The sequence below is a fragment of the Impatiens glandulifera genome, chromosome 1 (genome assembly GCF_907164915.1).
Source record: "Impatiens glandulifera chromosome 1, dImpGla2.1, whole genome shotgun sequence".
Classification (NCBI taxonomy): domain Eukaryota; kingdom Viridiplantae; phylum Streptophyta; class Magnoliopsida; order Ericales; family Balsaminaceae; genus Impatiens; species Impatiens glandulifera.
In genome coordinates this window covers 47692409-47764497 of record NC_061862.1, presented here as the reverse complement: position 1 = coordinate 47764497, position 72089 = coordinate 47692409, and the positions used below count along the sequence as shown (strand labels likewise).

The following is a 72089-nucleotide window of genomic DNA, read 5'->3' as shown; positions in this document are numbered from 1 at the left end:
ATGCTGTAAGATAAAAAATATGCCTACAAGCTACAAGTTAATTTTTGTTTTAAGTTTATTAACTAATTAATTTATGTTAAAGTTAGTTTGTGCAAATTTAGTTAATCTATTTACAAATATTGTATTTAGTTAGTTTTAGATTATGATTCATGATTTGAATAATTGTTATCCTTGGAATTTTTTTTAATGTAATTCTGACAACTCATTAGTATGAATATAAAAACTAAACTGTGATCTCAGCCATATTTTCAAATAATAATTTTTTCATTTTGTGAATAGACCAGTATAAATTTTTTTATATAGGCTCTTTGATTTCTATGAACAATCATCCATTATTTAGAGTAAATTAAAGTCCTAAAATTTGCCAAAAAATACACTTAAGTGATTAAAACCACCTTCAATTTCACACATAAGGTAAGAAGGTGATCATCACATGAAATATAGAGTTTCTTTAAACAAAACATTTAAATTTAAATATTCTTAGAAAAAACATCTAAATTAAATATAATTATCATGATGATCAAGATCAATTGCCAGAATTTTACTATGTCATTGTCAGAGTCAAGACTATAATTTCATTAAAATAGAATATTGAATGACTGGGCCAGGATTGGGGCAGCCCAATTAATACAAATACAAGTCTGTTAGGTTAGGGCATTATTTAGATGGCCCTTTTGAATTAGGCATCTCAAACTGGACCAGTCATAAGCCTTTGCCGGACCCACTACCCTCATGGTTATCAAGCACCCTTCTAAGAATAGTTAAAAAAGATTTCAACTCAAGAACTTATAATTATAAAATGGAGATGAACGATCATAGAGAATTTTGGAGAAGAAACGAGAGAAAATGACGTGACATCATTTTATTGGCTGGAAAAATAAAAAAGTGTGAGAAAAGAAAATATAGAGAAATTATTTTATTTTTCAGTAAATCAAATTGTACCATGTGATTCTCTCTCCCAAATTCTCTCCAAATTATTTCTCTAAAATTTATCTTTAATCGACTAGTCTAAGTTAGAATCACTCAGCTAAGTTGAAGTGATGATTATGGATACGAAATAACGCTAGTTTTTTTATTAAAAAAAATAATTGTATCTTCATAATCTTTATTATATTTCTATGTTTATTATGATAAAAGGAGAACTGATAGTTGTTTATTCTTAGAAAACTTTAATTCTTAAGATAATTGATTACTAGAGAAAAAAGAGAAGGTAAAAGACATTTTTTTTTTTTTTTATAATTGGAGTGCACCAATAATGATTTCCCACTTATAAGAAATACTCACATTCTATTTAAGAAATTAATAATACTTCTGAAATTGATGTGAAGGTCTTCTAAATGAGATTAATCCAGTAACATTTAATCTTTTAAATACCAATTTTCATCACTTAAACTACCTCCATAATATTTTAAATATTAAAAAAGTAAAAAATAACTAACAGAAAAAATAGACTACTCATCATCTGAGTGGTATGAATAATTGGGGTCTTGATATTGATATTTGTGTGGGGTTGGGGTTGAATTATTTTATTTTCAAATGAAAAATAGAAATTTGTCACATTTTTGTTGTTGTAAATTATGATTTTACATAAATTTATCAAAATTAAATTGATAATTTTTTTTTTAATTAAGAGTGTTTTTAATTTCAAATGATTTTTAGACTTCATTTAGTTTAGATTATTTTTGTTATCACCATTTAGACAATATTTTCAGTTTTATTTGATATAACTTTATTTAATGTTATCATTTTTAGGAGGATAATTTTATTTTAATAAAATTTACAATTAACACTAAGAAAAATTTAGTTGACTATATATTTCACAGTTGTGAGACTTGTAACATAAATAGTAAAGCCTTATAAAATAAAATAAAATTCACACTACAAGTTTGTAAATTGCATAACACACCCCCAAATTTATATGAAATAAGTATAATTAAAGACAATTAGACGACTCAACAATACAAGCAAATAGCTAGATCATAAATATTCTAAATTCACTCTATGGCACGCATGAAAACATCTTAGAATAATATTTATTAACGTTGATATGGTCCATATTTTGCAGTACAAAACACTTCAATTTCTTCTGAAGTTCTTCCCGGAATTCTTCCCGCAATTAAGTGCCACCTTAAATAAAAATACAGAGAGAATTAGTTAGTACTTGCTTTCTCGTCAAAGATGTTACGTTGCTTTCTCGTCAAAGATGTTGCGATAGTGATGAAGATGGGATGAATTCATTACCTATTCCCGACCAAGCGAAACATCTTGTCGACAAGTATTTCTTCGTCTTCGGAGAATTTAGGTTTTGCATATGTACTTGCTCCATCTAAGACACATTAAATAACTGGTAAATATAATATGTGGATAAATAATGATCTTTTTAATCAACAATGTTAATATTATATTAATTACTCTTAGACAAGCCTTCGACTAGTTTGATGTAGTGTTTTTTTTTTATTTATTTAAAAACTAAATTATTCTTTCGTTCATTTAATTACTCATTTTATATATTTAAATATTAAAATTATCTTTTATTTAATTATATAAAATTAATTTATCCTTAAGAAATAAATGCTATTTTTGATTTTTAAGCATACAAAACTGATTTATAACATGGTTTTCTAAGGAAAAGACTCGAAAAATCTCACTAACCACTACATCAAACCAACCCTGTTGGTGTGATGATGGGTGAATATATGAAATTGGTGGTATAATTAGTTACTTACCTTCATCCTTTTTGTCATTTCTGCCTTCATCATGATATTGAAGTTCTTCCATATTTTGTGATGAAGAAGAAAGGGAAGCAATGAAGATAAATCTCAATGATATTGAAGCCTTCAATATGAGCATTATATATATAGGCCAAAGTTCACTAAATAATCAAAATTTGGAAGGAATGTCAAATATTTCCTTGAACTTGCACTGAGTATTCAAATATACCATCTAACTAAAAATCGTGCAAGAAACTTGACCGACGAATTAAGCTATACTATTTTTTTCAAGGAAAAACCAAAAATTTGTTATTATTATTATTACATCTCAATCAATAGAATTATGTCTCCATATATTTCAATTTCAGCATTCACCATTATTTATTGACCGTTACATTATAAGACAAATAATCTATCCTATCGTGGACAACTCTTTCTGATCAACTCATGTCACCTCACCTCCTTCAATTTTTTTTAAATAAATATTTACAAGATTTTTAAACATATATTTTTATTAAAAAAAATGAGACCACAAATTAAGCAGGTAGCCCGCAAACACACTTAACCAATTAACCAGACACAAAATTTGTCGCCTGACGAACTCGAATCCAATAACTTAGGATTAATATCCATCTCTTATTACCGCTAGAGTTGAACATATGTTTTAGAGTCATTAACAAATTAGTTAACCAATTATATACTACTCGTTTTAAATAATTTTTAATACAAGTACACTTATTTGGAATATGATATATTCTTTAATTTTTTTTAAAATAAAAACAAATCATAATTTTGTAGAAAATATATTTTGTAATTTGATATAAAAATTTGTCAAAATACATTTTTTTTTCAACTCTTCACCTAATTTTTGTTTTTCTAATTTAAGCATATCTTTCCTATTAAACAAAAACAAAATCGCTTTGTCTTGGCAAAATACTAGTTTTCTTAAAAATCCAAAAAAAAAAAAAAACTTTTTTTATAATTTTTTAAAATAAATCGCTCATGTTAACCCAACTTTCAGAACATAACTACTCTAACTACAAGTTTAAGGGTAATCTGGAAGGATAATTAATTTAAAAGTGTATTTAAACATCTTGAATAAGTGCAATGATAAAATTTACATTAATCTCAGTTTGCATTTTAAAATCTTACAAGACTGGTAGTTTAGAAAAGTGTCGGTTCAATTGCCCTTTTATTTTGTAAACATTTTATTATTTTAGCATTTCTTTCTTCACTAGTAAAAATAATAAAATATAAAAAAATAAATATAAATACCAAAACAATAAAAATAACTACTAACCAAATTAAATATAAAAAAAACACTGTTTCTGTTTCTCGTACGTACCCCATAAATAGTTGTCCATTATTTATGGGACAATATTAATTGATTTTTTTTTTAATTTGAAGTATAACATTAGTGTATATTATATTTAAAGGCAAATTACTTAGTTACCTCTAATTATTTTGATCGCTCACTTCTAATTTTTAAATTAATTTTAAAATAAATCGTTCCTTCAACTTTTAGAAAGATCACCAATGATCCTTTTTTTAATTTTTTTTTACATAACTGCTTAACCTTAAGATATTTTTATCTTATTTTTTATATTTATATATATAATTATTAAATCGTTTATATATATAATATTATATATATATATATATTATTATTAATTTTTATATTTATATAATTATTAAATCTATAAAATTATAGAAATAATATATATTATTTATTTTTATCTATACATATTTATATTTTATATCTATAAAACAAAGTTTAAAAATAATATTTATATATTATCTTTATTGATTAATTTATATCTATATATATTTATTTATTTGTATAATATATATTTTAAAAAATAATTTAAAGGTTAAAAATAGTGGTGACCTTCCAACTACTTAATTACTTTTAACTCTCAAATTAATATAAATTAATGATTAAATATACTATATATAAATTATATATATATATATATTATATAAATTATTTTAAACTTTATTTTATATAGATATAGTTATAGATATAGATATAAATAAATATAAATAATATATATATATATATATATATATTATCTATATATTATATAAAAGATTTAATAATTATATAAATATAAAAATTAATAATAATATATATAATATTAAATTATATATAAGCGATTTAATAATTATATATATAAATATAAAAAATAATAATTAAATATAATATATAAAAAATAATATTTTAAGTTTAAACCGTTATATTTAACCAAAAAGTTAACGGAAGTCATTTGGCTTCGTAACCTTTCTAAAAGTTAAATGGACGATTTATTTTAAAAATTAATTTAAGGACTAAAAATAAATAATTAAAGGGCTGTCCCAAAGTAATTTGCCTTATATTTAATGAATTAATTATTAATGTGAAATCTAATTAATCTAACTTTCATTAATGTTAAATTATTATTTTTTATGTAAAACTTGATAAAAAAAAAATAAGTTTTTGATAAAATTTTAAATTAAGTTATTTAAAATTATTTTAATTAACTTGTTTTTTATCTTGATTTTTTACAAAATGATATATATATTCTAAATCACTTTCCTTTTATTTTTTTTAAGAAAAATACTTTCCTTTTATTTGTCTAGGTCAAATTGGGGCTCATTTATTTATTTATTTATTTATATTTAAGCATCACATGTTACATATGAATAATTGGGTTAAGCTTGTCCTCTCCTTTTTTAGGTATGATGGATAATTATGATCCGATCTGGATTGAATGAATAGGTTGGTTTTGTCCTTTATATATATAATTAGACACTATTTCAACAATCTAATTATACTATAGAATTATTATTATTATTATTATTAACTTAACACTTGTACAATTTGATTATACTATATAATTATTATTATTATTATTATTATTATTATAAACTACACTTACACAATGTACAAATTGTGCGAGAATATAAAAATAAATTCAACAGTAATATTATTTCACCCTTAAAAACTAACAAATTAATTGGTATAATAAGATGACAAACAAATAAAACCAACCATCATTTAAAAAAATGTCTTTTGGAATTAAACTAATTACAATATTTGGACAAATGAAATTCAAATGTGAATTAAATGTGAAATTAATTCAAATAAAATTCAAATGTGAATTAAAGTGAAATTAATTCAAATCAAATTCAAATCAAATTCAAATGTGAATTAAGGTGAAATTTAATTAAAATGAAATTCACATAAAATTCATTGTGAATTAATTAAATTTGTTAATTATTACAATTAACATTAATACCTTGAATAAGACAATTAACAAATGATGTTAATTGCTATTGTAACTACAAAATACTTATTGTTGGATATAACTTGCAAAGATGATGAAAAGTCAAACAAGGATAATTGTTAGATGAATGAATGATGGATTAGTGGTAATTGGATTAAATAATTAATTATGAGTTTAATTTTCAACTATAAATATCCATTCACCTTGTATTCCTCTCCACACATTATCTTATCACTTCTCACTCTATAATTTTAAAAGTATTTCCTTGTTCTTGTGAGTATTCTTGTGAGTGTTCTTTTGAGTGTTCTTCGAGTTTCTTAACACGACCATTTCTGTGCGAAACCCGGTGATTGTGATTCAGGTACATTTGTCTAGTTCACTGTTGTAGTGGTTTTTCTGTGCTAAATCATTGTAGGTTCCGTTGTACCTTGGGAAGCAGCCACTGACGAAACTCTCCAGCACAAACGGGAGACAATAAAATTGTTTTAAGATTGTTGGTAATCTTATCTCGTAACATCCAACAAAGAAGTATTTTTAAGCTTCGAAAAAGTGAAGAATGATGAAAAGTTGTTCATGGGGAATTCTGCCACTTCTGACATACAAGGTGAATGAAAAGTAGTGTTAATGTTGTTTTTAGGGAAATATTTAACTTTGACTAATGTGTTGTATGTTCCAGAGATTCGGAAAAATTTGATATCCGGATTTCTTCTAAGTAAGCATGATTTTAGAATTGTAATTGAGTCGGATAAAATTATTTTATCCAAAGGTGGAATGTTTGTAGGTAGAGGATATGTTACTAATGAGCTTTTTAAGCTCAATGTAATGACAGTTAAGCCAAATACGAATGAAAAAGAATAACTCTTCTATTTATTTGTTGGTGTCTTCCATTTTATGGCATGGTAGACTAGATCATATTAATTATGATTCGATGCATCGATTAATAAAACTGAAGAGTAAACCTGGATTCAAAATAAATAAGAAACACAAGTGTGAAATTTGTGTTGAAGCGAAATTGTCGAGATCATCCTTTCGAAACATTGAAAGAAGTAATAGACCGCTTGATTTAATTCATACATATGTGTGTGATTTTGTCGAGCTATGTGCTACATCAAGGTGTTAAGAAGTGATAGAGAAGGTGAATGTGAATCACATTTTGTCGAGCTATGTGCTCAACATGGTATAATCCATGAGACAACAACACCTTATTCTCCTCAACAAAACGGTTCGGCTAAGAGGAAAAATAGAACATTAAATGAAATGATGAATTCACTTCTATTAAGTTTTGGTCTACCACAGAACATGTGGAGAAAATCTATTTGACGGATAATTACCTTTTAAATAAGGTTCCACGAAATAAGCTAGATAAGAGTTCATATGAGTTGTGGAATGAAAGAAAATTATCATATAATACTTACGAATGTGGAGGTGTCTAGTTAAGGTAGCTGTACCATTACTTAAAAAGGTAAAAGTTGGACCAAAATCTGTTGATTGTATATTTATTGGATATGCACATAACAATAGTGCTTATCGTTTTCTTGTGTTTAAATCGGACATTCTAAATATTCATAAGAATACGATAATGGAATCGAGAAATGCATCGTTCTTTGAACATGTACTTTCATATAAGTCTAATGAAGAACTACATTGTCCAAAAAGATTTCTTGAACTAGATGAACAAGAAAAGGATAATGAAGTTGAGGTTGAACTTAGACGAAGTAAACGAGCTAGAACGAAAAAATCATTTGGTCTAGATTTTATTACTTTCATGATGGAAAGTGAACCTCAAACCTAAAATGAGGCAATTACCTCGTCTAAAAGGCTTCAATTGAAAGAGGCAATTAGTAGTGAGATAAAAACTATCTTGCAAAACCATACATGGGAACTAGTGGATCTACCTCCAGGAAATAAACCACTAGGTTGCCGATAGATTTTCAAAAGGAAAATGAAATCTGATGGATCAATTGATAAATATAAGGCAAGACTGGTGGTAAAAGGATATCGTCAACTAGAAAGTCTTGATATTTTGATATATATATTCTTTAGTTACGAGAATAACTTCTATTTGATTGATTTTTGCGACTGCTTCTTTGCGCAATCTAGAGCTCATCAAATGGATGTAAAAACAACTTTCTTAAATGGAGACTTGGAAGAAGAAATTTACATAGATCAACCTCAAGGGTTTTCTACTCAAGGACAAAAAAACAAAGTTTATAAATTGGTTAAGTTTTTGTATGACTTAAAACAAGCTTCATAATAAGGGCATGAGAAATTTGATCATATTATGATATCAAGTGGATTTAAGATAAATGAATGTGATAAATGTATTTATATTAAAGACACAAAAATGGTTACGTCATTTTATGTCTTTATGTAGATGACATACTTATCATTGGAAGTAATGATAAAATGGTTAAATCCACTAAAGATATGTTAAATTTAAAATTTGACATGAAAGATATGGGATTGGCTGATGTGATTTTTGGAATCAAATTGATTAGAACATCAGAGGGGATAGTTCTAAGTCAATCACATTATGTGGATAAGATCCTTGAAAATTTTAACAAGGATGATTCTGCATTGGCTAAGACTCCGATAGATACGAGTCAACATCTATCTAAAAATCACGGAAATAGTGTTTCTCAATTATAATATTCTCGAATAATTGGGAGTCTAATGTACTTAATGAGTTGTACAAGACCAGATATAGCCTATGCAGTAAGCAAACTAAATAGATACACGAGTAATCCGGGTAATAAACATTGGAAAGTCATTGTACGATTAGTTAGGTATTTGAGAAATACTCATGATTATGGTCTTCACTACATGAGACATCCTGTTGTTATCGAAGGGTACACTAATGCTAATTTAATTTTAGATATGAAAGACTCTAAGTCAACAAGTGGATATATATTTACACTTGGAGGTGCAACTATATCTTGGAAATCTTTTAAACAAACTGTTATTGCTAGATTTACGATGGAATCCGAATTTATAGCTCTTGACAAATGTGGTGAAGAATTTGAATGGCTATGTATATTCTTAGAAGATATTCCAATGTGGTCTAAGCCCGTACCAACAATTTATATTAATTATGATAGTCAATCTGCGATCGGACGAGCTAAGAGTCATATGTATAATGGTAAGTCTAGACATATACGTTGTAGACATAATAACATTAGACAATTACTCTCTACTGGAATTATCTCAATTGATTACGTAAAATCAAAAGATAATATTATGGATCCGCTAACCAAAGGGTTAAATAGAGAGTTGGTGTTAAAAACCTTACATTGAATGAGACTTAAGCCTACAATAAGTTAGTATGAAGAGAAACCCAACCTATAATGACTAGAGATCCCAAGAATTAGGTTCCATGGGACAACCTAATTGTACTGAATTTAGTAGATTGCTATGGGTGAAAAATCCTACGATAAAATAGTATTTTGGGAAAGGATAAACACACAAGCTTTTAATGATTCTATGTGAACAAAGAGATCACCTATGTAAGGGAGAAGTGGAGCCGCTTCAAAATAATTGCACGGCTCAATTCTAGACTCTCTCACTGAACTAGGCGAGTGTTCATGGACAAAACGAACACAATCATGAGAACTGACATGTATCAATAAGAATTCTATGTGAAAGTGTGTAATCGTTTACATAAAAGACAGAATAGTTTAAGGACATCGAGTCTACTAATCGACTAGTAAAGTTATATACTTTCATAAGGGAAGGTTCAAAGGGTTACACCTACCTATCCTATGTAGAATTCATCTGTTGAACCTTTCACCGGATTAATCTTTCAATTTCCATTAATGTGAGGGATTGTTGAAATTAAACTAATTCCATTAATTAAATGGAAATGATATTTGGGCAAATGAATTTCACACCAAATTTAAATGTGAATTAAGTGTGAAATTAATCCAAATGAAATTCAAATATGAATTAAAGTGAAATTAATCCAAATGAAATTCAAATATGAATTAAAGTGAAATTAATCAAAATGAATTTCACATCAAATTCAAATGTGAATTAAGGTGAAGTTTAATCCAAATGAAATTCACATCAAATTCATTGTGAATTAAATTTGTTAATTGTTACAATTAAAATTAATGCCTTGAATGAGGCAATTAACAAATGATGTTAGTTGCTATTGTAACTACAAGATACTTGATGTTGGATGTAACTTGCAAGGATGATGAAAAGGCAAACAAAGATAACCGTTGGATGAATGGTTGATAGATTAGTGTCCGTTGGATTAAAGAATTGATTATGAGTTTAATTTTCAACTATAAATATCCATTCACATTGTATTCCTCTCCACACATTATCTTATTACTTCTCACTCTAAAATTCTAAAAGTCTTTCCTTGTTCTTGTGAGTGTTCTTTGAGTTTTTTTGACTCGACCATTTCTGTGCGAAACCCGGTGATTGTGATTCAGGTACATTTGTCTAGTTCGCTGTTGTAGTGATTTTTCTGTGCTAAATCATTGTAGGTTCCGTTGTACTTTGGGAAGTAACCACCGACGAAACTCTCCAGCACAAACGGGAGACAATGAAAATATTTTAAGAAAACTGTAGTTTCACAGGCCTCGGAGCAAACGAGAAGTATTTTCTTCATCTTATTACATAATCTATTGTATCTATTTTATTACCATTTTATTATATTCATATATGTTGGAATTAAACTAATTCCATTAATTAAATGGAAATGATATTTGGGCTAATGAAATTCACACCAAATTCAAATGTGAATTAAGTGTGAAATTAATCCAAATGAAATTCACATGAAATTCAAATGTGAATTAAAGTGAAATTAATCCAAATGAAATTCACATGAAATTCAAATGTAAATTAAAGTGAAATTAATCCAAATGAAATTCACATGAAATTCAAATGTGAATTAAAGTGAAATTAATCCAAATGAAATTCACATGAAATTCAAATGTGAATTAAGGTGAAATTTCATCCAAATGAAATTCACATCAAATTCATTGTGAATTAAATTTGTTAATTGTTACAATTAACATAAATGTCTTGAATGAGGCAATTAACAAATGATGTTAATTGCCATTGTAACTACAAAATATTTATTGTAGGATGTAACTTGTAAAGATAATGAAAAGGCAAGCAACGATAACCGTTGGATGAATGGATGATGGATTAGTGACCGTTGGATTAAAGAATTGATTATGAGTTTAATTTTCAACTATAAATATCCCTTCACATTGTATTCTTCTCTACACATTATCTTATCACTTCTCTCTCTAGAATTCTAAAGTCTTTCCTTGTTCTTGTGAGTTTTCTTGTGAGTGTTCTTGTGAGCGTTCTTCGAGTTTCTTGCCTCGATCATTTCTGTGCGAAACCCGGTGATTGTGATTCAGGTACTTTTGTCTAGTTCGCTGTTGTAGTGGTTTTTCTGTGCTAAATCATTGCAGGTTCCGTTGTACCCTGGGAAGCAGCCACCGACGAAACTCTCCAGCACAAACGGGAGACGGTGAAACTGTTTTAAGGGAACTGTGTTTCACAGGCCTCGGAGCAAACGAGAAGACATTTTTACATAATCTATTGTATCTGTTGTATTATCCTTTTATTGTATTCATATATTATTTACGTGTAATTTTTACGAGATAATATTACCAACAATATATAATTTACGTGTAATTGTTACGAGATAAGATTACCAACAATATTTACAAACAAAATGTTTAGACAATATAAAAATACAATCAATAAAGTCTTTTTGATATCACTCCATGACATATAGACCTTATATTTGATAGATTTTTGGATGGAAAACAATTAAAAGGGTTAATAACAAAGTTTTTCAAAACATTTAGTCACTACTTTGACATGGATTTAGATTGACAAATCGAATGTCTCAGTATAATGTATCGTTGAGCTTTTGAACGATCTTAGAAGGACATAATATGTGGACGGTGACTTCAAATATTTTATTTGGTGTCTTTTATCATTGATGTCTGTCTTTTTTTTTAGCCATTTTTCTTAGGTTTCTTCTTTGTCTTTTTTATTTGTTTTTGTTTTTAATTAATTTTTATTTTCTTTTAATGAAATGATTTTTTTTTTTTTAAAAATCTAAGTTGAATTTTGAATCTTAAATTTTTGCGGTATTGGTATATTTCTCGAAGTTCAATTGAGATTATTTTAAGACAAAATTATGGGTAGATGACTGCCAAACCCTTAATTATTTTTGTGATTAATGAAATTTAAAGAATATTTTATCAATAGTTATTTCTAATTGACTATAAAAGAAAATGCTAATTTTTAGATCTTAAAATCATCCAAATTACATTACAAATTACATATAATATAAAATTAGAGACAAATTTCTAATCTTTTCTTTATGATATAATTTTGATGGCGATCTTAAAACTTCTAACTAGATATGTTTTTAAGACGACTAATTTTTGTGTGATTTGTTATACCAACAATTAATATATTTAAATTTAATAATTAACATTACATATTTCTTTGTTTATGTTTTTTTTGAATCAATGGAGAATTAGCATAACACCCCACATTTATGGTTCCCCACTTAAACTCAAAGTTCTTTCCGATGGAATCGAACCCGTAACTTTTTGGTCTCTTAAGTCGACTCTTACCATTAAGCTACATTGGTAAGGTTTCTTTGTTTATGTTTGAATTGTGATGACTTGGTAACTAACTATTTATAAAAGTTGTTAATACTTTCTCGAAATCAACTTACCAGATCATTCAAAAACACGTTACCAAGACACAAACCTATGAAAATAGCCCTTAATAAAAAAATGTGTAACTTTATTACATTGAAAAAGAGTATACTAAATTATTATTAAGTTAATTATAAATTGTGATATATGTTGACAACAAAATTCGTCCTTTGAAAGTTTTTTAAAGTTATTTAATTACCACTAAGGTCCTGAACCAAAAAATAAGTGACGGAGATTTAGAGTGACAAATTGATTGTTTTAGTGAAGTGCATCGTTGATCTCTTCGGTGATCTTCAGAAGGGATTATGTGTGGACATTGGTCAGAGAGTTAATATTTGGTGTCATTTATTTTGTATGTCTTTATTTTTCTTTGTTGTCATGTTTGTTCAAGTTTATTTCTTGTTTTCTAATTTGTGATTGTTCTTCATTTTTTTTTCTTTTTCAACTTTATTGTGTTATTTAAACAACTTTTTTTAAATAAAATAAAATTATTTTTAAAAAAAAATTAAAATTTCTGTTTCCGCTAAATACATAGTGTGAGGCTATTGCTGACATTTTGATCGGGTCCCAAGATTAACCTCCGGTCAAATCATAACATATAAATTAACTTTGGATGAAGATTGAAGAGTCTAATCTTCTGTCCAAATATTCAATGAAACAAATACATTAATTGTTTTTTTAGGAAGACAACAAAAGGTAAATAAATATCTCCTATCAACAGAATCAATAAAAACAATAAAGAAATACCAAATGGAAACTGTAAGATCAGAGGAATCGAAAGGAAACAAAGACTTTTGGTGTAAAATAATTAACAATGGTTTTGAACGTGTCATTGCTACATAGGTCGATGTTCAAATCATAAATAGACAAGTCCATAATATTGTTTTAGATTTTTCCTCAAAGAAGCATAGGACCACCGTAAGATAAAGAAAAAGGTTTTTATTTATAGTTAAACCATTTAGTGTGAGTACAATAGATATAATATACAGATATAAACAAAATCGAAAAGCACAATTTTTTTTATCCAAATAGATAAATAACAGAATGTATAAAATTATATTTAAACAGATCATACTAAGTTCGAGCCGTTCATAATTTCCAATACGTAGTCTAACCGTTTTGGTTGGCAGTTTAAATTTTAAAAAATGATGGTTTGTTTTTATCTTACCCAAATGAGTTTTGATTGGACCTGGATTTAGACCTAGGCTCGCGATATAATAATATAATATTATATAATATAATATAAAATCCTAACGGTTGATATTGAGCCTATTAGGCCCAATTATATGACCTATAAATATATGGTCTTAATTAGAGTTTTTATTTACAGAATTCAAAATGTTTGTCATAATTATTCTTCTCTTTTTAAGTTGTAATCTTCTACTTTAACTATATTAATTTTTCCTCTGCTAGTTTTTTTCCCGTCTTGAGTTTTCACGTAAATTTTGTGTTATTTATCTTGTTTTCTTGGTTGATACTTCATCTCTTCTTTATCTTATTAGTCTTAAATTCATAACTTGTTTTTCAATAATTGGTATTAGAGCCTTGAACTTTTTTTTTTATTCTGAGACTATATCTATTATTGGAGATGTCATGTATGAAGTACGACATTCCATTATTGGATCACACCACCAGATTTTCTTTATGGCAGATAAAGATGCAATGTTTGCTCACTTAGATGAATTTGGACAAAACTCTATTAGGGTGTGTTTGATGATGGAGAATTGAAATTGGAATTGGCATTGGAATTTTAATTCCAATTCCATGAGAATTGGCATTGAATTACAATTCAATTCCTATGTTTGGAAAAATGATAGAGTTGTAATTCAATTTCAATTCCTATGTTTGGGAAAATGATAGAATTGTAATTCAATTCTAATTCCAATATTTGTAAAATAAAATATCGGTTCAAAATGTTAACTTTTAAAATATGTTTTGACGTTTTGGCACGTTTAATACGTTTTTGACATTTTTTCACATTTTCACACGTTTTTCACACGTTTTTCATATTTTCACACATTTTTCACGTTTTTCATACGTTTTAACACGTTTTTCACGTTCTTCACACGTTTTTCACACGTTTTTCAAACGTTTTTCACGTTTTCACATATTTTCACGTTTTTCACACGTTTTTCACGTTTTCACGCGTTTTTTTACACGTTTTCATGTTTTTTACACGTTTTAATATGTTTTCACATTTTTCACACATTACAACACGTTTTCACGTTTTTCACACATTATTCACACGTTTTCACGTTTTTCACACGTTTTAACAAGTTTTTCACGTTTTACACATTTTTCACGTTTTTCACACGTTTTAACACGTTTTCAAACGTTTTCACGTTTTAACACGTTTTTTTACACGTTTTTCACATTATTCACACATTTTCACATATTTTCACACGTTTTTCACGTTTTCACGTTTTTCACACGTTTTTCACACGTTTTAACATGTTTTTCACGTTTTTTATGTTATTCACGTTTTTCAAACGTTTTTCACGTTTTTCACATGTTTTTCACGTTTTCATACGTTTTTCACGTTTTCACACGTTTTTTACACGTTTTCACACGTATTCACGTTTTTTACACGTTTTAATACATTTTCACGTTTTTCACACATTACAACACGTTTTTCACGTTTTTCACGTTTTCACACATTATTCACACGTTTTTTACGTTTTCATGTTTTTCACACATTTTAACACGTTTTTCACGTTTTTCACATTTTTCACACGTTTTAACACGTTTTCACGTTTTTTACACATTTTAACACGTTTTCACAAGTTTTTCATGTTTTTCACATGTTTTTCACATTTTTCACACATTTTCCACACGTTTTTCACGTTTTCACGTTTTTCATACGTTTTAACATGTTTTTCACGTTTTTCACGTGTTAAACGTGTTAAAACGTGTTAAACGTGTTAAATGTGTTAAAAATATGTCAAACGTGTTAAAAACGTAAAAAACATGTGAAACGTGTTAAACGTTCCAAACATGTGAAAAACGTGTTAAACATGCCAAAACGTGAAAAACGTGTTAAACGTCTCAAAAATGTGGTAAACGTGTCAAAAACTTAAAAAAAGTGTTAAATGTGTTAAAAACGTGAAAAATGTTAAACGTGTCAAAAACGTAAAAAAATGCGTTAAATGTGTCAAAAACGTGAAAACGTGTTAAACGTGTCAAAAACGTGTTAAACATGTGAAAAACTTGTTAAACGTGTCAAAAATGTGGTAAACGTGTCAAAAACGTAAAAAAATGTGTTAAATGTGTCAAAAACGTGAAAACGTGTTAAACGTGTCAAAAACGTGTTAAATATGTGAAAAACTTGTTAAACGTGCCAAAACGTGAAAAACGTGTAAAATGTGTCCAAAATGTGGTAAACGTATCAAAAACGTAAAAAAACGTGTTAAATGTGTCAAAAACGTGAAAACGCGTTAAACATGTCAAAAACGTAACAAAACGTGTTACATGTGTCAAAAACGTGAAAACGTGTTAAATATGTGAAAAACTTGTTAAACGTGCCAAAACGTGCAAAATGTGCCAAAACATAAATAACGTGTCAAAAACGTGTTAAATGTGTTAAAAACGTGAAAATCATGTTAAACGTGTCAAAAACGTGTTAAACGTGTCAAAGACGTGAAAAACGTGTTAAACATGTCAAGGACGTGAAAAATGTGTTAAATGTGTCAAAACGTGTTAAACGTGACAAAAACGTGTTAAACGTGCCAAAAACGTGTTAAACGTGTTAAAAACGTGAAAATCATGTTAAATGTGTCAAAAACGTGTTAGATGTGTCAAGAACATGAAAAACGTGTTAAATGTGTCAAAAACGTGTTAAACATGTCAAGGACGTGAAAAACGTGTTAAATGTGTCAAAACGTGTTAAACGTGACAAAAACGTGTTAAACGTGCCAAAAACGTGTTAAACGTGTTAAAAACGTGAAAATCGTGTTAAACGTGTCAAAAACGTGTTAGACGTGTCAAGAACATGAAAAACGTGTTAAATGTGTCAAAAACGTGTTAAATGTGCCAAAAACGTATTAAACGTGCCAAAAACATGTTAAACGTGCCAAAATATGAAGATATGTTAAACGTGTAAAAAATGTGTTAAAAACGTGTAAAACGTGTTTAATGTGTAAAAAACGTGTTAAAAATGTCAAAAACATAAAAAACGTGTTAATTTGGAATTACAATTCCGACCTAAAAAGATAGGAATTGAGAACTATCAAATTACACTATATTGAATTCCATTGGAATTCTAATTCCAATTCCAATTCTTAATATTAAAGTGTCTAACAAACATAAGAATTGGAATTGGACCCTCCAATTCCAATTCCAATGCCAATTCCAGGGCTATCAAACACACCCTTAGAGTTTGTTAAGATGCCCAGTTCATGGACTGTAGAAGAGAAAAAGAAGAAGGACCGTAAGGCATTGTTTCATATACATTTACATTTATCGAACAATATTCTACAATATGTTCTGAAGGAGACGAGTGTTGTTAGGTTATGGCTGAAGCTGGAACAACTATGTATGATAAAAAGTCTTACTAATAAGCTGCATAAGAAGCAACGGTTATATTTTTATTATATGTTAGAAGGTAAGCCTCTACAAGAGTATATATCGTCATTTAAAGAAACTGTTGTTGATTTGGAAGTCTTGGAAGTCAAGTATAACGATGAAGATCTAGTTTTAATTTTGCTGCATTCGTTGCCTCTATCTAATATCACGTTTCGAGATACTATTCTATTAAGCCGTGATGTTGTCACTACTATAGATGTTTATGATGCATTATTCTCTAAGGAGAAGATGAGACATATTGTTAGCATTCTGATGGTCCGACAGAGGGTTTTACTGCTCGAGGAAAACCCAAGAAAATAATTCAAAATATTATCAAACAAATTGATCAAATTCAAGAAAACTTTAGAAGACTTGCCATTACTACAAGAAAGGAGGCCACATAAAATATGAGTGTTGGAAACTACAAAATAAATGTAAGAAAGAGGGTAGTAATTCGACTGAAAGGTAGGCTATAAATTTCGATGAATCTAGTATTGTCAAAGCTAAAGATAGTGAACTCCTCATGGCTTCTATTTGTGACGCAGGGTCGCAAGATGATTGAATATTCAATTTTGGCTGTACGTATCATATGTGTCCTAATCGGGACTGGTTTTCAACATATGATACAGTTTCCAAATGTGTTGTGTTAATGGGAGACAATTCATCATGCAAGGTTGTGGGTATAAGAACAATAAAAATCAAGATGTTTAATGGAGTTGTTCGAACACTTGATGATGTGAGACATGTTCCTGATTTGAAGAGAAATTTTATTTCTCTTAGTACCCTCGATTCAAAAGGTTACAAGTACATTGTTGAAGGTGGGGTTATGAAGGTTAGTAGAGGTGTTCTTGTTGTGATGAAAGTTGAAAGAAAACTTGACATGTTATATGTTCTTAAAAACTCCACAGTTGTAGGCAATATTGTCGTTGCTACCCCTCTTTATCTGATGATGATGTCACAAAGTTGTGGCATGTGCGACTTGATCATATAAGTGAGAATGACATGACCGAATTGAGAAAGCGATGATTTCTTGATGGGATGATTATAAGTAGATTGAAGTTTTGTGAGCATTCTGTCATCGACAAGAAGAAAATAATAAAATTCTCTAAAGGCATCCACAATACTGAAGGAACACTTGATTATATTCACTCTGATCTTTGAGGACTATCTAAGGTGCCTTCTATGGGAGGTGCTTATTATGCTGACAATTATCGACGATTTCTCCAAAAATAATGATGTGTTCTCTAAGTTTAAGGAATGAAAGATTATGATTGAGAAACAGACATGGAAACCAATAAAATGTTTACGTACTAATAATGGTTTGGAGTTCTATTATGAAGAATTTATCTCTTTATGCAGAACTGAAGGAATCGTAAGGCACCACATAATGCCTAAAAATCCAAAACAGAATGGTGTGGCAGAGAGGATGAATATAACTTTGATGTAGAAGGTGAGTCGTATGCTCCATAATGTTGATTTATCAAAGTCTTTTTGGGCTGAAGTTGCAGCTTTAACGTGTTTCCTCGTCAACCGTTCTTTGTCAACTACAATTAATATATAGACTTTGCAAGAAGTATGATATGGTATTCCTTCTAATTATTCTAATTTGAGAATTTTTGGTTGTTTGGCGTAATGCTATGTTGATCAAAGAAAATTGGAAGCTCGGTCTGTGAAGTGTATTTTTATCGATTATAAATCTGGTGTAAAGGGCTACAAGCTATGGTGTCTAGAAACTAGAAAAGTAATAATTAGTCGAGATGTTACTTTTGATAAAACACCTATGTTACATGCTACATCCTCTATATATTTTCGAGATAAAATTCAGAAAGAATTTAGCAAGCAGGTAAAGTTTGAGAGCATATTAGACCTCCTCGAAGACTCGATGAGGAAGGTTATAGTCAAATTCCAAAGATTTATTTTATTGACGTGATTTCTCTGGTTGTGAAACATATTTTGACTCGAGTATTACTTGGCATCGTGGAAATGCATATTTTGGAGCTTGAGAAGCGAGATGTGAAGACCGTATTTCTACATGGAGTTTTAGATGAAGACATCTATGTGCATCAAACTAAAGGATTTAGAGTCTTAAAAGAAGATGATTGTATTTATTATTTGAAGAAATTCCTTTATGGTTTAAAGTAATTGCCAAGGTGGTGGTATACAAGTTTCGACTCTTTTATGACCACTCATTATTTCAAGAGAAGTGATTATGCCAGTCCTGTGAGTTCTCCATTAATAACTCATTTTAAACTCTCTTCAACTATGTCACCTCAGTTTGATGAGAATATCGAGTATTTGTTACGAGCTCCATATTCCATTGCAATTGGTTCACTTAAGTATGCAATAGTTTGTACTTGATTAGTCTTGACATATTCAACAAGTATAGTTAGAAGATATCTGGAAAATTCAAATAAAGAGTATTTGAGAGGAGTTTGGTGGACCTTACGTTAATTAAGAAGTTCAACGGACGTTCACCTACATTTTAGAAGGATTAGAGATGGAGTTGTTGGTTATGTCGACTCTAATTATGTTGGCGATCTTGATAGAAGGTCGCTTACAAATTGGGTTTTATGTATTGGCGGTTTTGCGATTAGTTAGAAAACTACTCTACAGAGTTTAATCGCGTTGTCTACTACTAAAGTTGAATACATGACCATTAAAGAAGTTTATAAAGTTTATATTTGGATGGAAGACATATTCGGGGAATTTAAGAAAGATATAAAATGACGACAGTCTTTTGTGATAATCAAAATGATATTTTTCTAACGAAGGATCAAATATTTCATGAAAGAACTAAGCACATTGATGTTCAATATCATTTTGTACGTGATGTTATTGCTCGTGGTGATATTGATGTGAGCAAAATTAGTATTGTTGATAATCATGCTGATATGATGACGAAGACGCTCCCCATTGCTAAGTTTAAGCATTGTTCGAACTTAGTTGGTCTTGATTGTTGAAGCCCATATGGCTTTTGGAAGTGGTGGAAACTGCTATGGATATTGTCAATATTTTGAAGATCAAACTTATTTTTGACATACTAGATTTGTGTCAAGGTAGAGATTGTTAGAATATGTTGACCCATATGGGTTTTGATCAAACTTTTTTTTGACATACTAGATTTGTGTCAAGATAGAGATTGTTATATTATGGTGACCAAGATGAGTTTTGATCGGGTCCTGAGCCTAGGCTCGATATAATATAATATCTTAAATGTTTGATATTGGGCCCACTAGACCCAATTATGTGACATATAAAATTTTATTTATAACATTCAGAATATTTGACATAATTATTCTTCTCTTTCTAAGTTTTAATCTTCTACTTTAACCATACTGAATTTTTTCTTCTCTATCTGTGGTTTTTCCCGTCTTGAGTTTCCACGTAAATCTTGTGTTATTTATCGTGTTTTCTTGGATGATACTTTATCTCTTATTTATCTTACTAGTCTTAGATTCAAATCCTATTTTTCAATAAATCTCAGAATAAAAAAAAGCTCAAGACTCTGATACCAATTGTTAAAAAGCAAGATATGAATCTGAGACTAATAAGATAAAGAAAAGATAAAGTATCATCCAAGAAAGCACGATAAATAACACAAGATTTACGTGGAAACCTAAGACAGGAAAAACCACGGCATAGGAGGAAAATTCACTATGATTAAAGTTGAATATTATAACTTAGAAAGAGAAGAATAATTATGGCAAATATTCTAAATTTGTAAATAAAACTCTAACTAAGATCATATATTTATATGTCACATAATTGAGCCCAGTGGATCCAATATCAAACAGTTAGGATTTTATATTATATTATATATTATAATATTATATTATTATATCGCGATCCTAGATCTAGACCCTAATCAAAACATATCTGAGTCACCATAATCTAACATATATAGATAGATAGACACACGTATTTTAATGTCTCTTTTTATTAATATTGTATTTACAAGAATGTTCAAACAATTCATTTTTCATTATGTTAGTGTATATTATATTTTTTTTCCTAAAAATATAAATTTAATATAATATAAATGATAGTCATCTGAGTATAACGACAAAATATTACAAAAACACGAGTGTTCATTTTGTCACCAAACACACCTAACCATTTTTAAAAGCAATAGTGAAAACATAATAAAAAAATGTTCACAAACGAGCACAACATCAAATCTAGTGTTAATGAGCTCGGAGACTTTCAAGAAGATCAACGAGTTCATCAACCGTCTCCACTAGTTTTGCGTAAGTGATCTCCATATCATCACAATAATACTGTTGTGGAGTAAACACATTGGTCGATCGTGGTCACTAAACGTCATAAGGTTTCTTTCGAACCAAATAGTTCGCCTGAAAATAATTGGGATAAAGACCCATCTACTCAATCCAATCGAGCTCGTAGTTTCTATCTAAACATCTTAACAACAGTCGATGATTGACTCAAGCATCATCCACTCAATGTCAATCATATTTCAAAAATAGGCTTCAAATCACAACCACTCATTTGCAATACAAAAGTAAGTGCGATGACGTCTCCACTTCTTCACAACACATTCTATAACGACTAACCATAATACACTATTTTCAAGCATTTATTATTTGTCAAGATTATTGATGACAATGGGTACCCTACCCGACGAGTAGTAAAGTACACATCCCCAAACCCGATTTTTATTTTACTACCCGACCCTGAACCTGACCTGACGGATATCTCTACTTCTATCCCCATCTTTGATTCGTCGGGTACCCGATTCCTAATGAGTACCCCATTAGTTATTACCCAATTAAAAAACTTTTAAGATTATAATGATTGAATAAAAAGAAACTCAACCTTAATAAATAATTTTAAAACTATAAATATCGAAATGTTAAAAACACAAATAAAAATATTACTTACATAAATAATTATTTTGTAGATATTGAAGACGATAAACTAGAGTGGATAAAAAAATATAATGAAAATTGAAAAAAAAAATTAGAGATTGAATTTGAAGAATAATGTGAGAGAAGTAATATTTTGTTATTAAATTTCCTGAAAAGCTAACCGAAATATTTCTACTAATAGCTATTGAAGTAAAAGTTGCGAATGACAAGAAAAGATTTTTACACTAGACCAAACATCGTTCTAAAGTTGATTGATGAATCAATGTATTATATATTATTAATTATTCAACGATTAAATTGAACAACCAACCGAACTAATTTTATACCCGATCGAATCGACGTTTAATTTCTAAATAACAGATGAAATTTTTGAAAAATCAACACCAACGTTTAAGATGAATGTTAAACCAGTCAAAGAGAACCACTTATACGCATTTCACCAATTATTCAAACTCCAATTCAACCCAAACTTGAATTAAGAGTACTACAAGTAAGATATTTTGGGTTGGGTTGAATTGAGTTAGGTTGATTTTGCGTTTAACGAAATATGAGTTAAATATGAATAACCCAAATTACTCAAATAATTTAAGAAAGTCAAGTTATATATATATATATATATATATATATATATATTATTCTTATAATTTAATTGTTATGTTATAACAAATTTATAATTTATTTTAAATAATCTTTTTTAACTTAATTAAATTATTAAATAATATAAGTAAAATGAAATTAAAATAGACGTTAATCTCATTAATTAAATTATAAAAAAAACAAAAATAAAAACGTAAAATTAAAGTTACTTAAACAAAATTAATTATAATTAAAAATATAAATATAATTTTTTAGATTATATATTTTCAACTTATTAATTTATTTCAACATTTTATTTATAATTTATTTTCCTCATCTAATAATAAAATGTGTTAATCACCCTACTAAGATAGCTAAGTGACAAGATTGTTTCTTAAGAGACTAAATATCACGGATTCGATTCCCACTTAAAACGTTTTAAATAAAAGTTAAAGTCATGGTTTTGGAATGTCATGCTAAAAAAGTCCAACCATCTCACAAACACAGCGACTGAGCGCATTAAAGATGTCGATACAACATCCAAGCGCATTGAAGATGTCGATGCAACGGCCAAGTGTATTGAAGATGCTAGTGCAATGACAAATCTAATTGAAGTTGTCGATGATGCTGTTAAAAAGGGGAAGATAAATTTGTGGCCAAGGTAGTTGAACTGGAAGAAATCCAGGTCGTGGAGGAGGAAGAAGAGGAGACTGGGAAAGATTTCTCTTCAATGATTAAAAAGGGAGGTTATTTTTCTTTATTTGAACATTTCATATTTATATAAATATCTTATTTTCCTTTTAATTTCATGATCTTAACATGATTTTAACATCATCAAAAATGGGGATATTGTTAGATTAAGTTAAATAAAGAAAAGGTAAAATCAATTAAAAGAGAAATAATTAATTAAGTTGAAATAAGAAAAATATTTTTAATTGATTAAAATAAACTTAGGTGAATAAAAATAAATTTAATCAATACGACATAGTTTTAATGATGTGTTCGTGAATAAAACTAAATTGTGCAAATGTTTAATGTGCAAGTACAATTGAGAAAGTGCGAGCAGACGTCTCTCTATTGACCAACAGTCAGAAGAAGCGCGAGCAGATGTCTCTCTTCAACAGTAGTCTAAAGAAGCGCGAGTAGACGCCTTGCTTTAGCAGCAGTCTGAAGAAGCGCGAGTAGACGTTTCTCTTTAGTAGCAGTCTGAAGAAGCGCGATCAGACGCCTTGCTTCAGTAGCCGTCTGAAGAAGCGCGATCAGATGCCTTGTTTCAGCAGCCGTCTGAAGAAGCGCGAGCAAACGCCTTACTTTAGCAGCTGTCTGAAGAAGCGCTTGCTTATCTGCATAGCTCATCAGCATAGCGAACAACAACATTTGTTATCAATAGTCTGTTAAGTTTGCTTAATACGAAAAATGTACAATTGCCACATACTCACTTATTCCACTAAGCCCGTGTAGTACCTTCCAATACACCACGTTCCAACGAATATTTTATGCACTACCATCCCATACGTCATGATCCAACGAATATATTCATGCGTACGATCCCGTACATTTGGCATACATCCATCATAAAATTTACATATATCTATCAGAAAGATTTAACCGTTGATACGCTTTAATATAAAAGAGAAGTAGAGTACAACGGAGAATCTTTTGATTGTTAGATCACGAGATCTTTTCTTGTTTACACGACTTGCGAATTGCTTAGCTCATTGAAAACTCTCTCTCTAAAATTATTCTGTAATTCACTAAGTTAAGCTAAACTATAGTTTACTATTCTACTTGAGTGTATTTTCATTATTGTAAGTTGAACAGAACGTTGTCTATTCAACGGAGTGATAGCTAGAAGTTCAGAACAGGCAACTGTTAAGTCTTGAGTTCTGACTGAGTTTGTGTAGTTTCTATACAAATCAAAGCTTTTAGTGAAATTATTTTGGAAATAGAAGAAGGGGTGACGTAGGAGTTTTATCTCCGAACATACATAAAACTCTTGTGTTATTTCATTACTGCATCTTTTCATCTTGCATTTGTCGCTTCAAATCTAACAAGCATTTCCGCACTTGAAATCGTTCAAAACTTGCGAAAATTTAAGAAGAATAGAAACAGATTTTCATCTTTAACATGATTAAAATCGAAATGAAAGTCATAATTAGTACAACAATATTCCACCTCCTTCTATTATTGTCACCGATCATAACAAGTGAAGTATGAGAAAAACTTATAGGCATAAATTTTGAGAATTTCAAAATGTTGAAGGAAAAGTTGGTAAATTTAGAGATTTTTAATAGTGAATAAGTTACAATACCAATGCCATTTTCAAAGAATAGAGGTGTTGACAATATTTTTCTAAGGTTTTTCAATCATGATATTTCTGATCATTCTCGACAAAGTATTAAAGTTGCATTGCAAAGTAAGGAAAGATGGAGTGACACTAATTTAGCTTGGGAAATGTGGTTTTATGATGCTGGAATTTTATTTAATGCCTTGAACTCGCCTTATTTTCAAGTAGCGATTAATAAGAGTATTGCAATGGGTCATGAATATACACATCCAACATATCATGCTTTGCGTGTTGGATTGTTGAGAGATGCCAAAAAATTGGTGGAGTTGATTATTGAGGATTATAGAAAATGTTGAAAGAACACAAGATGCACAATTATGACATATGGTTGGACAGATGGTAGACAAAGGTCTTTAATCAATTTTTTGGTCTCTTATCCTAAAGGAATTACATTTGTCAAAACTATTGATGCAATAATATTCAGTTTGGAGGAAGTACCCCAACTTTGCAAAGTTCGCAATTAGATTTCTTAGTCAAACAACTTTTTAATTAGGTAGGGAGCGTAAGTGGAGAACATTTGATTATGTTAATTCAAAAAATAGAAATAGATTAGAGCATGAAAGACTTAATGACTTGGTCTATATTCATTATAACTTGCATTTATAGAATATGTATAAATGCATTGTCAAAAACTTAATCATTTAACTAATATCATATGTTATTATTAAACAATGTTTTAAATTGTAGGTGCAAGTGTGCAGGACAATCATATGATCCTATTGATTATGAATCCATTGATAAGACGGAATTTTAGATCATTGAGCAAGAACCAGAAGCATATATTGGTATAATTGAATTGAAAATAATGCTAGAGGAAGCACCTGTTTATGCTTAAGAACAAGATAAAAATGTGGGAGTAGATTCGCTTCTCGTTACATGTTTGTAATATTTTTCATATTGTGAATTTGTGATATTGAGATGTACTTCAATGTAAAATATTAACTTACTTATATTGTATAAAGATTATATTTCGATAATTCTTGTTACTGGAACGGATTAAGAGAATGAAGATTGACTAGCACAACCATTGATATGAGACGAACCGTAAATTTGATTATTCAATATTGCGGTTGCTAGCTTTTATGTTTAGATTGAAACATTTGATGTTGAGAGTATTGTTGTTGTTAATATTATTGACTTATTATAAAGTATATTTGGTGTGATTGTTATTTTGATTGTAGGGAATTATGGATATTCTGTGTGATTGTTATTTTGATTGTAGGGAATTATGAATATTTGGTGTGATTATTGTTTTGATTGTAGAGAATTATGAATATTTTATATGATATTAATTTAATTGGTAAATTATTGAGTTTAATTAGCATGTATTTGATTATTTTTCATATGTCTAAATGATTATATATACAATTTACGTACCAATATAAATATATATTAAATTAAATCCGGTCCAACTTGTGATTCAACCGGTTTGACCGATCGAACCAAAATTCGCCAAAAAAGCAATTTGATGACCGGAATAGTTTTCAAAATAGTAAAACTATGCATTAAAAGTGAAATTTTATGAAGAGATGGTTGAAGAACAAAAACATGTTTTGAGATTATTATATCATGTTAATGTTGGCAGCAATAAAATAAAATATGACGCTAAAGTGGGAGTTACAATCATTTCGAAGGAACAAATTCTCATACATTGAATCTTCTTTATGAAAGTTTGAAAAAGAAATTCATCAATGATATACTATGTGGGAATTTAATTACTTTTTTACTTCATAAATGATTTTATTTAGTATGAAAGGGAAAATTTATTATTATCGTTAAAGAAGAAAAAATGATGTTAAAAAAAATTGAAAGAGAGATATGTATATAATAGAATAATAGAATAATAGAATAATAGAATATATATATATATATATATATATATATATATATATATATATATAAACCATGGCGTCCTGTAAGATTTGATAGATTCAAGAATTGACAAAAGGAGATAAAAGGGTATTAGGTAACCCAATAGGAAATTGGTAAGGGTTTGTTAGGTAATTATAGAATTGACATTTGAGTTGAAAATGGATGGTTGAATTCCAATTTTTAAACACTTTAATATTAAGAATTGGATTAGAATTAGAATTTTAATAAAATTTAATTTAGTGTAATTTTATAGTTCACAATTCCATTCTCTTTAAGTCGGAATTAAAATTCTATTATTTTAAACAAAATAATTTATTATTTTATCATTTAAAATATAATTACCATTTTAATCGATAATATTTTGTTTGAAATTCAGGACGTTAAAATATCGAACTCATGTTTTTTAAGTTGAATAAGTTAATATTTTAAACTAATATATATATATATATATATATATATATATATATATATATATATATATATATATATATATATATATATATAATTTAAGAAGTTAACATTGTTGAACTGATATTTTGTTTTTAAATTTAGAAAGTTAAAATGTCGAACCAATATTTTTATTTTTAATATATGAAGTTAACATGTTAAACCGAGGTTTTTTTTTTAAAATAAAAATCGAAACATAAAAAAATATATTGACCCTTGAGCTATATATATTAATTAGTTGTGTCAAACCAATAATTTAATAAAATAGATAATATATATTTAAATTATTTTTGATATATTCATTTTTAGAAACATAAGGATTGAAATTGAATTACAATTATATATTTTACAAACATAAGAATTACTTATAATTAATGTTAATTCTCATGAAATTGGAATTAAGATTACAATATCAATTCTCATGAAATTAGAATTAGGATTACAATGTCAATTTTAATTACGCTCATCCAAACATACCCTAAGAGAACCTAGAGTATATATACAAATAATTTATACGACACATTTACATATATGAAATTACTTTAGCGTAGTTAATTTAACTTTATATTTTAATTTAATCACTTCAAGTTTTGTGGGTGGTAATCGCAAATTAACAACTTGACTCGTTTACTTTAACAAAAATAGATGGTCCGTTGTGGTGCGATGACACGATGATTTGTGATTAAACGTTATTATATATATAAATATATATATATATATATATATATATAAATATATATATATAACTAAACTAATAGAATTTTATATTTTAAATTAAACAAAAATAATCAATGAATCTACAACATTGCATTTATATAATTTTAAATTTTTTATTAGTTTTTTTATGAGTTAGATAACAACTAATTATATTTTAATTAATGTGTTTGTAGTGTCATGTTTGTTTTGAATCTTTGTGTGAGTGTAAATGAGTATGGAATAATATTGGTCATTATACGGATTAACCCACAAATAAAAAATTTACCATATATATATAATTATAAATTAAATTCAACAATTACAAATTACAAGTGGTTTAAGTATTCATATTCCACACTATAGGCTAATGTTCGAATATCAACTATTACGAATTTGAGAATGTGTATTATAAAATTTTAAATAAAAATAATGATAAATATGTGTGCACGAATTTGAATGAATTATATATGCGGAGACGAGACGAGGGTTTCAAATCTCTATTGATGTAAATTAGAGAGTGAGTTTAAATGGCAATAATGATGACATATATGTGGGTATTAATCTGGTATGTACATAGATTAGGTTCGAATGACAATTAGTGCAAATTTGTGAGTGGGTATTTAAATTAAAATGATGGTAATTTATGTGTGTTAATTTGACGGACATATATTGGGTTCCAATCAAAGTTGTTACAAATTAAGAGCGTTAAATATTCAAATAGAATAGTGATAATGATAATTGTGAGAAATTTTATTTTAAAACTTTTGTTTTTCAATACGAACTTGACATTAAAAGAGATAAATAAATAAAAATTATAATTGAAATGAGTTTTATTTTTTTAAATGTTATAAATTATTTGTTAAAATTAAAAAAAGAACAATAAAAACTAATTTTTAAAGGTAAAAACATTTCAATCTTTCATGCAAACTTATAAATAATTAATTTTAAATTCACAACTAAAAAATAACAAAATTATAAGTCATATTGAAAACAACTCATTATCATTTATTCATTTGTTAATTTAACATTGCTATTTGAAACAAAAAGTTTACACAAAATTTTATTTTAAAAGTTTATTAACGACTAGATAACATCATCTAGTAATGAGTATATAAGTAAGGTATTTTAACAATTTTATTATTTTTTATTTATAAAAATTCCATGTTAAGAGATATCACAAAAAAATGACATAAGAGACAGAAATTTTTATTTTAAAATATTGTAAGTGACTCTCACAATAAATGAATAAAAATAATTAATTTTGTAATTATTATTTTTAATATTAATTATTTATTATTATTTAAATTAAATTTATATATAATTATATATATATAATAACAATATATAACTAATATTTTTTTTAAATAAATTATTATTATTTAAAATAAACTTTTTATTTTATGAATTTATAAATGTCCAACCATTATAATAAACTCTACATTTTGTTTATTTTATTCTTAACTAATATTATTTTTAAAAGTTGTCAAATTAATTTTTTTTTTATTATATTTATATAAAAATATGATTTTAAACTTTTTAATGTATATTTTTTATTTTTTTATTTTAGATATATAATATTATAATGTTAATAAATTATAAGAATTTATCACAGATTAATTATTTATTTATTAGTGTTTTAGACTTGCTTAAAGGATATAAGTATTTATTTTTTAAGTTTTGAAAGAAGGGGTGGGCCTAAAGTCTAGTTAGCTAGGGCTGGACAAAGCTCAACAAAACTATTAAAAAAAATAAAAATAAATGATCATCACCAGGCCCGGACTAAAATCAACAAAAGTTAATTAAAGCTTTATTCGGATTGGTATTTTAAAAAAAAAAACTTAGAAGAAAAAATAAATAAATGAATGGTGATGATTTTGAGTAGGTGATGATTATTTTTGATAAAAAAACTTAAAAGGTATTGATATATATAAATAAAATAAAAAATAATAATTTAAAATATATGGCTTGTTCGGTGGTTATTTAAATAACCTGGAAAGAGAGAAAAATGATTATTGGTAATGATTGGTGATAATTTTGAGGAAATGCTGATGTTTTTGGTAAAAAGACTTAAAAGGTGTTGATATATATAAATAAAATAAATAATTATAATTTAAAATAGTGAGTATTTTAGTATTTTGGTTAATGACTTGATTGATTTGAAGGATGAGAGGGGGAGTGAAGTGACAATTGATTTGGTTGGGTTATTTTGAAAACCCAAATACGAACAAGGCCTTGTTCGGATTGGGGTTATTTAAAAAAACCTAGAGAGAGAAAAAAAATAATGATTGGTGATGATTTTGAGAAGGTGATGATTATTTTTGGTAAAAAGACTTAAAGGGTATTGGTATATATAAATAAAATAATAAATAATAATTTAAAATAGAGGGTATTTTAGTATTTTGGTTAATGAAATGAGTGATGTGATTGTTGAGAAGTGATTGATTGGAAAATTGATTTGGGTTGGGTTTTTAAAAAAACCCAAAGAGAATAAGCCCCAAGGCCATAGAGTATTTTAGTATTTTAGTTAATGAATTGATTGATGTGATTGTTGAGAAATGATTGATTTAAAAATTGATTTTTTGTTGAGTTTTTTAAAATTCCTAAAAAGAACCAACCTTAAAGAAAAAAAAGTTTTAGACCATATCCAACCCTAAACTCATTCTCAAACCCAAAATGCAGTAAACGTCACATCAAACACTAATTCATCTCCAATCCAAAAACTCATTTCCAAACTCAAAAGAATATTCCTTTCTTACACTAACTTTTTAACCTTATTAATATTATCTATATATTTATCAACTTTACATATTTAACCTCAATCTTTTCTCATTTATTTAATAATATTAAAATAAAATTAAGTATATATATCAATAATTCATAAACAACAAAATAACTCAATAATACATTTAAATAAACAAACATATTATATTAAAACAAACATTATTAATAAAAAAAACATTTAGTACACATACACATATAATAAATTTAATAATTTAATTATACATTCAAAAAATATTATAATTTCATATCTTAAAAATAAAAAATTTAAGTTAAAGGATTAATTTATATGTATAAAAATTAAAAGTTATTAAAAAAAAAAAGTCTAAGGGCCATTTTTGAAAAATGGCCAAAAATGGTGTAAATGAATAGTGATACTGTATATATGGGTTTTTTTAGAGAGAATGTTCATTCCCATTTTGCGTTTGGGTTTGTCGGCCGGTTGAAGATGGTCTCCAACCGAAAAACTCATTTTCAAACTCATTTTGGTGTAAATGTCATATCAAACAGTAATTCTACTTCAACCGAAAAACTCATTCTCAAACCTAAAAGAATATTCTTATAATATTCTTTCTTACATCAATTTTTATAACTTTTTAATATCACCCATATCTTTTACAAACTTATAAATTACACCACAATATTATAATATCATCCAAATATTTTAAACTTAAATATTAATTAATTATAAAAATTTATTAAAAATTCAAAAATTACAATACACGAACACAAAAAAATACATATGAGATTGAAATAAAAAATTATTCGTACAAATAAAAAGGAGATAATTTTTTAATATTATTATATTTTTTTTTAAATATTATTATAAATTTATGTTATATAAAAAATATTATATAAATTAATTTAATAATTATATAAATAAGCTCAATGTAAAATATAGAATAAAAATAAAAATATTAACAAATAAAACATATAAATAAATAAAACATATAAATAAATTAAAATATAAATTAATTATATAAATTAATTATATAAGTAAGTTTAATATATAAAATTAATTAAGTAAAAGTTAAAGGGCTAATATATATATATATATATATATGCGATTGTGAACAGTAGCAACGCATATTTGTGTTTTTTAAAAGAAAAAATGAGAAATCTCATTTTGGGTTTGGTTTTGCAGTTCGGTTGGAGGAGAAAACCCATTTTGGGTATAGGTTTCCAGTACTATTGGAGTTGCTCTTAGAGCATCTCTAACTGAAAAACCCATTTTTAAACTCATTTTAGTGTAAATGTCACATCAAACAGTAATTCTTCTCCAATCGAAAAACTCATTCTCAAACCCAAAAAAATATTCTTATAATATTCTTCTTTACATAACTTTTATAACTTTTTAATATTACCCCATATAGTTTACAAACTTATAAATTACACCACAATAATATTATAATATCATCCCATTATTTTAAACTTAATTGTAACTAATTATAAAAATTCATTAAAAATTCAAATATTACAATAAACAAACACACAAAAATATATATGAGATTAAAATAAAAAATTATTCGTACAAATAAAAAGGATATAATTTTTCAAATGTTGAAATTGTTGTATTCCTCTCACAAATTTATATTATATAAAAAAATATTATATAAATGAATTAAATTATATAAATAAATTAAATTAATAACTATATAAATAAGTTTAATATAAAATGTAGGAAAAAATAAAAATATAAACAAACTAAAATATAAATAAATAAAACATATAAATAAATTAAAATATAAATAATTTATATAAATTTATTATATAAATAAGTTTAATATATAAAATTAATGAAATAAAAGTTTAAGGACTAAAATGAAAAGAAAAATTATACAGTTATGTACAATTGAAACGCATATATGCGTGTTTTGAGAGGGAAAATGAAAAATCTCATTTTGGGTATAGGTTTGCAGTTCGGTTAGAGTTAAAATCTTTTTGGGTATGGGTATGCAGCACTATTGGAGATGGTCTTAGAGCCCAAAGATAGATGTTTACATATCAAGCTGGTTTGTGAAAATAAAAAGATGTAGATTATTTTGAAATTATTTGAAAAATTAAGATTTGTTTAAAAAATATATATTTAATGGATATTTAAATTAAATATCTAAAATATATGATGATATATTTTTTAAATCATTATCAAAACTCTTATGTACTAGAAGAGACTAAAATGAGTTTTGATCTCAATTACTAAATTAAATAAGTTTAAAATATGTTTACATTTAATATTTAAAATATTATAAAAATATAGTAAATCTACACTAATTAATATTATTATTCTTACTGAATATAAATAGTTGTTTGGTAATAATTGCATATAAAATAATAATCTACAATAATTTGTTTACCGTTAAAAGTTTATACTTAAATAAATTATTTTTAATTTTATTTACTATTTTATTATTTTCACTCATTTTACATTTCATAGGTTTAATTAGTTATAATTATAATTAAATAATTATATGAATAAACACTTATGATTAATATAAACATTGATTTTGAAAATACAACAATAATAAATTGTTGAAAAAGTAATAATTATATTATTAAATAGAATATATTTTATTTCATTATTAATAAAATTATATTTATAATTATTAATATATTATTATTGTTAGATGGTAATATTTATTGTTAAAATTATTTTGTAATTAAATTTTGAAATCATAATTTTTGTAATATTCACGTCAATTTCAATTTAACACATTTTCAAGTGTTAAGTTTTTTTTAAAACTATTAGTGTTATTATTTTTGTTTTGAAAAATAATAAATTTTATTAAAAAGAGCCTAAGGTGTATTCAAACATTACAAAAGAAAATAAAAAATAATAAATAAGAAAACAAATCAAAAAATTTAAATGTCAATAAAATCAAAAATTTTGCATCCCCAACAAGTCACTATTTTCGAATTGAAGCGAACGTGTAACATAAATTATTTGAGACGCTTATATCCATAAATTTTCCTTAGAAAACTCTTATTTTTCTTTATTTTCAGATTGTCCACCACATGATAGGGGAATTGATTTCTAGTCGTCAACGATTTTGTAACTAAAACTTCATTCAATCCATTTGACCTATAAGTCAGCAACTTTTATTCATGCATCCCATTGAAATTGAAGGAAGTTTTGCAAAGAAGCCCAAATGTTCTTGGCAAGGTCACAATGAAGAAGAATATAAATGATGAATTATTCACTCTTCAAACAAATGTTGCATCTGTTAGCGAGATAAAAATTTATTTTTCATTTTGTTAGATGTTAAGACTTCTCCATTGATAGCTTCCAAACCAAATCACGAGGTTTTTTATGGAATTTTTTATTTTCACACCTCTTTCCAAGGAATTTGGGATGGAGTTCTTTGGAGAGACGCATGATAAATGTAGTTATTTTTAAAATTGGGTGACTCAATCAAAGAAAATTTACCACCAATATCTAGGTCAATCGAAATGTTGGTAAGAGCATTTATGAGGAGATCCCGTCACCCCTCATCTTCGATGGAAAGTCGTCTATATAAATGAATTCTCCAAACATTTTGATTAGATGTGAGACGAAAACTGTATGCCACTTTAACCTCCTTTTTACTATAGATCTCAAAAAGATTCTGATAAGAGTATGACAATTTTCCCCTAGGGTGCCACAGATCATTCCAGAAATCGATTTTCTTACCATTACCAACCGTAAAAATGAGTGGGTGGAGCTTCTCCCATGTTTTAGAGATATGACCACATAGGCTTCTACCCATAAACTTTCTTCCAGAAAGAGGCATTCATTCATTATTTTGAAGTTCGTACTTTGCGATGATTTCTTTCTTCCAAAGGCTTGTGTTTTCGTTAAGAAATATTCACCACCATTTACAGAGGAGCAAAGTGTTGAAAATGGAGAAGTCATTGATTCTGAGTCTGCCGTCAACAATGTCAAGCTTCGTTGTGTCTCATCTCACCAAGTGAGTAATTTTAGATGAGTTGAAGTTGCCCAAAGGAAATTTCTAATGATTGTGTTCTTCATTATGCTGGACACCGATGTAGAGATAGAGAAGAGTGACATAGTGAATGTTGGGATTGTGGCGAGATAGTTCTTATTGAGGACCAACATACCGCCTTTAGAGAGAAGTTTGATTTCTAAAGAGCCAACATGCTTCTCATTTTCTCGATGATAGGATTCTGAATATCCTTGCAACTGAATTTTTTGCGCTGAGAAGGGAGCCTAGATATTTTTCTGAGAGCGAACCAATTCTGAACCCCAAAAATCTGCCAATGACTAGGTGTTATGAACGTTATCAGTGGAAAAAAAGTTCAGACTTTTCTCTATTAATTTTTAACCCAGAGCTTGAATAAAAAAGAATAAGAATTTTCTGAAGAGAATGAATGTTTTCTATTGTAGGTTTAGTAAGACAAAGAGTGTCATCAACAAAAAGTAATTGAAATATGTAGTTGGATTTTCTTATCATTCCTATATTAATTCTCGTGAAAAGACTTGCGTTGATGACTCTCTCGAATAGTTTTGACAAATTTCTCTAACCACCGTGAAAAGGAGGGGTGATAAAGGATCCCCTTGTCTAAGCCCTCTCGAGCTTTTGAAAAATTCAGACATTGTGTCATTGATAAGAATTGAGAACTTAGGTTCAATAACACAAGTTTTAATCCATTTCTTTCATTTCAGTCCAAAACTGATCTTCTCAATGAGAGAAAAGAGAAAATCTTAACTTACGTGATTAAAATGTTTTTCGATATAAAATTTACAAAGATATTTCAATCGGTCCCCTTCCTCCTATGAATTTTTTGTATATATATAACAAAAATAACATTTTTATAATAACTTTGTATAAATTATGAAATTATAATATTGTAAAGTTGAAAGTTAATATATTATATAATGCTATTAGTTTTGATCATATTAATTAATATTTATATAAGTTAAAAAGTTGGAAATGAAAACAAACAAATTAAAAATAAGAAACTACACTAATTTGAAATGTCAAATAGTATTATTATTTCTTTAAAGAAAATATTTATCTCATAATTAAATATTATTTTTTTATTAGTAATACTATTTAATAATAAAACGATTTGTTTTTTACAAATATATCTTTCGTTTTTATATTATTAACTAAACCAAAAAAATTATAAAATTCATAGAATTTATAATTCTCTTATAGTATAACTAAACAACAATAATATATATAATTGGGAAATTTGATTAAATAACCTTGTTTTTTTTAAATAACAGGTGAAATTAATTTTTGTAAAATTGACCTTTTGACAAAAGATCAATTTACTATCAAATAAATCTCTTATTATTTCCTTCTGTTTCCCCTCGTTTTATTTCTCTCATTCTCTTATTTCCCTCGACCTTTAGTATCATTTCCATCTTCTTTCTCTTTTCTTCTCCCCTGACCAACGAAGCCGTTCAACGAACCCGATCGACAAAGTAAATCCTCAATCAACGAAGCAACCCCGACTCCCCGATCAACACAGGCAATAAATCCAAGCGATCCTAGTAACTCCCAATACCGGAACGCCAACGACGACGTCTTCATCATTTCAGGTGAATTTTTCCGTCGTTTTTCTCTTGCGTGCATGCTGAGTAGAAATGATTTTAGGGTTTAGATTTAGAGTTTTAAAGAGGAAGAATTGTTTTATGAATGATGAATGGTTTGAAATTGTTTTTAGGGTTGGAATATGCATTTTACGTCTGTGCAAATGCATTTTGCGTCTGCGCACATGCATTTTGCGTTTGCGAAGTTGAATTTTGCGTCTACGCAAATGCATTTTGTGTTTGTGAAGTTGAATTTTGCGTCTGTGTAATTAAATTTCATCTTCGCAGACGTAAAATGCATTTTCGTAGACACAAAATGTCTTATTTGCTTTCTTAACTGGTAATTACTTTCTCAAGTGTTTTCATTAGTCTAACATAATGTTTCTTTACATATAGAACCAACCAAAACCAAATTAGTTATTGAGAAGTTTCCTGACCGTGTTTCATAGAAATTCGTCTACACCTGCTTGTCAAAGACAAGGGAGAGGTTTAATAACATTGGTCTTATGGATAGGGCTTTACAAACTCAATTCCAGTATATATTGAAAGTCGCGACTGTAATTTTCTCAGGAACAATAATCCATCAAATGATGATGAGGAAAAGTAACTATAATTCGAAGGAGATAAAGTTCCTAGTCAATGGTCATGAGCTCTACTGGGGCATAACGAAATATGCGTTGGTGACAGGTCTCAACTTTGGAAGATTTCTTATGGTCGAAAATAGGCACGTTGAAGAATGTCCACCCTTAGTCCGCAAATATTTTGGGGGAAAAACAATTATTAGAGTGAATGAGGATCAAGCAAGTTTCCTCCGATGATCTAATAAAGAGGATGCATGGAAGATGGGGCTCATAAACTTGATTTACTAGTATCTTTTCGGATCTCATAATAGGAGGAGGGTAAGTTTTTAAATCTTCAGCATGGTGGAGGACATGGAGATGTTCCTTTAATTTCCATGGGGATATGTGTCCTTTAGTGCAACCTTGAAGGGTATTGACAAAGACATAAAACATCTCCGGGAGGTATATCTGACCAAGATGGAAACCTGTAAGGAGAAAAGCGGTTGTGATGTCGCTTATACTATTCATGGGTTCGCACTAGCCTTCCAAGTGTGGACCTATGAGGGTATCAAGACATTTGTCCCCAAATTTGTAGATAGGACCGAGCGGTAAGAGCCTATATGCCCAAGGATATTGATCTATACAACCTCTAGAAGCAACACCAACATTGTCCAAGAGGTATCCACTGCCCTCCTAAAGTGAAATGTGTTCACCGAGATTGATGAGTCTAAGGAGGAGAAGAGGAAGTACTATGGGGAAGATTTTGAAGATATGGGAGGCTACATTTATGATGAATTTTTTAAAATGGATGGTAGGAAGAGAAAGAATGAAGATAACAGTACTCTTAAAGATGAAAGGACTTCTAAACAGGCACCTAAGAGGAGAAGACTACTTAAAATCACACTAGACAAGAGGACTGAGAGGTCATTTAGTGATGAATTTAGCCAAGACACCTCTCGGTCTACTACTGATGAATCTAGCCAAGACAACACCTCTCGGTCTACTCGGCAAGTTCCTTCTATGACGACTCCTCAAACTAACCAAGACAATCGAGTGACTCAAGACCAGACTGATGTCAAACTTAATGAGCTAACATAGGATCTAAAGGAGATTACAAAGGATGTAAATGACCTTAAAACTGAAATGAAGCTCATCAAAGAGGATAAACATGTTATATCAACCAAATAATCACATTATTGGGGAAAATAAAGGAACATAAGAAGGTTGATTTAGTGGAGAATGAGTTGGAGTTAAAGAGGCTTGATGAGTTGAAGAAGAAGTAAGATGATGAGTTGGAGAAGAATATTATTTTTGAGTTAAAGAAGAAAGAATATGATGATGAGTTTGAGAAGAATAGGCTTTTGGAGTTGCATAAGAAAGAAGTTGTTGATGAGTTGAATGAGTTGAAGAGGAAAGAAGTTGTTGATGAGTTGAAGAAGAAAGAATTTGCTGATGAGTTGGAGAAGAAAGAAGATGCTGATGAGATGAAACGGAATGAGGTGCTTGAGTTGAAGTGGATGGAGGCATTTGAGGAAGAGGAGTTGGAAAAGAAGCAGGATGAGTTGAAGAAGGACGACAAGAAAGATTTTTCCACAAAGAAGAAGAAGGAATTGGCCACGAAGAGGAATGAGGAGTTGACCAAGAAGAGGAAGGTGGAGTTGGAGAAGAAGAAGATAGATGATGATGATTTGTTAAAAATTACTCCAACAAAATTTTCGAGAAAGCGGTTTCATAGAAAGAGGCAGAAGTCCACCCTATCGGGGAACTACACAAACCTTAGTGGGGAAATGTTTAAACTCAATGATCCGGTAACAGTCAATCCTCTTTTAGATTATGACATTAAACATATGGATGAGTTGAACAATTGGATGAAGTTGGAGGAGGTGAAGGGTGAAGACTTGAAGGATGTGATTACTTGCATAGCTGATCAAAAATTCTTTTACAGATTGTTGAACCCTTAGAATTGGCTAAATGATGATGTAAGTTTTATTAAGTAGTATACATTTTGCATCTACGCAAATGCATTTGTGCAGACGCAAAATGTAATTTTGAGTTGGATGCCTACTGTCAGTATGTATAATGTGCTTAATTCTTTTTTTCTATTGTGCATGAGATAGATGCATCATGTTTCCTTATTAGAAAAAGGGTCGCCCAATTCTCCCAAGACTTATCATCCGATGAATTTCCCAATATGTGACTATTATATCGCTCCGAAGTTTCAGTCTCATTATGCACAGTTCACCGTAAATCAAGGAAAATACAAGTTCAACATGACCTTCATGGAATATTTTATGGGTGATGTTGACACATTCATGACTTGTTAGAATAGCGTAGATATCATATATATATATATATATATATCCCTATGAACCTAAAACGGAAGCACTAGGTCATGTGTCAGGTGCATCTACAAGATTGGTGCATCAATGTATATGACTACAAAAATGGACTTTTCAAAAAGGATCATTATGAAAAGTTCATGAAACTACTATGTGAAATGTTTCCATATTTTCTTGAACATGGAATGACCCATGTTGACAAGACCAAGTATCCTTAGTTGAAATTGGAAAGTTTGCCATATATTATAATACCACACCTAACAGTCCTAAAGTGCACTAATAGTGGGGACTATGGTGTTTTTACAATTATGTATATGGAGTACCTTATTGCCAAATTGGATGTATCAACTATGATCATAGAAAACATGAATTTTTGAAGACAAAAATGGGTAGTAAGGTTATTCTACCATATAATAGACCCGTAGAAAATGGACAGTAAGATGCCCTTCTACCATGTTTGGAGACATCAATGTAAGAATTTATATACATGTTGTTAAACAGTTTACCATTTGATTAGTTGTCATTTTAGGGTGTCTAACATGTCAATGTGTTTCAGGCTTGTTATAGAATGGACAGTCATCGGAGATGAAAAAACTGAAGAAACTTCTTGACATGGCTTAACAGTCATAATAGTCATATGTGGACAAAAAGAAATTAAGAAATTGATGTCTATTTTGACAGTCATATTTGCTTTCTTAAGTTTGAATGCAAATTGATGTAAATTTTGCTAATGCTACAAGGACATTTTTTATTTAGTATATAATGTATAATGTAGTCTATTTTTGATTGAAGAAATAACGTCATATTTGCAAGTGCTCTAATTCTTCTATAAAATACATTTTGCACAGACGAAAAATATAATTGCAAGACGCAAAATGCAATTGCGTAGACGCGAATTGCAATTGCGCTGACGCAAATTACAATTGCGCAGGCGAAAAATGTATTTTGTCTACACAAATTGTATTTTTGTCTGCGCATGGATCTCACTATTAATACAATTGTTGGTTCATACCTAGTAATACAATTGTTGGTTCATAAATGACAACACACTAGTTAAACAGTTGTTGGTTCATACCTAGTAATAAAATTGATGGTTCATAAATGACAACACACTAGTAATACAATTGTTGGTTCATAAATGACAACACACTAGTAATACAATTGCTAGTTCATACCTAGTAATACAATTGTTGGTTCATAAATGATAACACACTAGTAATACAATTGCTGGTTCATAAATGACAATGCTTCAAATCTATTTTGCCATCATAGGCATAATATGAACATAAACACAGGTCCTCAATTCATAGAAAAAAGTCATAATATAGTACAACAGTTTAATCAAGAAATATCATGCTATCATGTCAAAGGTTGTGCACTAGATTGTGAAGGTTGTGTACTAGTTTGTGATGATCTTATAGTAGATGGTGCAGGCATCACTATTGAGCATGTTGCCCTGTTATGGCCTAGACCACCACATGAGGCGCACTGTCTCCGTTCCTTACATGGCTCACCTTGTGATGACATACGCTTTGTTGTTGGTCATCCTTTCTTAACCTTAACAGTAGGTTTTAGGCACACTCGTTCCTTGATATTTTTGGAAATTTCCCAAGCATCTTGATTAAAAACTAGAAAACTTGTCTCCACATATGTCATGCACCACGCTTCAATTGAGTAAAACTTGGAAAATGATATTAAAGTCATATAAATTCAACATAAATTCAACATGCGATAAATTGGTTACATTCTCTAACCTTGAGCAGCACTCATAGGAAACCGATTTCCGAAAATGGGCAGCAGACAGAGCATGCGTATAAGAAAGACCAGATGCATCAAATACCCTACAAGTACAAGTTAGACCTTTAAAGTCAACTTGAAAATCAAATTTACCGTCATGCACAGGGAACTGGAATCGATTAAGTGGATAAACATTGTAGATTCTAGCATTCTCGGCTTGCTCACGTAAGAACTTTTCATAATATGGAGATAAATGTTCATTGTGGTTTGAAGATTTTTTATCTTCTTTGATGAAACCATTCTTGTATTGTGAATCTTAAATAGTCAGCTAATGTTGTTATGAGATATTTCATAGCTTCCCTACTTTGACTATTAAAACTTTCTGTGTAATTGTTTGTCATTTGATTGTATCGCAAACCGTGGAAAAAGACACAACTCCATCTCTTCACTCCAATTTGTTCCAAATATTCAGCAATCCGAGGGTCTTTAGTCCTGATCCTATTAAAATACAGATGAAACATTGACTCGGTGTATGCGCGAGAAGCCAAATCAAACTCAACGTGGCAGTTATCAGTTTAAAATTTGGCCATAATATTGATTTTGATGTGGTATGTGCATGCATCGTGATGTGCTTCTGAAAAAACCGCGGACAAGGTATTGACAATACTTGGGTGTCTATCGGATACGAAAATGAGATTTGAGACTGATCCAAATTGCCACTCTTAGTTGTTACATGAAATATGTCTAGGAGTTATTATTCTCCGAATCAACGACGCAACCAATAGTTGACCTCCAAACATGACCGACCCTAAGGTAAGACAACCTATGAAGTTGCATAAGGCCCCCATTTTTTAAATATTTAATAGTATTATATTATTAATCTTATTTTTTCCTTTTTTTCTCCTTTAATATTAAATATATATTATACAATATATATACATATATATATATAACTTTTTTTATCTCCATTTTAATATCTTATTTCCGTATTATCATGTATTAATCATTTATATCTCATTTTATATTATTAAAATTTTAATTTTTTAAAACTATTTTAGGGGCACAAAAATTTAAATTTGCATTGGGCCTAAATTCTCAGGGTTGACCCTGCCTCCAACCTTGTGCTTAGGAAAACTGGCATCGATGCACAATATAGGACGACAACAGCTTATGAAACCCCTAATTGAAAGACATATAGACATGAACATATACCTGAAGTGGCATTGCTCATCCGTCTGGATGTCAGTTATGGTACATGGGTTAATCTTCTACAATATGAACATGTATTATGACAATTTACCATAGCAATCCTCCACATTCCTCGCACCACCATTAAGGAATTTCCCTAGACCTCCAAGACTTATTATATGTCAGAGTTAACCCATAGTTTGTCTACATGTCTTCCATTATTTTCTTAGGCATGTGGTCATGGTGATGGTCCATGTATTTACGTTTGATGCACTCTCCAATTACCCATGATGGTGCTTGCCTCACATTCTCTTGTCTCGTCAAAATTGAGCATGTGTGTTCTTTTACAAATTTTTGAATCTCAAACATCTCCGAAAATTTTTCTTTTGTAGCACGCAATCTCCACTTGCAGTTCTCATACATTTCACAAACCAAAGATCTTTTGTTGACTTCTCCACTTTGAGGATAAAATGATTAGACATCGCATGTCTATGCAAGCTCAATTGAATTTATTTTTGTTATTAAAAAACGTACCCACTTCCAATCCGTTTTCAATGGTTAATTGAGCAGGTGTTTCAACCTCGAGTGGTTCATATGAACCAAACCACTCAATATGGCTGAATGTTTTCCTAGTATGGGAAGTGCTTGGTTCCCGGGGTGAATGTTTTCCTGGTATAGGACCTACTCTTGTACTAACACCCTGACTTGGATGCAAACATTGGGCTTGTACTCATTCTTTTACATGGTTTAACAATATGTCATTTTGACTTGGGAAAACATTTTGCTGCTCACATATGTCATTTTGACTTGGGAAGACATCTTGTTGCTCAAATATGTTATTTTCTTGGTCAAGTATCGGGAATACATCACGATTACATCCTGAAACCACATTTATTGATATTTTGTTTTCTTGAGTTGAAGGTAGTGACTTCTCTACTAAAGAGACACGCAGTGGAGTGCGATGATGGAGGACTGAAGTCAAAATTTATTTTAAATAGAACGCCACATCGCTATCTCGCTTGATAACAACAGGAGGAGCATTCATTATAACTATATTATACTTCACTTTGACCACTAAATCATATCTTAATTTGTTCACACCAATAGTATCATAAACAATGTCAGTTAATTCGACATATGTAGCATTTCGGGGTAGATTCACACATTGACATGAACTTGAGACAAAAGAACTAACACCACCATCATCAATTTTCCACTCTCCATCAAAGAGAACAAAAACACTCACAAACATATTGTCATCTGCAATTGATAAATATTCACAGAAGTGAGTGGAAGTATACTAGCAGTTTGACTTTGCGTAAGGGAAAGATGCATTTGTGCCGACGCAAAATGCATTTGCGCTTCCGCAAATTACAATATGCGCCTACGCAAAATGCATTTGCGCTTCCGCAAATTGTAATTTGCGTCTACGCAAAGTGCATCTTTCGTTTATGAAATTGCATTTTGTGCTGGCGCAAATTGTAATTTGCGCAAGCGCAAGATGCACTATGCGATCTCAAATGATTAATAACAACTATTTTCATCTATAAAAACAATATCAAACTTACTCATCGGCGTTTGTTGAAGATCTAGCTTGATGGAGTCGTCGGAGGCTACAGTTCAGCGTAGATGGGGGATAGCAGACGTCGGGTTCAGCGTAGATGGGGGATAGCAGACGTCGGGAGGGAAAGCAGAAGAAGCAAACGTATCGTCAGGGCTAAATTCGGCGTTTGCTTGGACGACTCGTTGTTGGGGGCCTCGTTGCCTCGTTGCACTGTGGGAGAATAAGAGAGAAAGTAGAGAGTAACAGAATAGAATGAAGAGAAAGAAGAAGATTTTTGTTAGGGGATAAATTATTTTTTTATTAGGGAAAAGGGTCAATTTTATAAATAATCATCAAATTTCATATATAATTTATATTTTTCTTACACACATTTTGTAGCCTACAACTAATATTTATATAATCAAAATTAATATGTTGTTTTAGTTAATAATTTGATTAATAGGCGATTGTTGTCCTCCCAGCGAGCTAGATTAAGGCGTAACTTCTTTTGATAAAATCCTACTTACATTCATCGTCCAAGGATGAACGTTTCGTCTGGATCATATTTCCTATCTCTTTGCTCACGAACAGATTCAGCAGTTACAGGTGAGAGTATCCATCCGTAAATCAATTGATTTAACTACTTGTAGAATTGTGTTTAACCATTAAGATTGTTGCGATGAAAGTTCTTCAAGACTGAATCTGAGTTAGAATAGAATGAAAGAGTACTGAATATTTCTCCATTTGATTTACTAGAATATCAAATTAACCTAGTAGTAGTATTTTGCTAGTTTGCTACTTCTAAGGTCATATTCGAATCATGTCAACGACCCACACAATTAAAGTGCGTTAACTTTTTCAGATTGAGTGTCAAATATCCTTATCTGATATGTCCTGATGCATATCCCGTAGGGTCAGATTCACACACCCTTTTCCTTTCTTAAAAAAGGAATAGACTGCATTTGAAATCTATCTATCCACTAAGATTAGTTCAACTTTTAGAAATCTTACTTAAACCTATTTAGGGCGTTTTTCACCTGTATTTTTCAGTTGGAAATGGAATTGGATTGGACTAGTTTGGGCCCCCATTGTTTTCCATCCAGGCAAAATACATTAATATATGGTTTTTGAGTTACTTAATTAGCATGTTAGTGGGAAATGATAGTTTTGTGGTAAAGGTGACCTCGCAAATCAAAAGCTGTTTCATAATATGATAAGATGGGTATTTTGGAAGCACATTCAGTGGTGTGCCCTCCTCAATCACCACTTATTTCTCCTTTTTCTTAATTCCTCTCCATTACACAAATTTCCTGTTTTTTCATTGATATACAAGTACTTAACTACTTACTAATGATCATGATAAAGAAAAATTGCAACATAATCTAAATTTCGCCAGCTTCTTTCATTGGTGAACTTCAGTCTATATGCTAAAAGGCCTGTCTATTGGGTCAACTCTTAATTCCTTGTTTTTTGTTTGATTTCAATTTGATTTTTTCTTGATGACATGCTATATTAAATAATGGTTGTTTCATTTCTATGATTTTGTCGATATGTGTTTAGTTAGAGTAGGTTTATAGAAGGTTTTTCTTTTTGAAAAGTTGGTTTGAAAACTTGTGTTCTCAATCAAAAGGGCCACCAGGCATTCGCCAATTTGCAATGATTATCTTATTGGCTTCTTTTTTATCCTTTGTGCCTTTTATTTGGTAAGATAGTGATCATAACTATAGCTGTTGTCACATAATTAAGTGCCTATATTTCAGTTTGGTAGTTGCTGTTAGAGATGATGTTTGATTCTATAAGTGTTGATACACACGTTACACAGAGCTATTGCCTGATACCAAATACTTTTCCATCACTCTTATGAAAAATGATTAATATGTAACTATTTAATACAATGCTTTCAAAACATTTACTTTTAATTTAGAGAGTTATTTGAAATTGTTGATAATTTTGTCTATGTACATGAATCCTTAGCCATAATTGATGATGGTTTTGATATTTCAGTATAGAGGTTTCTTTAGGTTTTCTTGATAACCCTATTAATGAGGATACAAAGAAAGTTTTTGTCATATACTTTACATATGGGACCATAACCCCTTACAACTTACAAATGCAGTCATAATAACTTTTGTCTATTTCTAATTTGGCCCCTCGTCAAATTAGAAATTCCGCATATGGTATCCACAATAAATATTTATGATAGTTACCCTTAAGTCAAATTCCTTATTTCATAAAAGACCACATAATTTTGACTTATTAATTAATGACCCTACACATTCACTTAATTATATAAGTGTCTCAAAATTCTAATGGTTTTATCCTCCAATACATAACAAGTAAAAAACAGGGAGATACATCTACTAATAAGCCCTGAGATCCTTCAGGAATATAATGTCACATTCTAAGAGAACCAGTTCATACCTCGGACAATGTCATCAAAATGAAACACATGATAGGCTTTACTATTGAAACATCTCCTATTCGAGTCAAAAGGTCATTAGAAGTCTATCGAGTTGAAAACAATTTCTTATCCATCATGAATGCATCATAGAGCCCAATTTAAACCTCTCCACAACCCTTAATAGACCCATCAATGACCTATTCCTTATTAAGTGAATTCCCCCAACGTGCACAAATCTTGAACATAAAAGAACAATGGAGCAGAATAAGAGATGAAATTGTAAATTTTCATTCTATAGTCTGAATAATGAAAGCATGTAAGTGGGTAGAGTGGTTAAAACATTTTTTATAAGAACCAATCTATCACCCTTAAAAATGACCTTTCTCTTCCAAATAACCAGTAATTACTCCTTACTCCTTCCTATTAGCAGTCACACCAAGGGGAAGGAAACCTGACTTAAGCCCAACATACCCTCCAAGCAATCACAATTAGTACAAGCTCCCCTGAACAAAAGTATTTTTATCAATATTAACCCTAAGACCTGCACAAACCTCAACAAAGATAAAAATATCCCTAAAAGTCTTAGAAAATAGATCTGAAGTAATAAAGGATTCCATGACTAGGATATATTAATTCTTTTATAACTAGATCAAGACATAAAGTGTCAAACATGATGGTATTTAAGGTTAAGATTGATATTTTTGGTTATTAATATATATATATATATATATATATATATATATTATGGATGTTATTCCAATCCATTGATAGATGTATTAGGGAAATGCTCCAAACCCCTAAATCAACCAGACACTTTCGCCTGGGTATATGACAAAATATCATTTCACGTACCAAGGCCAAACAAAGGTCGGTTTGACCCACACTCTCTTTCTTTCTTTATGGGTTGAGAAGACCCTTCACCATCCCCACACTGTGTTAGTATACTATATAGTTGTGGTCCTCATGTTCATCCTTTCTCCAGTTACAAAATATAAACTATTTTTTTTTTTTGTTTTCTAAAACTATATTAATATTTCACAGATAAATTCCAAAACCTAGCTAGGATATTGAGGAATCATTGAAGATTAATGGGTTGTTTATTTAAATATAGTTAGAAAATTGAATTGAAATTAACGCTAGCTAGTAGCTCCACTATTCTCTATGTGCATATGTCATCTGCCAACTGGTTCCATTCGGACAGAGAAAGTTCCAAAATTATAATATAAACTCTCTCTCTCGTTTTGTGGTTCTGAAAATAGATAAGGTCTCATGGTTAAATGTGAGAGAGAGGTTCCACTTTTCCCAATACATATCTAGCCAGCCCACCCCTGCCTCTTCAGATATACCTGTAGGCTGTAATCCAAATTCCCAACAATGACTCATTTTCTATACATACATATTCTATATCACTATAATACTGTACAGAGAAACTAGTGACATGTCTTCAGAGTTTACAACTAGTTTCAATAAACTAATCCTAGGGAAGGGATCATCATACCCAATAAGTCTGAGCAAAGTGTGAATCATTTGTAGAATGATTCAAAGAAACTGTTGGTAGACAGACATGAATCAAGATTTGCCAAAGAATCAATCATATTAGTTTTACTTATTGGAGTTTTGATGTTTATTTGTATTATTTGGAATCAATCATTTATTTGATTTTAAATGACATTATTATTGATTTGGTGTATGGCCTAGAAAGCTTGAAATCACATTCAAGTCTATCTCTATATGTGTGTGGTGGTGGTGGTTGTCCTTTTTCTCACAGTGAACTGATCAGGTTTTAATTTGAAGGTGGTGGTAAGGTGAGGTGAGCCCCTGCTGGTGAGGTGATATCCCTTTTGAACTCCCCTTGAAATCTGTGAACTCTTGGAGTTTTGCAGAGGAACTTTTTCTTTTCTTTTGGAGTTTGTTTGATGTTGGCTTATTTAGATTTTTTATTAGGTTATTTGGTTTTTTAATTGTTCAATAACTATATTGTTTTTTTTATATTTAAAATTTCATTTTTATAAAATAAATTAAGGGTATTTTAGTTGATTAATTGAGTCATTTAATTATTGAAAAAGTGATATATGAATATTTGGTTAAAAGTTAATCAAACCAGCTACAAGAAGTTGTTAGGTGTGGGTTATTTGAGAATTTTTAATCAAAACTCATATATCCCATTATATATTTTTTAATAATTCAATCATTTAATTAATCAATTAAAATATTAAATACATTCATTTTATTCTTATAAAATTTAAATATTATAATAATTAAACTAATTAAAATTTTAACTTATCTTTTCATAAAAACAAATTCTCAAATAACTAACATCAAACAAGCCCAAGTAGCTGTGGGGAGTCATCACCTATTCACATATCAGGTGTGAGTTTAATTCTCACTTTATTTTATTTATTTTTCCCTTTGATGATGGGGTGTTTTATCACTCAAAAGTCCCTATCTTTGACAGACCCATGGTAGTAGATAGATTCCTGATGTTATTTACTTATACCTCCCTCTTTCAAAAGTGGGTGTTAAATAGTAAAACTGAAAATAACTGGTAAGCATAAAGCTAACATATGTGTTATTAGCCAGGAAAAAATAAAATAAAAGATAGGCTCTTTTAATTACTAAAACTTTCTAGAAATCCACAAAACTTTTTCTGAGAAACAAACAAGGCTTTATCTTCATTCCTTTATATATATATTCTAGGGAAGGGAGGGGGGTGTCTTAAGTTGGTCAGGTCTTTTAGTTTCACTCTGGCCAGTTTTAGGGAATCTTAAAGGAGGAGAGAAATGGAAGATGGGTTCGGCAGTTACTATTTTGAGAATAGGGATCTTCAGGAAGAAGAAATTTGGTCAGTTAATGTGAGAGAGGAATTAAGATCAGATCATGATTCAAGCCCAAAGCAGCAGATCAGAAAATCCAACAACAACTTCTCATCATCTAGAGTGATCCCCATTAGGACTAACAGTTCTTCTACCAAGAAAGGAATCCATCATCATCATCATCAATCATCAGCTCCCATTGAAATTCCTGACTGGTCTAGAATTTACAGGAAAACAGCAAAGAAAGCATCATGGATGGACCATGAACAAGATGATGATCATTTTGTTTATCATGATCAGGCTGCTGATCAAAATGTTGATGGTGATGATGATGATGATGAAGAAGAGGAAATGATCCCACCTCATGAGTTCATAGCAAGAAAGTTAAGCAGAACCCAGATTTCATCATTCTCCATGTGTGAAGGGGCTGGAAGAACACTCAAAGGAAGAGACCTCAGTAAAGTGAGAAATGCAGTTCTCACTAAAACTGGTTTCCTAGAGTAGAAATAAATTTACCATTGAGCCACTAGTAACTTTTATTTACTGTAATATTATAGATGACAGTACTAGGATAATATATAATTAATTTACTAGATGGGTTGTTGAGTTTCTAGTTATTACACTATGTCATTGCTTCCATTAAAGAGTTCCTTTGTTTCTTTTTTGGTTTAATGTCATAGGGTGGGGTAAATTAGGGTTTATGGTAAAAATGGAAATGGGGCCACTGTTTCCTTGTCAAGTGATTGTCTTATTTTGTGTTAATGGATACTAATGTCAGACATTTGTTAGGGTTTTATGGTTAAAATGGAAATGTGGTCACTCACTGGTTCTTTGTCAAGTGCTTGTCTTATTTTGTGTTAATGGATATTAATGTCAGACCTTTGTTTACTTTCTCTTTTGCTTCTATTTATTTGTTTACTCAATTTATTTTTCTTTTCAAAATTGTTTTAATCATTTATTATACATGGTTTTTCTAATAAATGTATATTTTAAATCTGAGTTTATAAAAATGGAAAAGAATAAGTGAGCTTCAAATCAATCCTTTAATTATAGGAAAGATTTAAGTTCAATTTTTGTTATTAGTAAGGGTCCCCTTTGATTTAAGGGTGGCCTAGCTATCTGGTCTGATCCCAGGGGTCCCTTTGATGGTCCAATGTGATAGGTTCCAAATCGCAAGCATGAAAACAAACAGTACATGCTATAGTATTATTTTATTTTTCTTAACTTTACATGAATTTTAACTTTGACTATGAATTCTTAAAATCGTAAAACCTTATTATCGTAAATTTAAAAATCGTAAGAGTTTAACTATTTAAGAGTTTACCAAAAATCAAACTCGTACATTCTCTAAAATCGTAAAATAATAAGATTTTAAGAGTTAACTCGAGATTTTGATAGAACTGATCTAGCACACGATTCTCTCAGGTTAATAACAACCTCGGTCCCATTTTATTATAAAAAAAATGACATTTGTCTAGCTATATAATAATTAAAAGGACATACAAACAAATGTTCTTATGATTTAAAAGGTCTTAAACTTGACATGAAAAAATCCTTTTTACAGTAAAATATTTATATCCCATCATTTTTTTTTCAATCATATTATTTAATTCACTTACATATTAGAACACTTTGTTTTATAAATTTTAAATATAAAATAATATTATTAATTCAATCAATTATAAACTCAAATAATGAAGTTTTTGATAAAAAAAAAAAATGTCCATTAAAAAACCTCCCAAATAACCCAGATCAAACAAGCTCTAAGATTAAAAATCCATCTCATGGTTCTCATTAATGGACAGTCTTTATAGGCCCCATAAAAGATTTCATGAGGCCCTATTGTTGTTGGCCCAAACCTGTTTTGCCCTATTTTACAAGAAAAAATGGAAGAAGATCAAAATCAATTACATGTGGTTTCAAGTTTGTATTTAAAAAATTTTAACTTTAATAAAATTATTGAAAATATAATAATTCTTTTTCTTAATTTAAAAAGCTAGCCAACTCAACCACCATCACCATTATAGTTTCAATTTCAACTTAAGAAGCTCTGAATTGGATGAGAATCAAATTAGATTCTTACTGTTTAGCTATTTACTATGTTATTAAAATTAAAATAGTTAAATACCCTAAAACAGTTTATTGAATAAATTAAAGTAAATTTAATAATGACAAAATATTACATTTATAATCATTGAACTAACTAATAATACATAAATATAAGAAACAATACAAGTTAAATAAAATTTAAATATCAATAATTAACTAATTAATAATGATTTTAATATTTCATTTTTTAAGTGAAACGGCCTAACAAAACTAAATAATCTTGTTAAAACATATTTATTATCTCGAGCTTTTTCAAAATTTTATATTATAGCGAATTCTTCTTATTTTACTCTTTTGTCTTGTTTACCACTCTTTAGATTTCGAATTCATTCTTTAGATTTGATGTTAGGAGTTTTTTAGTTTCATTTAGGTTTTGTTTCTCATTTTATAGACTTCTTTTGTTGAGTTTTTTTTCTTCCCTTAATCCATGAGGAAAAACCCAACAAATAGGTCTATCTTGGATCCCACCTAATACACTTATTTGGGAGCAAGATAAAAAGGGGAGAAATCTTCTTTTGCAAGAAATAAGAGCAAGAGAAAGAGAGAGAAAAATCAAGAAAGAAAAGAGGAAAAACTTCAAGTTCCAGTAGTCTTAGTGTTTTGATGATCGTCGGAGTTTGCACCGTTGGATCGTCCTAATTTTTGGACAGCGGCTTCACAACTTCTGGGCCAACATTTTGGACGGTGGAGATCGGATTCTGAGGTCTGTAGGTCGGAGTTTTCGTTGCTGGAATAGTAGAAGTTCTTTCGGTGATATTCTTCTTTTCTTGTTCTTTGATTGTTCCATATCCTTGATGTGCATGTTTCCAAGGGTATTATGAATTTGTATGCCTCTAGTATTGTCTAAAGAAGACTTTTGTATTTCTCTCTTGCTGGTGATAGTGGATTTTAAACGGCACTAGGTGTCCCGTGGTTTTACCCATTGAGGGGTTTTCCACGCTAAAATTTTGTGTTGTTTGTGTGTGTGCTTGCTTGGTGTGTTACTCACTATTTTAGGGCTGTGTTGATTGCATTTTGCATACCTATTTGTTAGCTTTCTCACAGGTTTAAACGGTTTGGGAAAGTGTTGTCAAACGAAATTCCGCATTTTGTAGTGCATTTCCATCAAAGTGGTATCAGTGCCTTGGTTTCTTATTTGTGAATTGAACTGTTTGAACGATGAAACTAATACAAGTAGGATGATTAATTTGAATGGTTTTAATTATCATGTTTGGAAGGAAAAAATAGAAGATCTCCTATATGTAAAAGATTATTACTTACCTGTTTTTTCTAATGATAAACCTGAGAATAAAACTGATGCAGAAAGGACTATTTTACATAGACAAGTTTGTGGATATATTTGGCAATGGGTGGAGGATAATGTGCTGAATCATATTATTGGGGAAACACATGCTCATACTTTGTGGAACAAGCTTGAACAAATGTATGCTCGGAAGACTGGGAACAATAAATTGTTCTTGATTAAACAATTGATCAAGTTATAGTACAAAGATGGCACTCCTGTTACAGATCACTTAAATGCATTTCAGGGCATTGTGAATCAGCTTTCAGGAATGGGTATCAAGTTTGATGATGAGATTTAAGGTGTATGGCTATTTGGTACATTACTGGATTCTTGGGAGACTTTTAGGGCATCATTGTTCAACTCTGCATCAGATGGTATTATCACCATAGAATTGGCTAAGGGCAGTGTTATGAATGAAGAGATGAAAAGAAAGTCACAGGGTTCCTCTTCACAATCAAATGTCTTGGTCTTTGAAAAGTGGGGGGGAAGTCAGTGTAGAGGTCTGGGTAATAAAGGAAATCAACGTGGTACTAGCAACTCCGGTAAAGGGAAGTATGATAATGTTGAGTGTTACTATTGTAGTAAAAAGGGGCACACAGTAAAGTTCTGCAGACAGACAAAGAAAGAGAACAATAAGAAAAACTACAACAACCAAAAAAACAATAAAAGAAAAGATGATGATGGAGGTGACAAAGTTGAAGTGAATACTAGCTAATGATTTCTTTGTTTGTTGTGATGATAATTTGGTGAACTTTGCACATGATGAGGCGAGTTGGGTTATTGACAGTGGAGCTTCGTTTCATGTAACATCACGAAGAGATTTTTATTCATCTTACACTCTAGGTGATTTTGGGGATGTCAAGATGGGTAATAGTGGGCTATCAAAGGTTGTTGGCATTGGAGAAGTTTGTTTGAAATTTGATACTGGGATGGAGTTGGTTTTACAAAATGTAAAACATGTTCCGGATATGAGATTAAATTTGATTTCTACAGGTTTACTTGATGATGATGGGTACAATAACTACTTTGGTAATGGTTTGTGGATACTCACTCGTGGTTTTTTTATCATGGCAAGAGGTAAAAGGTGCTCAAAGTTGTATGTGGCACAATCGAAGATCTCCAAGAGCATTGTTAATGTTGTGGAGAATGCTGACATAACTGATATATGACATAAGAGACTTGGCCATATTAGTGAAAAAGGCATGGCTTTGTTATCAAAGAAGGAAGTGTTATTAGGTGTAAATGATGTCTAGTTGAAAAAGTGTTCTCATTGTCTTGCAGGTAAACAAAACAGAGTTTCCTTCAAGAGCCATCCTCCCTACAAAAGAGAGAACATACTTGATCTTGTTCATTCCGATGTTTGTGGTCATATGAAGATAAAAACACTTGGTGGTTGCTCATATTTTGTCACATTCATTGATGACCACTCCTAGAATGTATGGTTTTATACTTTGAAGTCTAAAGACCAAGTTTTAAATGTGTTTAAGTAGTTTCATGCCTCAGTTGAGAGAGAGACTAAAAAATGCTCAAGTGTATTTGGACAGACAATGGAGGTGAATACATTGAGCCATTTGATACTTACTGTAGAGAGCATGGTATTCGGCATCAAAAGACTCCTCCAAATACACCGCAGTTGAATGGCTTAGTAGAACGGATGAACAGAACATTGGTTGAGAGAGTCAGATGTTTGCTTTCACATTCAGGGTTGCCACGTTCCTTTTGGGGTGAAGCGTTGAACATTGAGGTACATGTTATTAATCTAACCCCTTGTGTTCCTTTGCAATTTGATGTTCCTAACAGGGTTTTGAGCAGCAAAGATGTTTCTTACAGTCACTTGTGAGTCTTTAGATGCAAGGTATTTGTGCATATTCTCAAAGATGAAAGGTCAAAGCTTGATGTGAAGTCTAAGATTTGCGCGTTCCTCGGCTATGGCGATGATGAGTTTGGGTATATTCTTTTTTTTGGGAAAAGAGTTTGGGTATATTCTTTATGATCCAGTTCAGAAGAAGCTTGTTCGAAGTCGGGATGTTGTGTTTATTGAAGATCAGATTTTGAAGGATGTTGAGAAGACAGAGACAATTCCTCGACATAGTGATGATCTTATTGATTTGGGTCCAATTCCTCTACAACATGTTGACACACAGGTTGAAGATGATGTTCCTATTGATGACCATGGTGCTGAGGATGTTGATGCTCAAGAGCAAGATGTAGATGAAGTTGTTCATCTAGAGTTACTAATTCTAGACATGCCACCATGTGTTCCACTCAGACGGTCTACGAGAGATTGTCATCCTTCTGTACGTTATTCTGCAAATGAGTATGTTCTTCTCACTGATGAGGGGGAGCCTGAGTGTTATGCAGAAGCTATAGAAGATGAGCACAAGAAAGAATAGGTTGAAACTATGCAGGATGAGATGGATTCCTTGTATAAGAACAATACTTATGAGTTGGTGAAGTTGCTTAAAGGCAAGAGAGCATTGAAGAATCAGTGAGTTTATAAGGCGAAGACCGATGAGTTCTCCTCACAACCTAGATACAAAGCTAGATTGGTGGTCAAAGGATTCCGACAGAAAAAGGGTATTGATTTCGATGAGATTTTCTCTCCAATTGTGAAGATGGGTTCTATTCGGGTGGTTCTCGATTTAGCGGTCAGTCTTGATCTTGAGGTTGAGCAGATGGATGTCAAGACTGCTTTCCTTCATGGTGAATTAGATAAGGAAATCTACATGGAGCAACCTGAAGTGTTTCAAGTAGAAGGTAAAGAAGACTATGTGTGTAGACTTCAAAAAAGTCTATATGAGCTGAAGTAGGCACCAAGACAGTGGTATAAGAAGTTTGAGTCTGTTATGGGGAGCAAGGCTACCGAAAGACTAATTCAGATCATTGCGTTTTCTTTCAAAGGTTTGGTGATGATGATTTCATCATTTTATTATTTTATGTTGATGACATGCTTATCGTTGGCAAGAATGTATGAAGAATTTCTAAGTTGAAATAGAAGTTGAGCAAGTCTTTTGCAATGAAAGACTTGGGGCCAGTGAATCAGATTCTTAGGGTACGGATCACTCGAGATAGAGCTGCCAAGATCGATACATTGAGAATGTGTTTTGTAGGTTCAACATGGACAAAGCTAAAGTGGTTAGTTCTCCTCTTACTACCAACTTTAAGCTAACAAGTAAAGATTGTCCTACTTCAAAAGAAGACATTGAAGATATGGATAAGGTTCCATATGCCTCAGCGGTTGGTAGCTTGATGTATGCTATGGTGTGTACAAGGCCGGATTTAGCTCATACAGTTGGTGTTGTTAGTCGGTTTCTGTCAAATCCTGGTAAGAAGCATTAGGAAGCAGTTAAATGGATTCTCAGATATCTACATGGTACTTCCAAACTGGGTATCACATTTGGAAATGAAAAGTCGGTGCTTATGGGATACACAAATTCTAATATGTCTAGAAATAAGGATAACATGAAATCCACTTCAGGATATTTGATGACATTTGCAGGGGGGAACTGTTTCATGGCAATCAAGATTGCAAAAGTGTGTGGCCTTATCGACAACAGAGGCTGAGTATATGGCAGCAACGGAAGCTTGCAAAGAACTATTATGGTTGAAAAGATTTTTGCAGAAGCTTGGTTTCAATCAACAACGCTACGTGGTTCTTTGTGATAATCAAAGTGCAATACACCTTGCTAAGAATTTCATGTTTCATAAGAGAATGAAACATATTGATGTGCGATATCATTGGATTAGAGAATCTATTGAAGATGGGTTGTTTGAACTTGATAAAGTTCACACCGATGATAATGGTTCCAATATGTTGACAAAGGCATTGGCAAGGGAAAAGTTAAAGGTGTATTGTTCGATCGCCGGGATGGTGAACTCTTCCTCATTGTTAAGAAAAGGGAGAGATTTGTTAGGTTATTTTGTTTTCCTTGGTCCATGAGGAAAAGCCCAACAAATAGGCTCATCTTGGACCCCACTTAATACACTTATTTGGGAGCAAGATAAAAAGGGGAGAAAGCTTCTTTTGTAAGAAATAGGAGCAAGAGAAAGAGAGAGAAAAATCAAGAAAGAAAAGAGGAAAAACTTCAAGTTCCAGTAATCTTAGTGTTTATGATCGCCGGAGTTTGCACCGTTGGATCATCCTAATTTTTGGACAGCAGCTTCACAACTTCTGGGCCAACATTCTGGACGGTGGTGATCGGATTCTGAGATCTGGAGGTTGGGGTTTCGTTGCTGAAACAATAGCAGTTATTTTGGTGATATTCTTCCTTTTTTGTTCTTTGATTGTTTCCATATCCTTGATGTGCATGTTTCTAAGGGTATTTTTATGCCTCTAGTATTGTCTAGAGAAGACTTTTGTATTGCTCTCTTGCTGGTGATAGTGGATTTTAAGCGGCACTAGGAATCCCGTGGTTTTTACCCATTCAGGGGTTTTTCACGCTAAAATTTTGTGTTGTTTGTGTGTTTGCATGCTTGGTGTGTTACTCACTATTTTAGGGCTATGTTGATTGCATTTTGCATACCTATTTGTTAGCTTCCTCACAGGTTTAAACGGTTTGAGAAAATGTTGTCAAACGAAGGTTAAATTTTGCATTTTGTTGTTTACCGTTATGGTGCATTTTCATCATCTTTTTTATTACAAAACCTTTTTTTTGATAATTTTAAGCTTTGTTTCCCGTTATCTTATCTTATCTTATCTTATCATCTTTCTTTAATGTGACTCATTTCTCATGTTGCTCAAGAACTATAAATAAATTTGCAGGAAATTTTCACTTCAGTTCTGATGTCATGAAAAATATATATATATAATACTAAATTTAAATAAAAAAAATATATAAAAAATAAGTAAAACGTGACGAAGGGTTATGAAAACCGTGTATAATATAATAATTTATTAAAAATAATTGAATAATATATAAGAGAAATGATTAGGTGAGGAAATTTGGTGAGAGAATTTAGTGAGGGAATGACGTGGCATAATCTTATTCGCTGAAAAAATCAAATAATTTCTCTTTTTTCTCTCTTTCCTCCCACCTTTACATTTTCCAACCAATGAAGGTGATGCCACGTCATTCCCTCACCAAATTCCCTTCCTCTATCACTCCTCAATATATAATTATTTGAATATGCAAATAAACACAGTTCTGTACTACTTAAATTCAATACTTGTAAAATCATTCTATTATATCTACCACTAAAAAAATTGTAACTATTTGTACTTTAAAAGTTTAATTTTTTTTTTTTTTAATGTTACAAAGTTAGCATTTAGCACTATTTAGTCATTTTAGTTATTTATGTTAATCTAAATATAAAATTATTATATGTTTTTAAATAAAAAATAAGATTTTTTTTTTATTAGGACCTTCCAAACTTGAGACTGACCCTTTATCCTTTTGTTTCAACTAAAGCTAATTTTAAGTATTAATGAACTTAAAATAATTAATCATTTAAACCAAACTTTTTTTTTTATTTCAAATATTTTTTTATAATTAAAAAAACTAGCCTTACACCCCATAGATATGTTTCGGAATTTAATCGAACTCGTGACATTTTGAATTACTTATTTTATTAATTAATAACACAAATATTTAATTTTACCAAATATGGAAATGGAACTCAGTACCATTATATCTAAAAAAAAAAAATCAATATTTCTCACTAACTAAATACTTGCATAATAACAAAGTACAAAAAGCTAATCATTTATTGTTCATCGTAACCCATACCTTATTCAACAAAATTTCATTTAATTATTTTTTGAAATGTAGTGCCAAATGAAATAATTTTATTTATGGTTTATGATGTTGAAAACAAAAAAGAAAATACATCATTTTTTATTCATTTGTTACAAAATGATCTTCTTCGTAACATTGTTGGTAAACACCTCTATTAGGAGTTAGAAAAAAAAAATAGTCACAAATAATTTTTTTAGATGAAATAATATTTATATTACTTTTATTTTTATAATAATTCGAAGACTAAATCCATAATATAATATATATATATATATATTAACAAATTTTCAGTTCAAATCAATCTAAGTATTTTATATAGGTATGTTTGTGTATATATATTAACAAATATAATAATAATGTATTCGTTTCACTCCAGTTATAAGTATTTTTAAATATATATTAATAAATATAATAAAACTTTAAATTTAAATTCAATTTCACTCCATCTCTAACCATTTTTAAACAATTATAATAATAATAAAATTGAAACTGGAGAAAAAAATCACATAAAAAGAAATAAATAAACATAAAATTAAGGAGATTATAGTACCAGGTGGTTTTTCAATATAACATTATAGGATTCAACTTTCTAAATAAAATGGTGTGAATATCAAGATTTTTAAGAAAATTTGAAATATAATTTTTTTTCTTATTTGCGGAAAAAAATACTTTTTGAATATTCATCAAATTGTTTAAATCGAACTGAACCGTTTAAATCAAATTGAATATAAAAAATAATTAGTCAAATTTAATTCATTACGATTTTCTTTTTACTAAATTAATACAAACAATTCGGTTTGTCGGTTCAACACCACTGACATCATTCAAAACGACCCATGATTTAAAAGGTAATATTTAAATAAGACGGAAACAAAAATCGAACATTAAACCGGTAATGATGAATAGAGTATTATAACTATTAAATCATAACATACATTTAAAGTAATAATAATGAGAGAATATCATGAACTTAATTGGTTAATTGACTATTAAAAATAACTAGCACGTGCATTTGCATGAGTAATGATATTTGTACGAGTTATTTAAATTTTATTTTTAATCGTTTTAAGTTTATGAACGGGTCAACCCACAATTCGACTCAAGTATCAATTTACTCTCACATATATATCCAAATTAACTACAGCTCTCGATCCGGCAATCTGGACACTTTGAAAATTAAGCATCATATTATATATATATATATATATATATATATTAATTAGTTAGTTAAAAAGTTGAACTTGTTAAAAAGTTGAAGTTGTTAAAATTTCTCGATTTCATCAAATTTGGTGTTTAATTTAAAATATAAAGTCTTATTAGCTTAGTTGGTTAAAAGGTTCTAATTGTTATATTAGGTTGCATGTTCGAAACATACCATACATATATCATTTTTTATTTTATTTTTAACCGTTTTAAGTTTATGGGTGGGTCAACCCACAATCCGACCCAAGTATCTATTTACGCTCACATATATATTCAAATTAACCACAACTCTCGACTCGAAAATCCGAAACTTTGAAAATTAAGCATCATTATATATATATATATAACTATTTTTTTTGGAAAAATGAGAGCTAGCATGACTCCCCGCTTAAACTCAAAACGTTTCTAGATGCAATCGAACTCGTGACTTTTTGTCTTTTAAGCCAACTCTTATTAAAAAAATAATAACTATTATTAATAGACAAATTTAATTTCAAAATTGTTGATTAATTTTGAGTGTAATGTTTAATAAAAAAACATATTAATATAATATTTTGGTGTTTTGAAAATTATACTAGTAATTTATTAATTATGTTATAGAATCTTATTATTATTGGTATTTGTTCATGAAAATATATATAATTTGTTATTGATATATATATTTAATCTATTTTAATAAGTTTGTAGTGCATCAAACAGATTAAACCAATCAAATAATCTTTTAATTATTAACAAATCTTTTAACCATTCAAATGACAAACCGATCAACGAGTTAAAATTTAATAAATTGACGTAAATGGTTTGGACATGAAAACCGCTTATTACACTTTGATGATTCATTCTAAATTACGTTAATATATTTTACTCAGATTTATTTTATCTAAATTTTATTTTTACATCTAACAAATATAACTTATTATTAAATACATCTTAAATTTAATTATTTATATTATATTATATATATATATATATATATTATTTTAATAAATTTGATTATTTATATTTTAATATATATATATATATAATTTAATTATTTTTTTATAATTTAATTATTTATATTTTAATACATATATATTTATAAATTTAAATTATTATTTTATATTATATAATAAATATTCACCTCATTATTCTCACAAATAATTAATAAAATACTAATAAATTTAAAACATTTAAATCAAAAAAAATATAATAACTTAATAATTCATAAAAAAAAAGTTAGCATTATCTCTTTTAAGAGTTCTTGATCTCAAGAACCAAGATTAAATCTATTATTTAAAGGACATCAAAAGAATAAGAAATGAAAAGGTCCAGACAAAGAAGATGAAATAGGGATGAGAAGTGAATATTGTTAGTATATCTAATAGTCCGAGAATTGAATACGATTAGAGAAAATCAAAATACAGTAAGCTAAGTTTTTTATAATCTTATTTATATTTACAATTGGGGTGAGTTTAGCTTATATATAAAAGTATTCAGTTACAACTGCTCAAAGAGAGAAAATTGATGTAACAAAATATGGTTTGCAAATAACAGAAATTGAAACAGACATATAACCAACCCTAACTGTCCAGAATTGTAGCATTATCCCCTCTTCAAATATGTGTCGTCCTCGACGAAGAGACCTTGGCCTGGTCAGTCTCCAATACCCATCCTCCAATCTCTAAAGAGAACTATTTTCTCTCGTTGTTCTGTAACTATTTAATGCGGTTCCGAGATTTTTTCAGTAGGGTCGTAAAGGGTCGGGCTATGGAACTGCAATCCTTGATAAACCTTCGATAACATCTTTTTAATTGTTTTATTGATTGCGGAACTGGCCATTTTCATTCAATATATGGCCCTTGTAGGAAATGTGTTTGCACTATAAGCTACATTTTCTTTTGTTGAGGAATAACATTTATTGTTGCAATGTTGTCAAGACTTGGTGTAGATATAAAAAAAAAAACTCCTTCCAGCTCCTACTATACATTAGGGTGTCATCAAAAACCCATGACAAGTCCTTCTTCGGACCAACACCATAGGGGCAACAAAAGAGCCATGACTTCTAATTACTCCCTTGTCCAGTAAATCATTGACTAATTGCTCAATTTTATCTTCCGCGTGTCAGGGTACCAATATGAGCACATGCACATAGTTTTTGTGTCTTCTTTTAATTGGATTCAATGATATTATTCCCTAATTGGTGATAGGTCTTCAGGTTGCTGGAATAGTGTGTTGAAGTTTTCGAGCATTCATTGAAGATCCCCATGAATCTTTTTAAATGTCATTATAGTAAGTGAAATAAATTGGCCTTCATACTTACTCCTTATTTGAACCATAGCAGCAACATTGTATTTCTTTAATGACTTCTCTAGCTGATTGTCTTGTATCAGGTTGATATGTGCATGAGGTATACCCTACAAGACACTATCTCTCCCTTTGCTTCTTATAAGAGAGAGGTCAACTTTTTGAAATTCCAAGATGCAGGGCCTAAAGTAATCATCCACTCGATGCTTAACACAATATTGTACCCTTCCATGGTAAACACCTTCATATATGTTTGGTAATCCTTTCCCTCCATTGACAATTTCAGGTCTTGGCAAATGTTAGAGCATAATATGTTGGAGTCATTTGTCACTCGAACTGACAGCACTTAGGTGGGAATAGTATCGTGACTTATTTTCTTTATAATCATATTATTTATGAAGTTATGGGTGTTGCTTGTATCAATCAGGATCACACTAGCAAGTTCCCGATCTTACCGAGGATTTGGAGTGTCTAAAAATTATTAGAATCGATCAATGCATACAAGGAAATGACAGGCTCTTCCACTACGTCAAACTGCAAAGGAAGATCATCAAAAACCGACTCTAGAGTGGGTTTTTGAAAATATAGTAAGTATTTTTGGTTATTAGCCGAGATCATGAATAACTTTGATTTACACATGTGGTTAGGTTCCCACTTTTCACTGCAAGTGTAACATAGGTCTTTTCCCCTCTTTTCATCCATTACAGTCGGGTCTATTTGTTTCATGTAGCTTTAGTTTATGTTGAAAGAAGACACATGGAAAGAATGCTTGAGGTCGTTAGTCCGATTGGTGCTTGGCCAGGTCATGTTAACATTGAATGGCTTGGGCAGCAGCGACGGTTCAACGTTGTACAATTGCCCGCTGCTCAGCAAGGACCTGTATGTCGCTTCTTAGACCTTGGTCATCGATATGACTTCATTTAAGGATCCGAAAAAACACATTCTAATAAAATTTGTGATTTCCTCCCTCAACTCAAACAAGTAGCAGTCTATAACAAACTCCCTCGTCATACTATACATTTTTTGGAAAATTGACATGTATTGGAGATTGTATTATTGAACAGAACTGACATGTTTCAGGTTCATCAATTGTCTCATGGAAATGACATGTATGGAAGGCCCAAACTACATCAAAAGGTCTCTCTTGAACACCTCCAATGTCATGACTTCTCTATGGTTACGTTGCTGAAGATATAACCCATATCACATTCTTGCTTTACTAGTATAGTGAATGAGAGCAATGTCAAGTTTAATTGCATCATTAGTCTTGTCCACTCTAAAGAACTACTTAGCAGATATAAGCCAACCCTCCACATCGGTCATATCGAACCGAGGGAAATCAACATTAGTGAGTCGGGTTGGAGGAACATATTGTTAGCTACGATGGAAGGGCCTATTCGGGGGAGGGCCATGGTAAGCAACATCATCATAAGTCTTCGGACGTGGTTCATGGTCAGGAACATACCCTCCTTCTATGGATGTCTATCTTTTGTGGCATTGAACCTTTTGTCCATATTATTACTCAATTCAGTCATGTTTTGTTGTAGGGAAACTTGTATAAAAGTTAATTATTGGGTCAGGCCTTCGATTAGGGCTTTAAGAACATCTATCACAGTTCTCTAATACAAAGTTGTTACGATTTAAATCTGTAACTAGGATTAAGAGTTCTTAAAAAATAGGGATGAGAATAGAATATTGTTAATATGCCTAATAGTCCGAGAATTGAAGACAACGAAGGAAAATCAAAATACAGTAAACTAAGCTTTTCACAATCTTATTCATATATGTAATTGGGGTGAGTTTAGCTTATGAGCTAAACCCATAAAAGTATATGGGTTATAACTTCTCTTTAAGGAAAAAGAGATTTAACAAAATATAATTTGCAAATAACAAAAATTGAAATAGACATATAACCCACTCTAATGGTCCAAAATTGTAGTACAATCTTAGTTCAAATGCATTGACTTTAACCTCATCGTAGATAAATCACTAAAGATAATAATTTTTGAGAGGTGTATCCAAGAATCTCATAAAATACTCAACAATGTCCTAAACAAGATTGTCAATAATTTAATAATAGATTATTGTAATATTTTTATAAATTATTAAGTTATTATATTGTTATCAAAATTTTAAATTTATTAGCATTATATTATATAAAATATTTAAATGTATATATATATATATATATTAAAATTTAAATAACTAAAATAAAATAAAACAATTAAAATATAAATAATCAAATTTAGTAACAATAATTTAAAAATATATATAATATAAATAATTAAATTTATAATTTATTTAATAATAAGTTATAATTGTTAAATATTAAAAAGAATTAAAAATAAAAAAAATTGAATTTGAATAATAAATTATTTTAGTTTATAAAGTTAAATTCTAAACAAAATATATCAATAATACATACCCCTAAACTAAATTAACTAATTAGAATGTAGTCTGTGCATTTACACAAGTAATTATATAAAATATTGTGGAAAAAAATTACGGTAAAAATGTAATAGCATTTTTAAGTTTATAGGTAGGTCAACTTACAATTCGATCAAAGTATTCATTTACTCACATATATATATATATATATCCAAATTAATCATACATCTCGACTCGACAATTCGGACACTTTAAAAATTAAGTATCATTAATTATATATATATATTAGTTAAAAAGTTAAACTTATAATATTAAAATGTCTCGCGTTTATCAATTTTGATGTTGAATTAAAAATATAAAATTTTATTAGTCTTATTGGTTAAAGGGTTATACTTGTTTTGTTTTTGTTTTATTTTGTTAGGTTGCAAATTTGAAAATATATATAGTATTTTTAATTTTATTTTTAACCGTTTTAAGTTTATGTGCGAGTCACCCACAATTCGACTCAAGTATTCATTTATTCTCACATATATATCCAAATTAACCACAGCTTTCGACCCAGTTTCGACCCGGTAATCCAGACACTTTGAAAATTAAACATTAAAGAAACTCATCATTGTAGAAAAATCATGTAAAAAGAAATATAAATAAACATAAAGATTGGAGAGATACACAAATGCCTCAACTCAAGAAAACCTAACACAGAACCAACTTAATTATGGAAGAATCTCATAATTCACAATAATACATGATAAAGAATAAAAAATTTAAATGGAACGTCCATAACTCATTAACTAATGAGTGCAATTCCACATAATTCTTTTTTAGAAGTGGAGGGTTCCCTTTTGTAAAAGATACAAGAGACTCAAGAAAAATGAAAATAGTATAAAAAAGGAAAAACATAAAAAAAAGAATAAAAAAAAGCAGAAAAAAAAGGACAATAATGAAGGTATATTTTGAATTTAAATGAAGGCAAAGCTAATATTATATTTATAAAAGTGAAAGAATTGAATTTGAGTGAGACAAAGGTTAAAGCTTTCAATCTAATAATAGAAGATTCCCATTCAAAAAAGCAAAATCCTTGTCTATTGTCCTTCTTTGACTCTCTTTTTCACCATTATACAATTACTGACCCACATCACCCCATGTACCAAAACCCTGCCTTTCATTTTACCCCTTAATTTGTTGTCTTCCTGTTAGGCTTGGATCCTGACTTCTTGGGTGGTTTCTTAGTTTTCTCATCAAAACTACCCCACCTATATCCATTTGGTATTGCAAATGGTTCAGATTCATTCTCAGCTGTATTAGGCAAACAAAACTTCATCTGCTTTGATGATGATGATGATGATGAACTAGACCTGCAATTCTCTTCTTCATCACCTATTCCACATCCAAGAAACCTTGGACTTGATAATGGTGTATAGAATTGTTCCCTTGGCTGAAGCTCGATGAACTTTGTGAATGTTATTACCACTCTCACTGTGGGCAACACTGGAATAGCCAACTGTATGTTCAAACAACAAATCAAAACAAATAATTGATCATCCACACCCCACTAAAAGTTTCTTGCTTGAGCAAAGCAAACCCATCAAAAGAAGGAAAAGTGAAATCCCCAAAAAATGGCAGAAATCAAATGGGTATCTCTTAATTACTGATTTCACACTTACCTTTACAGGAAAAGTTCCAGGTGGAAACTTCGTCGTGAGCAGCTCTCTCATTCGTCTCACTGCTTTCACCTTGTTAGCTAGAATGTCAAGTAATGGAAGCAACTCTTCCGTCTTCAATGGAAACTGTTCCGTCAGCCATATCGACGGCTTCAAGCTCTTCAAATATTCCTTATCTTTCGTCTGCGGCGGAGGAACCATCGCCGCCTTCACTGAGGGTTGTCGACTCCGTTTCTCTGATCCAGTAAAACAGGGGATATTGTCCACACTCTTCCTAGATACTAATACAATGTCATTCTCCTCACGAACAAAGCTGCTGTGACGACGATCCTCACGAGGAGGAACGAAACTACTGTGGCGATGGCTATGTGGAATCTCAGCTACGAGGAATCCGTCTTCCGAGTCTTCTTCAATCTTAAGCGGGAGAACCTGCTGTTCATTGCCTGCATGATCGGAGTCTACTCCAATGATTTTCCTCGATCGATAGCTGAAGACGACATTATGAACTTCATATACCTTGGATTTCCATTCACCTACATTCTCAGTCTTCTCCTGCCGTCTCCAATTCGTTCTACCAACGAGTTCAGCCTGCGTAACGTCCATTCCAGGTCGACATACGCTAGTTTGAGAACAGAGTCCAGCAATATCAAATTCACTCATAGGAGTTCCAGCGTTCTCAAATGCATCAAATATCTTTCGTTCATCTCTATTTATAACCAACAACGAACCAGACGGAATTCCATGATCCGCATCCCCATCGCCAAGGAATAGAAAACTCTGATCAGCTCTCTGTACTTTCATTCCATCAAATCCAGCAAGCGAAGTATCAGCTCTTAGATTTCCATCAGTTTTCCAAATCTTATAAGTATCAGACGGTGCAATTTTACCTACAAACGGAACAATTGAACTCTCAAAATGAAACGTAATCTCCATATAGAAATCTCTCATTCTCCGTAGAGCAGCAATTATCCTCGGCAACCTTCTCCGCCACTTATACCAAGCATCAAGATGCTGATAATGAAGAAGAACCGCCGCGACATCAGAACAACGTCGCATTATAGCTTCTTGTAATGCATTCCAACCGGATGCATTCTGAAGTGAAATGTTAGCGCCGGCTGATGTTAGAATCTGAGTTACGAACACATCGTTTAGTCTGACTGCTAGATGTAACGGCGTCTCTCTGTTAGGATTGTCACGGCGGTCAATGACGGTGGATATCTTATCGGCGAGTCGTTCCTGTGCAAGGGATTCGGATTCGGATTGTAGTATCTTGGATGATAGATCGTTTAGGCGAGGGAGAGAGGAGATGATTCGAGATAGATTGGCGTGGTCACCTGTAGCGACGGCGTAATGAACTGGACTATGCTTGTAATCATTTGGATTGATTGAGGATTCCGTTTTGAGTGTGGATTTGGACATTTTTTAGAGAGATTTTGATGTGGAAACTGGAATGGAGTGATTGATAATGAACAGAGGAGGAAGAAGAAGAAGTTGGTGTTGTTGTATGAGAGGTAAAGATACTACAGCTTCTTCTTCTTCTTCGGCGCGCCTTTTCATAACTTCTTTTACTACTACTGTGAATGCTGATTCGCAATTCTCTTTTTCTCTCTACTGTCTTTTGATGACGATTCTCTGAAATTCTTTTACTTCTTTACAGTGCGCTGCACGCGCATCTTAATCTTAATTTATTAATTCAATTTAATACTAATCATTCTAAATATATAGAATTTAATTAATTAATAGTCAAACAAAATTTAAATTATCAAAGGAAATTTGAGGAAATGAATCATTTTGGACGAATATACTCTTTCACGTTATACGCTGCAGATTACTGATAATGTTTATAAAAATGAAATCGCATGACGTAATAATGTTTATAAAAATGACTTCGCCTGACGTGACGATGTTGGTAAAAATGACTTCGCGTGACGCGACACACCCTTTCGTGTGACGCGAGATCATTTTTGCAAATATTATCGCGTCACGCGAGAATATATTTACAAACATTATCACGTCAATCATTCGAGTTACACTCACACGCAGCATCGCGGGACGGCAAAGAAGTATTTTTGTCTTTAGATATAAAAAAAAAAAATGTTATTTTTGCAAACTTTATTATACTATACTAATTTCTCTAAATTATATATTTCTACAAACAAGAGGTAAGATAAATTTAATAATTATTTTAAAAAAAATATATATTTATTTTTAAAAAATTTAAATTTAATTAATTATTTTAATCAAATTTATTAATTAAAATATTAAAATATTTTTATTTTATTATTATATATTAATATATTTTAAAGTATTTTTATAAAAATAATTTTTAAATTAAAGAAAACTAGCAACTTGTTTTCATTCAAATAACTTTAGGAGAAAATGAAACCATTTTTTCTGTTTTTAAATTTAAAAAATAAAACTCAAAGTCTTAGATCAATATTTAAACATATACTTTATCCACTAAAGATTTTGGATTAAGAGGTTTATAACTAAAACTTAATTCTAATTAAAAGTACTTAAATTAAAATGGGATTATTAATGATTGTTATGCTGATCTTTAACAATGATTTCTTATAAAGCATTTGGAGTAACTTTTTTAAAACTATGTTGTCTTTAAATATAATTAAAAAATATGAATAATTATCTAATTGATTAGACGGTTACTCAAGAAGAAGGTGGGAGGCAGGAAATATTGGTGGTGGAGCATTTGTAAGACCCACACAAGGAAACGTGTCTGGGTCAACCCGAACCAGACCCTTTATTTTATTACTTTACTTTATTATTTAATAATAATAATAATTTTGGATTGATTGTTTATAAGAGCATTTTCAGACCCTTTTTGTTTTTAGGAGATAATATTGCTAATTGATCTCCCTGTTATTATGGTTTCATGTTTATCATATTCTTAGTTGTTTGAGAGACCTGTTCCTGACTTAGTGGGATAAATGTAACACACATTAAGGATAGTATTTGGTGACTAGAAATGTATTCTATGACTGAGATTTTGTAGTATTTTGTATATAACAAATCTGAATTTGAAAATCCCTATTTAAACACACAAAAGACATGAGTTCAAATATTCTACTTAGGAATGACTATGGGTACCCGAATATCCGATATCCGTGGGTACCCGATAGTCGTGTTCGGGTATTTTAATCGGGTCGGAGTTAGGCATAGGGAGAGGGAGAAGGTACCCGGTTGGAGTCGGGAATGGTGAGTGCGAAATTCAAACCCGACTATATTAATATTAAAAGTATATATATATTTTTTTAAGATGGAGTGGAGTGTATTTGTGATGATATTTAAAGTGGAGTGTGAATAAAACTAATTTAAATGATGTTCTTATGAGATATTTGTAATTTTGTAATGTTAAATGATGTACTCATTAGATATTTGTAATTTTTTTTGATGTTTTTATTTGTATTTTTAATATTTCGATATTACTAATTTTAAATTTTTTTATGTTTTTTCTTCAAACTTTATAAATTTGGCGTACTTCAGGGAAGTAACCTTGTTTTTGGCATTCACTTTCCCAAACTAACATAGTTTGTTCAATCATTTCCAAACTAATCTGATTTACTATTCAAACTCATTTTTTTTTACCTTTCAAATTTATTATATATATATATATATATATATATATATATATATATATATATATATTTAAATTATTATTTATATAAACTAAATTATTTATATTTTGATATATATTTTAAATTATTATTTTTATAAATTTAATTATTTATATTTTGATATATAATTTAAATTATTTTTTTATAAATTTAATTATTTATATTTTAATATATATATTTACATTTCAATTCTCATTTTATATAGTGTAATTATTTAAATTATTGACGATTTTGCTCAGGACAACGTTGGCTACGTCTCGTATGACCTTCTTGGCCACACCTCCCACAAATGATGGTTCTTCGTGGGTTATCCATTTCGGTTCGAATACGCTGTCTTTGACCTCGTTGGTTTTTCTTCTTTCTCAAATTTTCATTGGGAACAAGATTACCATATTTCTCCCAATCATGTGCTATTGGGAACGTCCAATATGATTCATTAGGTATGGGGTGAAAATCATACTGCACATCTCAAAAAGTGTTGTTAGATTGTGATATGTATCGATGTATTTAACACAATCGATATTGCATACTATACAACCAACAACTATATGTGAACATGGAGAGTGATATCAGCACCATTTTCCACAAAAACAAAAACCTTTACATAGGTCAACGATATGTTTGTTGCCACCTTTCCACAAAAACCATTATTAGTTCTGTAACGTGCAGTAGTCACCTCAAAGATTCCACTTTGCTCATTGTATAGAATAATTGTGTGTGCTGATGCCTTGCTTTCGATATTTTCAAATAATTTTCTTGACATATTGCAATAAGTATGCCCATTTTGAAGATCATTCAAAGTTTGAGTACGCCTTTCTGCAACAAGTTTTACAGAGCAGTAATATATATTCCACCATTGACGTGATCGGAAGAAAACGAGCAGACCTTAAGATACCATTGAAACTTTCGACCATATTTGTTGTTGCTTGACCGTAACGATATCCTCCATCGTGAGACATAGTCCACATCTTTAATGGAATATTTCGTAACAAATTTTCAACATCGGGATTAAGCTCTTTGATTTGTCTCATCGCATCTTCGAATTTTCTCACTTGACTATTATTTCCGGCCACCCAGCATAACATCTTCAAATGTGATCCAGGATAGGCTGAACTAAAATTACTACGGACATGGTAGAGACAAAAACGATGTATACCCATGTCTCCAGTGAAGCCATTTTGTTCTTTCTTCATTGCTTCAATGATTCCAACATGACGGTCTGAAATTATGCACACTCCCGTTCTACTTCGACATATAAATCTACGAAGGCGACGTAGAAACCTTGACCAGTTGGCAGTTGTTTCTTCATTGACTATAGCATAAGCAAGTGGGTATTGATGGTTATTAGAATCAGATCCCATTGCAATTAATAATTTCCCATTATATCTTCCTTTCAAGAACGTACCATCAATACTGATAACTGGTCGAGCATGTTGCCACCCATCAACTATCGGTTTGAATGCTCACCATACACGCTTAAACACCAACGTGTGGAGTTTTGTAACATCGATCACAGATTCAATTGAAGCACTCGTGCCTGGATTAAAATGCATCAAATCACTTAAAAATTTAGGAAGTTTAGAATAAGAGATCGTCCAATCACCATACACCTCCGATATTGCCTTTTGTTTTGTAAATCAAACCTTCTTGTAGCTAACATGATATTTATACATTGCCAGTATTTGATTCCTTATGTTATTCACTTTCAAGTATGGACCCTCCATTATCTAAATATGTAAATTTAAAATAATAAATAACAACTTAGAAATATGTAAAAGATCAACAATATCAAATATCAAAAATATTCTTACTTGTTGCTTTATAACACTTCCAATCAGTTTTGAACTAAGTTTCTTGTGGTCTCTTTGGATTGTTCTCAAAAAGCAGTTATGTTGAGCAGGAAGTTTAGTGATTTGAAAGTATCCAGATTGCTTACTTTTTATAACTCGAATTTTCCACGGACATGTAACTATAGTACATTTTGCCTCATAAAGCACCGTAGTGCTCTTTAAAACATGATAATTTCTTGATTCTCTTATGTGGCTTGATTTTATTGCATCAATTGCAATTTGTTTATCTACAGAACATTGACCTTCAAAAAGATCATTGTTAAGCGAATTAAAATTAGGAAAATGACCTGAATTATTCATGGCAACGTTGTTGAGGATCTCCTCTGTTGTAAACCATGGTACATTAGGAATATGTTCATCCATATTTGTTGGGTCATTAGTCTGAATATTCTCTTCTTTACCGTCACTATTACTTGTTGAATCAGAGTCCTCTGCGTTGTAATCACTATCACTTTCATCGCTTTCCATCTCCGGGTTTGAATTAAATTCATCAGCTTCACTTAAATTGTAAAGTGCATTAGATCTTGCCACTCCATCATTAATAATTTCTTCCATCTGAATTTGTTGTGACGCATGAAAACTTGACGAGAAATCAATTCTTGTTTCATTAGTTTGACTAGGACCAACATCAGTATATTGTGTTTGGAAAAGATTATAATCACCATAATTAGAGTATTTGTTTGAATTTTCCATCTACAAAAATACAATAATAATCATTATTAGTAATAAGTATTAAATAAATTTAAAAACACCAAAACAACTAAAAGTTATAGAGAAGAACCTCTTTGTTTGTTTGTTTTCTTGTTTGCTTTTTTTTTTTGTTAATATCTCCATTTGCACTACATTAATTACCTAGCACATAACCACCTCATTTAATGTTTTATTAAACTAATTACTAACCAACCAACCACTATATTTAATGGTTCATTAACCTTCCTATTAACATATTTAATGGTTCATTAACGTAAAATATTTTT

At 30.0% G+C, this 72089-nt stretch overlaps 4 protein-coding genes across 4 annotated transcripts; 1 reads left to right on the top strand and 3 right to left on the bottom strand.

Moving 5' to 3' along the window:
• Positions 1-1841: 1841 nt before the first annotated feature.
• On the bottom strand, positions 1842-2835 carry LOC124922657 (transcription factor CPC-like). The gene is made up of 3 exons (XM_047463375.1): positions 2727-2835; positions 2242-2326; positions 1842-2127 (listed from the first exon to the last, which is right to left on the bottom strand). Exons 1-3 carry the CDS (start codon positions 2776-2778, stop codon positions 2037-2039), a joined length of 228 nt encoding a protein of 75 aa, XP_047319331.1. The 5' UTR covers positions 2779-2835; the 3' UTR covers positions 1842-2036.
• A 45940-nt stretch (positions 2836-48775) lies between these two features.
• On the top strand, positions 48776-49856 carry LOC124921067. Its single transcript, XM_047461672.1, has one exon. It carries the CDS (start codon positions 48931-48933, stop codon positions 49465-49467), a length of 537 nt encoding a protein of 178 aa, XP_047317628.1. The 5' UTR covers positions 48776-48930; the 3' UTR covers positions 49468-49856.
• A 15077-nt stretch (positions 49857-64933) lies between these two features.
• Positions 64934-67191, bottom strand: LOC124921121 (ankyrin repeat domain-containing protein 13C-like). The gene is made up of 2 exons (XM_047461737.1): positions 65634-67191; positions 64934-65470 (listed from the first exon to the last, which is right to left on the bottom strand). The coding sequence occupies exons 1-2, from the start codon at positions 67047-67049 to the stop codon at positions 65144-65146; spliced, it is 1743 nt and encodes a 580-aa protein (XP_047317693.1). The 5' UTR covers positions 67050-67191; the 3' UTR covers positions 64934-65143.
• A 2290-nt stretch (positions 67192-69481) lies between these two features.
• Positions 69482-70623, bottom strand: LOC124927021. The gene is made up of 3 exons (XM_047467359.1): positions 70158-70623; positions 69819-70078; positions 69482-69721 (listed from the first exon to the last, which is right to left on the bottom strand). Exons 1-3 carry the CDS (start codon positions 70621-70623, stop codon positions 69482-69484), a joined length of 966 nt encoding a protein of 321 aa, XP_047323315.1.
• Between the last annotated feature and the right edge of the window lie 1466 nt (positions 70624-72089).

What these genes read in the sequence shown, in the direction of transcription:
- LOC124927021 (XM_047467359.1), bottom strand. Translation starts at nt 70,623, where the DNA reads ATGGGATCTGATTCTAATAACCATCAATACCCACTTGCTTATGCTATA. An exon ending in TATGGTCGAAAGTTTCAATG is followed by an intron (nt 70,079 to 70,157) that starts GTATCTTAAGGT and finishes AACTTGTTGCAG; the next exon opens with AAAGGCGTACTCAAACTTTG. An exon ending in GTGCTGATATCACTCTCCAT is followed by an intron (nt 69,722 to 69,818) that starts GTTCACATATAG and finishes TGAGATGTGCAG; the next exon opens with TATGATTTTCACCCCATACC.
- LOC124921121 (XM_047461737.1), bottom strand. Translation starts at nt 67,049, where the DNA reads ATGTCCAAATCCACACTCAAAACGGAATCCTCAATCAATCCAAATGAT. An exon ending in CTGGAACTTTTCCTGTAAAG is followed by an intron (nt 65,471 to 65,633) that starts GTAAGTGTGAAA and finishes TTGAACATACAG; the next exon opens with TTGGCTATTCCAGTGTTGCC.
- LOC124922657 (XM_047463375.1), bottom strand. Translation starts at nt 2,778, where the DNA reads ATGGAAGAACTTCAATATCATGATGAAGGCAGAAATGACAAAAAGGAT. An exon ending in AAATGACAAAAAGGATGAAG is followed by an intron (nt 2,327 to 2,726) that starts GTAAGTAACTAA and finishes AATGTGTCTTAG; the next exon opens with ATGGAGCAAGTACATATGCA. An exon ending in TTTCGCTTGGTCGGGAATAG is followed by an intron (nt 2,128 to 2,241) that starts GTAATGAATTCA and finishes TTTTTATTTAAG; the next exon opens with GTGGCACTTAATTGCGGGAA.
- LOC124921067 (XM_047461672.1), top strand. Translation starts at nt 48,931, where the DNA reads ATGGAAGATGGGTTCGGCAGTTACTATTTTGAGAATAGGGATCTTCAG.